Raw genomic sequence first — 72089 nt, forward strand, 5'->3', positions numbered from 1 at the left:
GTGAACTCACTGTAGAGCTTGACCCAAGAAGAGAACCTAGCTCATGACTATGCTTTGGTTCGTGTGATGCGGGCACTCGCAAGGGTGATTTTTCGCGTTCGACAGCATGGCTTTGTTGCGGTTCTTTGTGCGGTTGGTGGTCTTGCGGTGACTTGGGCATTGAACACATTTGCACGAAGACCTGTGTCATCCTGCATCCACTTGTCACTTCATGAGAGTATAAGCTAGTCGCAAGCATCAAGTACAACGAACAAATGCAATCATGTCAAGATATAACCTTTCAAAGTGCTATGATGCTGATTGCAATGCCTATTCCAGTGCTTGTTAAAGATGTGGTATATATTAACGCTAAGTAAAGGAAGTATGTACAAGTGGGGAGCTTGCCCCTTTAATCATCAAAAGACAAAAAGTTGTGGCACGATGACTTGTCAAGTTGCTTGTACATTATAGGGCTACTCGATTTGCACAAGGCGAGGTGAGTCTGGGTGGTCAGGCGACCGAGGCTCTGCTAGTGCAGGGCTCCTGTGAGATTGGACAAGGAATATGTTGACCGGGACATGGATGGTGTAATCTCTGGCCGCCACCGTTTCCAAAATGCTTTTGAACAACTCATTGAATTCTTCCCTGTCTCGAGCTACCCTTTCTGCCTTTGAGCACCTGGTGCCCGAGTGTCCGCTGGGGGTTTGCGCAACTGGTGTTGCCACATCTTGTGTGCTTCCTTGAGCTTCTACTCCCCTGGCCCGAGGATTCTTCGGCCTATGTCCGGGGCGGTGTCGCTTGGGGCCTCGTTTCTTTGCGTACCTTTGAGGGTGGGCACGTAGTGCACCAGCAGAGGGGCGTGTGCTGCATGTTCCCGTCGATAGCGGAGAGTGTCTTTGCAAGCCAGCTGCCCTAGGTTCTCCATGTTTTCCTCGTAGAGGGGCCTGTAAGATGCGAACCAAGGATTAGGCCTTGATACATGATAAAACCATTCACATGTAAGGGATTATAGTGTGGGTTATCAAGCGCATATGACGAGAAGGGGAGGGGTGAGGCATGCAGTGCTTGTTGTAGAGGGATGGCCCCCATGATGATGTTCATTTAGCCTCTAGCCATTAGCAGATCTTGGCTCACGCTGAGTTATGCGGACTGGTGGTCATGGATCGGGGCATGGCTCATCCTTGGAAGGATAGACCGAAAAGGAAAAAAGGTGTATAGAAAGGGATGCACCCTGTCTACACCATCAGAGTTGTTGGTCAAGGCTTCCTATGGTGGTAATGAGGGTTGCATGCCCTTCATTTAGAGGTGGGGGTGGTCACATGTCTTTTAAATGTGTGATGAGAGGAGGACCTGAGGAGCTTAGCCTGTTAACCCCAACTCTTCTCCCTACGCTTGACTATCATTGCTTGTGTGTGTTGATAGTGTCTATATAGGGTCACAAAAGCCATTGTTTATTTACCTACATATCCATGTATCCATGTCACTTCATGAGGATAAAAGTCAATTGTAGAACTCTAGATTGTATTGGAGCATGGCACACGCATCCAGCACTCGTGCAGCTTACTCAATACAGATAGATATTTTGCCACATCGAGTAGCATGGAACGTTGTCCAAGTCTACTGGCAACATGTAACTCCTCCTCAGTGAGAACCTTATCAAACAGAGAGTTTTCTTGGCTAGGTTCAGCCAACTCCGTACCCTGAATGGCAGTCAGCACTCGAAGGGAAGTTGGTGCCACATAGGTTGGGTCTCTTTGAGACCGCCATTTGGCCAATCGCTCTTCTGAGACTGTCATGATTTGGGCTCCTAGTTTGGCCATTGCAACACAGTTTTCAAAGCAACGTTTCTCAAATTGACTTTGACCCTCCGATTGTCGTTTTAGTTGCTCTATCTCTAAGAGATTTGGTTGGTAGAGCACATCATTGAATGTTACAGTTAAGCATAGTTCGTCAGCCTCCTCGTCAGAAGTGAGTCGCATGCATTCATGCAGGAGCTTGTCATAGTCCTCGTTCAGGTGTTCTTGCTCTTCCCAGGATAGGAAAAATGACAAGTATTCTCCAAGCTGCTCCTTAGGGAATGCACCCATGTCTGCAAGGACATAGACACGTGCGAACACCTTGATCTTAGCATCCAACTCACTTAAGCATTCTGCGACACTTCTATGTTCAACGAGGGCTTGCTCGGTTGCTATCTCATGCAAGGTTCTAGGAGTTTCCCTAGGCTTTAGCATAGTTGGGGACTCAGGCCTAGATGAGCAAGATTGGTCAACGCTAGGATTTCTTATGCTCTTGGGGTTTCCATGTTTCTCCTGAGGCTTCGTTACTGCGTCATGGTTCTCCTTGGATGTGACTGGTATAGGTTTGTCACCCTGTTGTGACAGAGTTATATCCACTCTTGATTGGTCAATGCAAGTTCTATTGTCGGTGGATTGAGTGTTGCAAGTAGCCCTTGATGGTAACGATTGCTTTGATTTTTCAGAGCACACGGATGTGTCTGAGGTTTCACCACTATTCGGAGAGGCATCAATGGGTTCATTGGTGGATGGACTTGATGCTTCATTCATCAGCTCTCCAATGCTCTTCGTCTCAGTGTTCTTGGGATCCACAACCACCTGCAAAACTATTGTTGTTTTCGCTGTTTTCTCCTCTTTTTCTTGGTCAGTGAAGGTGCATCTCTCAACGACTCAGGATTCTGGACTAGGTCACCCGGTGATGTGCTTGGTTGGGCCTCAGCATTTCCTTTCTCTAGTGTGTCCTCATGGAACATAGCCGTGGCCTGCTGAATAGCCTCGCCAGGTTGTGAGGGTACGACTGTCTCCCTTTTTGGAGAGTCTAGCTCTTCCCTTCTGTTTAAGTCCTCCAGTCTAGGCTTTAGGCGCATTGGAAGTGCTGGAGTTTTTAATGAAGCTGGTTGCGACACCTCCTCCACAGGTAAACTACTAAGGATACGTTCCGCAAGGGGCATTGTCACGGCCAAGGGCTGTGACTGCCGTGATCCCTGATTTGAAGCAGTAGTAGCTAGTTTAGTGGACTTGCTACTATTGGTGGATTGCGGTGTCAAGTTCTTAGGGCAATTGGAAGTGGTCGTGTCTTTTGTTGCCCTTAGAGCCTTCACTTGTGTAGATCAAGTATCAGTTGAGCTAGCCACGGTGGATTGCACAGGCATATCCTTAGGTTGAGAGCCAAGGGTGGTGTCGTGTCCTACCTCTTGGACATCTGGAAGCTTTGATGGAGATAGAGATTGGGAGTGAGAAGCCGCCATTGACGACCGCTGTTGTGCTTCTTGTGCCCGTTTGGAAAAAGAGGATGTAGGAGATCTAGGACTCTTAGGTGGACTTGGCACTGGATGAATGATTTTCTTGAGGATATTAGACGATTGTCCCATTTGCTTTGTTGAATGATCAGCCTTGCCATGATCAATGTTATGCCTATGATGCCTGTTATCCTCTTGAAAAATCAAAGGCTCTCTAGGCACTAATGGCTTTTGTGCACGCTCAATGGCTACATATGACATCTGCTTAGTAAGTATACTAGGCTGAGGCTCTTTCTTTCGAACACTCATGTTCGGTCTCTTGCCTCGAGACCTAGAGCTTCTCTTAGATTTCCTCCTGTGCTTCATTGCTTTTAATGCAATCTTGCCTTCAGTTGATAGGGATGGTTTAGCAGGGGATTTTGGTACCCAAATCCATCGGTTACCTGCGTAATACCCTTGAGCACATAGCAACGCTTTGGATATCCATCGCGGCGTTGTGTTGACCCTCCATCGATGCCTTCGTCTATAAGGCTTGGGCTTCTTTTGGGGTCTTCTATGATATTTGTAAGTCCAAAGCCCGTCCTTGGCATTGTCTCTTGACCTTCTTGTTTCAAGCTTGGCCTCACTCACTGGTTCTCGTTGTTCGACCTGTGCTTGTATCAGCTCTTCCAACAAGTCCTTGCTCTCCATAGTAGGCTTGATTGTTATATCAGCACCTTCCTTGCCTTTCCCTCGAGGTTCGATGAGGTCACCCTTGCTAAAGGTTGTGACTATCCTCACACCCCGTAGTGTCAAGTGTATTCTCTGTGCTACATAGTCAGCCTTGTCGCATTTGGTCGCCCTTTTGAAGGGTCCTCCCAGGAGGGGTTTCTTACCATATTTAGCACTATTTGGAGGAACATGAAATAGGATAGGCAAGCTTTCAGTCTCAATTGTTGCAAGGATATTGCATTTCCCTATGAGTGCTTGCAGAGGTCCCCCATAAGGACTAAGAGTTGCATTAGTCGGTGTCAGATCTGGTTGGCCTAGTAGGGTCCATGCCTCATAGGTCAAGACATTAAAATCTGCTCCTTCATCGATCAGAGCGTCGATAGTATGCTCTCTTTTCACGGTGAGTTTGACCCTAAGATAAGCAGGTGGTACTATGTCTTCATCTTTCGGGTCTTGGCTTGTAAATTTAAGCCTTCTGACAAATGCCCTTAAGTCCCCAATTGCATGACCAGATGTGGATTCTCCACTGATGTCTTGGCTTGTCAGTGTAGGGCTACTCAAGGAGCATCTATTGTCAGGATTGTCATATCTAGTCATTCTCACTATTGTAGCTTGATGTTGTTGCTTCCCGCTTTGACTTGATGAAGTCGGAATGCAGCACGTATGTGTTTTTGCAGTGTGGCCTTTTTGCCATCACTGGCTAGATTGGCCCATTGAGGTTCTAGGGTCTCTGTTTCTTTCGGTTCGGGTATGGGCTTTTGGTTGCTCTTTTGTCAGTGAGAATCCATCTTCATGCAGAGCCATTACTACACTGGGGTCTAATTTGGAGGACTTGTCACAGCGTGCGTTTTCTCTTCAACCTACTTGGGGGAGGTCGGAGGGGGCAGAGCCCCCTTCTACGGGGGTCCTCTTCTACTGGTGGGGTTCTTGAGTGGTTTATCTGAGTGAGTTTCTTCAGTTATTGAATACAATCCTCAATTTATGGTCACTTAGTGTACATGTCGCTTCTCGTGCGCATGTGCTCAATCAGGCTTTCAATCTCCTTAAGTGCATTTAAGTGCGAAAATCCAAGGTGAGTGCAGCAAACAATCTCGAAGCGTTTTACGCACCCTCGCTTTGTTTCGGGCCTGATATGCTTGTTGGTCAATTTTTTGGCTGCCTTGATAGGGTTCAACGTCTTTCTAGTGTATTGCCTCGTTTGTTCCTGGCCAATCAGGTTTTAACTGCTCAGCGCTTTGCATCTAGGTGTCTGGGTCTCGCTGCTGCCCACTTCACGCTGCTAAGCGGCTGTTCCCTATGATTTCGTCTATTCCATGTGCCAGAATCAAGTTCTGAGCGTCAGGACTTTCGACAGTTTGCACTGCTGAGCTCCAGTCGGGCCAGGTCAAATTTTTGAGAATTTGATAAAAATTTTCACTCGACCCAGCTGGTCCGAATTGTAGGGTCCGAGTGGGTCACTCGGATGCGGGCCGAGGTAGAGGGGCTGAGGGCTGAATTTGGGACTTGGACAGGGCAGACTCGAATGGGCCGAGGCGCAGACTCGAACGAAGTCGCTCGGATGGGGCCACTCGGATGGGGTCACTTGGATGATGTTACTCGGACGGGCCGAGGCACTTGGGCCAAGGGCCGAACATGACATGTGGCCGAGGGATGAATCGGTCGATGGTCTGAGTGAATCACTCAGACGGGCCGAGTAGGTCTTCTAGCCGAGGGCCGATTAGGGTTTCGAGCCGAGTGGGCTGAATGAAAGAGGGCCGAGGGCCAATTCTAGGACTCAGCCCAGAAGCGACCGCTCGGACGGGGCCGAGCGCAGCGCGACGGCAACAGTGAGATGTCGATCTTGCTCGATTCTTGCGATTCACCCAATCATAGCAAGCTTAAACTTCCAGATCCTATCTAGGGGGATAAGGGAAGGGATTAATGTACCTGACTAGAGCGGTAGGCTCGTCAATGGCAAGATCAAAGCGAATCGTGCGATAGCTCTCTATCTCTCTCTCTCTCTCTCCTCTCTCTCTCTCTCACTAAAATGGTCACAAATGAGCTCTACCTTGGCCTCTTGGCTCTTATGCCCCTTCCCGAGTATAGTGTTGATGCCCCCAATCACTCACTTGCCGATCTTAGGCATCACAAGCGAGTTTTTTACCAAGTTTTACACGATTTTTGCCTTGTTTTGCCTTGCTTTGCAACAGTTAAACCCTACCCTTCTCCGGTGCAATTTCCTAATCCTAACCTACTCTAAATGCAACAAGAATCGAAAGCAAAAAACTGAAATAATTTCTCCATGTTTCTCAATCATCAAACAAACAAAATATACCAAAATACTTACTTGTTTTGAATATCAAAAACACCCAAACTTCCTACCTATCTCAAACTCCGTTTCGGGGATGAATCCCTTACTTCGATGCTCGATATGAGGTGCGTAAGTGCTCAAGCTTGAATCTGTTGGTCTTGGCAACGGAACCAAAATGTAGGAGCTTTCGCTCAACCGCCAAGACTCACGGACTACTTATTGTTTCAAGCATTCCAAGCCAAGCACTAATGGCTACCTCTCACATAGCCGATGCGCCATCCATATCTACGGGTGTAGTGAGCTTACCTCCATGCCATTCGAGTTACCTCCTCTCCCGCGCACTCCGGTAGCTCCATGATCCAAGTTCAAGCTTCAAGCAAGCTCCATCCTCAAGCTCCACGCTCCAAGCTCCATCACCGCGAGCAAGAGAAGAGAAGAGAAGAAGAGAGGAGAAGATGGAGAGCTTCTCCACCCCACGGTCCCTCACCCTCCCACACTCACTCCCTCACACTCTCACACTCCCTCTCTCAAGCACAAGCTCAAGCAAGCAAGAACAAGAAGAATAAGAAGAAGAGGAGAGCTACTTTTTGCCACACACAAGAATGAGCTTCTCATTCACTTTTCAACTTTATATACAAAACCCTAAATCCCCTTTGGGCGGTCATCCCCTTTTCCTCTTTTTTACATGGCCGACCATAGCCTAAGCCCTTTTTCCCATTGTCCTTCTATCTTCCTAGCTTCCTTTCCACTGCCCATCTACATTTACAAATTGCACGGGTGAGAGCCCGACGCTCCTTGAATTAAACCATGATGCGCTTGTGCTCTTTTACCAAAGTTTTGACTTGCGCTTTTCCTTTGCACCTTCGTCTTCCGTTTCTCTTTGCCTTGGCCTTTGTCTTTGTCTTTTGTTTTAGCTTTCTGGATTTTTCCACCGCCTGGTACTCTTTTACAAGATTTCAGGGTGCGCCTTTGTATTTTAAAATGCACCTTTCCCCTTTTGCATTTACCTTGGACTTTTTAAGGTAGCCCTTGCACTTTTGGCATTTTCTCCTCTTCTTTCTTCAGTTGGGCTAGCTTTTTTTTGCCTTTGCTCTGCGTCTTTTTTATTTCATTTTGGTTTCTTTGTATTGGGGTTAACAATGTGTTGTCTAAAAAAGCTTACAACATCAATAACACATGCAACTTTGCTCCATCCTATTTAAGAAGTTCATGAGTCAACGTCCTTGTCATAATTGCACTAGCTCCATCATGTTCTCATTTCCCATGCTTGGATCCAAATAAGTGGTGTGTCATGGTTAAGCCAATCATTCCTTTGTACCTAGACAAGAAACAATGTACCTAAACACGAAACAAAGTGGTATTTTTGCTTTGAATTGAGATGCAGATCCAATTGAGTAGATCAATGCTATTCCAATTGCAAGATTTTCTCCTTCAACCAACCATCATGTAGCATAAAGCAATGTTGAATAAAGAGTGTATCGTGGGTCCTATCATCTTAGATGAAAAAAATAAAGAGTCTTTTGAATTGTACTATCCCTCCAAAAGTACATAATGAGAATCAAAATTGTAACTTGGCTAGAGTGCCAATGCATCGATTGTATCCCATTTTGTTCTTGGAAAGTGTAATTCTCTACAAAGTCTATGATAGACACAACACCTCCTCGTTGAATGTCTGCACACACAATTTGAACTAATTTGCATGCCACATGGCAGTGAAGTTGTGAAAAATAAACTTCTATAAGTGCATTCTATACAATGTTATCAATCGACTATAGCTCATCTCCTTAGAACTAATAAATTCTCTCTTATTTTTCTTTTTCTTCTTGTCAACCCCAACATCAATATCTTCAAATATTTTAGCTATGACACATTTTGATTCTTTCGTTACCTCATTGGGAAAACATGGTAGATTTCATATGCCACATTTTGAATATTTTCCTTGTGAACACTTTAGTGCATTGTAAGTAGAGTTTTTAGCCTCAATACAAAGCAGGCTCTCCCATGGTTGGGTGACACACTAAGCTGAATTTGAGTGTCTACACTGCAAATTTGCAAATTTGACAAGTGCAACAACATTGTTTCCTATGGAAAACTATCCATTATTGATGTAGTTGCTAAAAGCATCTCACAAGAACAAAATTTGGACATGTTGAATGCAATAGCATGTATTTCTATCCTTCAAGTTGTGCACAAAATAGGGCTTCAACTTTTTGAAACTCTTCTACTATATAAGGAACTCTAGATGTTCCCTTTTTAATTGTATAAATAACTTCACCTACAAGGAGAAGAATGAAAAATTTAGTTGAGAAAAATACATGTGAAAAAGTATATGCATTCTCAAAAAACAACAGACAACACATAAAATATTAGGTATGTATCTAATAGCAAACAAATACAATATTAGTTATGTATCTGATAACAAACAAACTCTATAAGGAATGGCAACTTCAAATTGGTAATATCACTCATACATTGTAGTTTTGACATCAAATTTTTCTATACCATGATTATGCATGATGCTACTTCTGCGATATGCTTATGGTAGTGATTTGTCAACTTATAACCAACAATTGTACCAAGGAAGTACATTCCTTGTTGGACCCATGAAGATCTTGACTCAGTGATTATATAGGTGCTATCTAGTTAGTTCTCAATGTGTTTTGGTGAGCTAAGCATCCCTTGACTAACTAGGTTTCTAAAACAAGCTTCTCTTGAATAGCTACTGAGAAAGTGTCTCTTGACCAACTAGGTAGTTTGTGAAATATGGTTCTTGACTTAAGTGTCCCTTGACTAACTAGTTCCTTCCTAAAACAAGCACCCTTGACTTAAGAATGTTCTGAGTAACTAGATACTTCATGAACCAACCACCCCTTGACTAACTTTGTGGTTCCCATTCCATGCTTGAAGCATCCCTTCACTGAATAGGTAGTAAGTACCTTAACCAAATGTCCCTTGATTAACTATGTTCATGATACAAGCTTCCCTTGACTAGCTATAACAAAGCATCCCTTGATTGACCAGGTAGTTCTTGAAACATAGTTTGAGACCTAAGCATCCCTTGATTAACTAGGTAGTTCTTGAAACATGGTTCTTGCCCTAAGCATCCCTTGACTAGCTATTCACAAAGCATCCCCGAACTAACTAGGTAGTTCTTGAAACAAGTATTATCAACCTAAGAATTTCTTCACTAACTAGGTATTTCCTAAACCAAGCATCTCCTAACTAACTATGTAGTTCCCATCCCATGCTCTAAACATCCCCTAACTAATTAGCTAGCACCTTAACTAGGTAGATGTGTATCCCATGGCTATGTAAGTAGTTCCTAAAACAATCTGCCTCTGACCTAGCTATTGACCAAGCATCCCTTGACTATCTATATGGTTCTTGAAACATATTTCTTGACTTAAGCATCCCTTGACTAACTAGGTAGTTCCTGAACCAAACTTCGATTGACTAACAAAGTAGTTCCCATCCTTGATCCAGGCATCCTCTAACTACCTAGCTAGTTCTTGAACCAAGCATCCCTTGACTAACTAGGTAGTTCCCGAACCAAACTTTGATTGATTAACAAGGTAGTTCCCATCCTTGATCCAAGCATCCTCTAACTACCTAGCTAGTTCTTGAACCAAGCATCCCTTGACTAACTAGGTAGTTCCTGAACCAGGCATCCTCGAACTAACTAGATAGCTCACATTCCTTGCCCTAAGTATCCCCTAACTAGGTAGTGCCTTCAACCAAGAATCCATAACCTAAGCATCCCATGACTAATAAAGTAGTTGTTGAACCAAGCATCCCTTATCTAGCAATCCCCTAACTAGCAACCTAAGTAGCTCTCAACTTGAAAACCACTGAGTAGCTACCTAGATTGTCTAGGCAATTAGAATATTAGCAAATTGACTAGTTGTTCATCATCGAACTAGTAATTGGCTACCTAACTAGCTTCATACTTGGAAGTATGGCCACCTAGGTAGTTTCTCATCTAATAACTACCTAGCAAACCAACTAGTTGCACACTAGAATTGTAGCCACCAAGCCACCGAGCTAGCTATTCTCACTTTAGTTGGAATCCCTAGGTAGTTCTTTAACTGGAATTGTAGCTAATTAGCTGATTCATCACTTGAAAAGTCTACTAGATGAATAGGTAGTCACTTGGTGATCTGGCTATGCTGCAAGAGCTACCTAGTCAAGCCTCATCCATGTAGGTTGGTGAAACACAAGCCAATATAGTTTCTAGTTTAGAAGTCATCTAGCTACAGGACAAGTAGGTAGGTGCCTAAGTAATTCCAACCGCAGGAGTCAACGGATGTTATAAAATAGGACATTAGCTATGTAGCATTCACATGCCTAGTGAGTATTGAATAGAGATTGCCTGATTTTATTCAATAACAAGACCAAATGTTAATCTACTTGTCGAGGTAGTGTTTGCATGTACTTTTTTGGATGATAGTGCATGTACACTTCTTAATCCCTAAACATGAACACATGCATTCTACTACCAATAAATCATTAGATTTTTTGCTTTAGGAATTGAAGATGATGCTTATGGAGATCACAACTACTACAGTTTGCAAACATAATAAAATACAACTAACCAATTAAAAAACATGCATCCAATCACTTAGAACTTTCAATTAGTAACATAGTCAAGACTTACTTGAGACATCTCAAGAGGTAAATTGGATGTTTTAAGTATGTTTTTCTTCTAATGCACTTTTTGTATACATCCTTCTTATTTGGAAAAATTATGTGTTTGTAGTTTAATATTGGAAAACTAACTTCTTTACTTCATTGGTGATGATGCTTGTTTGTCCTTTTCTTTTCTATATCTCCCAATAAAAATCTCCATCATCCATGGTAGCTAACCTTGTTCTTGCTCCATAAAGATTCTTATGATGTATATTTAAAAATCTTGATATTGATTGAACACTTAGAGCAAGCCTTGTGGCATCATTTGAGGATGCTTTCATTAACATGATCATGTTTGACCTTTTGAAAAATAGTTCACTTGAACACATGGATTGCTTTATTGAGTTCAAGGTACATCTCATTCTCCAAACAAGTACCTCATTTGCTTTGGACTCTAATCCATGCAACCAATGTGTGAGTTTTTTGATCAATGGAAGTAGGCAAAAGTGGCTAAAATATCCTTCACTTCATCCATACCAAAAGTCTCTTTGGCAAAGCACATTTCTAGCCATCCTCCTCTTCTCTTCATTGACCTTACCTATAACCTGTTGGAGTTTTCTCTCTTATACCTTTTGGCAGCGTTCCCTTTTTCTCATTGCTTCATATTGTCTTATACAAGTATGCTCTAACATTGTGTGATTCCCACATCCATGCCTTGCCGTGAGTAGTGCCGCTTGATGAGCATCAACATATGCATTTGTGCCAATAGCACCCCCTGAATTCATCTACTCTGTGCCAAGCTAATGAACTCCTAACACAACGAACTCTCTCTCTTTTTTTAATTACTAGGCATCATTGATCATAGAGAAAGAAGGATCCATTTGGTTGGTTTTCCAAGCAAATATGCCAAAGACACACACACACACACACACACACACACACACACACACACACACACACACACACACACACACACACACACACACACACACACACACACACACACACACACACACACACACACACACACACACACACACACACACACACACACACACACACACACACACACACACACACACACACACACACACACACACACACACACACACACACACACACACACACACACACACACACACACACACACACACACACACACGCGCGCGCGCGCGCACATGCACGCACACGCAGGCGCGCGCGCACACACGCACGCACGCACGCACGCGCACACACACACACACACACACACACACACACACACACACACACACACACAGATCATTATTGGGCCACTACCAAAAAGTTACAAAAATAATCACTAATACATATTTAGAAAAGTCATTAAAAAATCCCAAGGTGCCAAAGCTTTATTTCTTATCCTTCAAACCATGACTATCTACAAGTAGTATCACCTTTTTCTAGTTGCTATCTTGGACAATGTAGTTTGGCACTTTCACCCTATGAGGGGACATGAATGAGAGAGAGAGAGAGAGAGAGAGAGAGAGAGAGAGAGAGAGAGAGAGAGAGAGAGAGAGAGAGAGAGAGAGAGAGAGAGAGAGAGAGAGAGAGAGAGAGAGAGAGAGAGAGAGAGAGAGAGAGAGAGAGAGAGAGAGAGAGAGAGAGGTCATTATTGGGCCACAACCAAAAAGTTACAAAAATAATCACTAATACATATTTAGAAAAGTCATTAAAAAATCCCAAGGTGTCAAAGCTTTATTCCTTATCCTTCAAACCATGACTATCTATAAGTAGTATCACCCTTTTTTAGTCGCTATCTTGGACAACGTAGTTTGGCACTTTCACCCTATGAGGGGACATGAGAGAGAGAGAGAGAGAGAGAGAGAGAGAGAGAGAGAGAGAGAGAGAGAGAGAGAGAGAGAGAGAGAGAGAGAACAATATGCATGACCAACAAATGATATAAAGCAAATGGTAGGTTTGTTACTCTCTCAATGTTGCTTTGTCATAACTTCACGTAATAAGCAGCCACAAAGTGGTCTAGCGTTCCTTACTAGGCAAAAAAGGGAAAGAAAAATGCAATGTGTGGAAAATAAGTGAGGAAAGCAAAGTTGAGTATCCTCATGAAGAAGTTATCACTAACATTCCTTGTGCATGAACCAAGCAATAAATGCTAGTCTCATTTAACAAAGCAAGATAGAGTCCATCGATTTGAGGCTCCCTCAAAATATGGTAAACATACTTGTGTGCTAGGAGGCTTTCAAAAGATGAAAATTTTGACCCTCAACTCGGCCATATCAACTATTCTAAAAAACAATCTCAATATAGAAAATAAAACATGGGAAATTTGTGTGTGTATATAACCCTTGAAATAGGGAAAAACATCAACGCTTGCACATATCTCTTTCATGCTCCATTGCTCATCAATAGGGAAACTATTAACACTAGTCTTGTAGCAAAAAATCCATTTTTGTAGAAATTTGGATCCTCTATAAAAAATATAATTTCTCATCAATAAGAGAGATTAAGAAGAAACGGTTTTAGGAAATTGCAATAAACACAAGGTAATAGTTGAAAAAAAATAGAAATGGTTAAAAAACTAGAAAGTATATATTTTTATGTCCATCTTTAAGACCATTTTTGCATAAAACAAAAAAAATTAAGACTTCCTAATAAAACCCATCTCATTTTTTTAAAATTAGGCTAAAAATTTCATGAAAAATACATATATATAAAAAACATATATCCCCACTAAGGGGTTTGTAATTAGAGAAAAACTATCAACTTTTTAAAGAGCTCTAAATAGCATTATTGAGTGCTATTTTGACCAATTTTCATGCACTTTTAAAAATACTCTTTTTGTAAAAATGAAGTTACACTTGAAACTTATTCCAAATATTTTATTTTAGTATCCTACAACATTGATAAAGTCCCATAAAATTTTGGTATCATATGCACATGTTATTTTAAATATAATGGAATAGGAGCCAAGCCACTAAAGTGGCTTGCAACCACTTTTGTGGCAAATTACAAGACTAGTGTTAAAATGAATCAATATGTTCTATCCTTATAGCTCAACTTAAGTATGGTTGTGACTAGAATTTCTCATCCATTGTATTCCTAGTCTTTCTTCATTTGCTTTAACAAGGATGCACTTTCCACTTCCAAAGATGATTTCATTTGTGCTCCCTCGATCACTAAGTCTTTAATCTATTTTAGGTTATCTTTGCACTACTTGGATCCGTATTGTAATGTGAGCATTCTATATCGCTCTTCTTACAAAGCTTGATTACATGTATTCAAAGAACCTCGTGCATGCAATGAATATTGATGAGCATGATATCACATGGATACATACATGTTTTACTAATGAACCATATTCATTATCCCCAACAACAAGATTGAGCAAATAACAAATAGAATGGTAATGGGATTTAAGCCTACTGATAGAATCTTTCAAATGGAAGGAACTTTCAACCCATAGATAAACATTTTTCTTTCCATTCACATGATACTAGGAAGCTAATGTAGCGCTTCAACCATGTTTAATGTTGGGAGTCTTTGTTACAATGTATTGATCCATATAAGTGTGCAAGTCTACTTTTCTTTGGAGTCTTAGAAAGTTCTAGTTTAAAGAAAATAAAAAGTAGTTGCAATAATCTCTTTAAGAGTTGGAAGGTTAAAGAGTTAGAATTGTTAAGGGTGAACAATTATTTAAAAACTAATATCATAGAACAAGAAGATAAGTAATGGACTAATAGAACGAAAATGTGAAATAAGCCTATTAATAGAATAGAAAGGCGAGATATTAACTAATAGAGTAGAAAAGTGGATTAATCGTGCTAGTAGAATCTTTGAGCTTGAAGAGAAGGAATTGTCAACCCACAAATGATGTAGCATTTTAGCCACGCTCTGGAAATTGGAAGTCTTTGTTACAGCACGATCCTCATCCATATGGGTATGGAGGTTTACCTTCTCTTTCTTTTCTTTTAGGAGGCTAAAATTTTGTTGTTAAAAGAAAAAAATAAGTAGTTACAATAAGCTCTTTAAGACTTGGAATGTTAAAGAGTAAGAAATGTTGAAGCAAGCAATCCTCCCATTCTATCTTTTCTTGTTTCCTACATGGTTAGAAGTCTTACTTAACAAAGCAAGTTAGAGTCCATAGAGATTAGGCTCCTCCAAAAGATTGAAAGTATGCTTGTGTGTCAAAATGCTTTTAGAAGATGAAATTCTAGACCCCTCAACTTAGCCACATTCTAAGATCATCTGGCTTCCATTGTTGGAATGCCCCTCAAAAGTCCAAAGGAAGTGCTCAGGTTTCAAGGGAGAGTGGATAATTTCCTTAGTGATGTTGTTAACACGATTCTTATGGATCAAGCTCTTTTACTCGACAGGCCCTTTAGTTCGGATGAAATCAAGTAGGTGTTTGCTATGAAGTCTAGGAAAGCTCCAGGTATTGATGGTGTACCAACACAAGCATTTCAGAAAATGTGGGAAGTGTGTGGTGCATATTTAGAGGATCTCTTGAATTTCATTAGAGCCTCAAGGGTCATGCCCCATTATGCGAATTAGGGGCTCATTAAACTAGTTCCTAAATCACATGATAGAATACTTCTCTCGAATTGGAGGCCCCTTACCATGCTTAACTTAAGTTATAAGGTACTTGCCAAAGCATTGGCAACAAGGGTTAAATATCTTCTTGGTAGATTGATTCATTCGAAGCAATATGGATTCGTACATGGACAAAAAATCCATGATGTTGTGTTGAATCTCATAGTGTCAAGTGACCATGCTATGACCTTGCAGAAAGAGTTTGTCCTAATCAACATGGATTGGGATAAACCTTATGATAGAGTAAATTGGACTTTTATCACAACAGTTTTAGCAGCTATGAGATTTGGGCCATGTTTATTGGCATGGTGAATACTCTCTTTAAAGAAGCTACAGTTGTTATAAGCATCAATGGCATGATCACATCACCCTTTGAGCTGCATAGATCCATCAGGTAGGGGTGTCCTCTGCCCCCCCTCTTGTTTGCACTTATAACAGACCCACTACTAAGGAGGATTGATAAAGCTTTACAAACATGTGCAATCAGATTCTTCCACTTTCGGATGGCTTGCAAGTTGCCGTCCAATTTTTTGCTGATGACAACTCTTTTGTAATGAAAGCTGATAGACAATCTGTGACTAATCTAATGGAGATATACAAGGAATTGTCAATCCTGATTGCTTCGAAGATTAATGAAAAGAAAACCAAACTTCTCTTTTTGTCATGGAAGGAGGCGGAGGAATGGCTTATGCAGTTGGGGTTCAAACTTATAAAGCATGGTCAAATAATGAGATATCTGGGAGTACCAATAGGAATGGGTGTATCTCTGAAGCAAATGTTCAATTGGTTCTATGAAAATTTTCAAGGAAAAGTGGAAAGTAGAAGAGGTAGCCCCTTTTCGTTTGCTAGTAAGTTGACCATTATCAAGAGCATTCTCTCTTCAACAACTATATATGTTGGCTTTGTTTTGCCTTTCTCTCAATCTGCTTGGAATTAGGTGGAAAAAACATTGAGAGGATTCTTATGGGGTAGAGGAGATTCTGCTAGCTATTCGACTATTGGATGGCATCTCCTAACCATTGATAGGAAAATAGGAGGTGCAAGAATTGACTCATTGAGCCTTGAGGCCCAAAGTCTCTCCTTTGCCCTACTAAAAAGGATGGATGACTCTTAACTGTGGATGATACTCATGAAGCATTGGATTGTGAACATTAAAATCTATGACCAAAATTGGAATGACGTCCAATGGCAAGATGTCCTAGCTTGTCCGCATCTCTCTATCAAGATTCCAATGTCTATAGTTTACCAGGGCTTGGCTAGGCAGTGGCAGAGGATTATGGTCAATGTCGATTGGAAATCTAAAGGGCCGTTGAAAGGTGACTCTTCACTTTGCAGGAGTCTTTGGTTATCTCCATTGGCATTTGACCCAAGCTTTGCTCCGGTACATAGAAATAGCAAGCTGTCAAGAGCTATACATTGCAAGGGATTGAAGAACTGGAGTGATGCTTGGGATGAAAATAATATGTGCATGATGAGCTTGTAGGCCTTGGAGGGTTAATATGGGCTAAGCAAGTAGGAGTGTGACTGGCTGCAACTCATGATGCTTTCTCACAGATCTGATTGATGAATGTCTATTGTGTAGAAAAATGACTCCATACTACTTGATATTGTGAGTCTTTTTGGAAAAGCATTGGCCTTATGTAAGAGTATAGCTGACTACAAGACTCTTCACCTACAATTCTGATGGAATTGAAGCACAAATGGAAAAAGGATTGCCCCATGGCAACAATGAATACTTGGAAGAGAAGAGCTAGTAGTGTGTGGAAAGCCTCATCGTCCTTTAGAACTAATGTATTAAGATGGAGAATTCTCATCAGAAAGTTGCCATTGAGAACCATGCTTACAAAGAGAATCAGAGTTTCCCCGCTCTGCCCTTTCTGTGGGAAACATGAGGAGACAAAAGAGCATGTCTTCTGGGATTGCCTGCATGTTAGACTAGTGTGGATGATCATCAAAAAGTGGCTGAAGAAGCAAACTTGAGATTTGAGTTTGGGATAACGAATGCACTCTTTGCTGACCGCTCCAATTTTGATGATAGTTCTTGGAATCTCATTAGTCTGGTAATTGGAGTAGCATTGAAATTTATATGGCATAAGTAGAATAATATGGTATTTAGAAGAAGAGAAGTTGAGCTTTCTAATAATAGCCTTAACTAGCTTAGAATTGAAGTCCTTACGATTGTAGGTAGTTGCATGAAGAAGTCTTGGATACATAGGCTCTTTTGGAGGAAGCATGTTGGCTCTAGGAAATTGCCACGTGGCACACGTGCAACCGTCGTGAAACCTCCATGTGTCATGTGGCTCTCTCTCTCTCTCTCTCTCTCTCTCTCTCTCTCTCTCTGCCTAGCGTCGACTACTGCTCCTTGCATATGCCCGATTTCATGCCCATACACGGCGATGTGACACTCAACTCTCGCTTACCTGTACGCTTCGCTTCACGCCTGCTCGCTTTGCTTCAGTCGCACGCCCCCCGGGCCTTGGGCATGCTTGAATGCTGCTTATAAGTGGCTTGCTTTCTCTTTCGTTGCTTCTCTCTCTCTCTCTCTCTCCTACTATGGATATCGACGGGACTCGGGAGCTAGCTAGGTCGTCGAGGGTGTGCGAGAGCCAACTTGTCGAGGCCGTGGACTTGCTACGCAGAGCTACAGACTATTGTCAGTGCTGTGCTGTGCTCTCTCTCTCTCTCTCTCTCTCTCTCTCGCGACCAGCTAGTTCATCTCTCTCTCTCTTTGCATAGAGCCCTATATAATATAGATAGACTATGAGTGAGTTAGAGTGTGTGTGCATGCGTGACGTGTCACATACACATGCAAGAGAGTGTGTGTGTGTCTTGCTTGATACATAATCCAACTTGACCATTCTACATCGCTCTTCTTACAAAGCTAATTGATTATATGCATTCAAAGAACCTTGTGGATGTGGCTGGGATGTAGTAAATGTAAATGATGAGCATGATATCACATGGCTTGATAACATTGATGTGTGGACATTCTCACATACATGTTTTACTAGTAGACCATATTCACCATCACCCACAATAATATTGAGCAATTAACAAATAGAATGGAATTTCATTCAAGATACTTCTCAAGGAACTTTCAACCCAAAGATAAATCTTTTTCTTTCATTTGCATGATACTAGGAAAGTGATGTAGCCTTTCAAACCATGTTTATTGTTCGGAGTCTTTCTTACAACATACTCCTCATCAATATATGCGTGCAAGTCTACTTTTCTTTGAGGGGGTTACAAAGTTCTAGTTTAAAGAAAAGAAAGAGTAGCTGTGATAATCTCCTTCAAGACTTGGAAGGTTTAAGAGTTAGAATTGTCGAAGGTGAGCGATTACTTTAAAAAAATGAACTCACAAAATGGGAGGGTGAGAAATTAACCAATAGAATGGAAAGGCAGATTGAACTTACCACTAGAACGAAAAGGTGATAAATTAACTAGTAAAATGGAAAGGTGGATTAATTATGGTAGTAGAATCTTTGAATTTGCCAAGGAGGAATTGTCATCCCACAAATGATGTGGCGTTCTAGCCACACTTATTGTTGGAGCTTGGAAGCCCTTGTTACAACATGATCTTATCCACATGGGTATGCATGTTACAACATGATCTTATCCACATGGGTATGCAAGTTTTACTTTTCTCTTCCTATTCTTTGAAGAGACTAAAGGGTTGGTGTGAAAAGAAAAGAATAAGTAGACACAATAATCTCGTTAAGACTTGGAAGGTTAAAGAATTCTCTATCTTGGAATTTGCCTACATGGTTAGAAGGGCACACATATATGTATCCCACTAGCGCGTGACATGGAAACGGTAATCGGATAATAATTTAGAGAAAGGTAAATAAGTTATAATAATAATAAAATGAAAAATCTCATTTGTCTGAACGGGGGACTTGGGCCACGCGGATGCATTGAATCTGGACGCGCGCTTTGGATACCGTCCAGATGCAGTGGGAGCAGGCGATCGACGAACTTGACCGGACCGACACGTGAAAACTCCTGATTGGAGGAACCGGTCACGCAGGATGGGGCTTCAGCGGATGACACGTGGAAGAAGGCGATTGGATGTGGTCAAATGGTTCGAACAGTCGGCGACGACGCCAAAGCCTTTGACGGTTTGACCCTTCTGAAAATGGCAAGTGGCAGTTTGGTTTGAATTGTTAGTCTGACGTTATTACTACGCGGGTCATGAGGTTAACAGGTATAATCAACGTGCCTCGTGAGCCCTTCTCTCTCTCTGTCTCTCTCTCTCTCTGCGCTTTGAACAAGCTTACTCGATTACGTAACATAATAAAAGCAAGCGCGAGCAGACATGGAGTCTCAAAACATGTGACCTATTCTTTTCGCATCATCATACCCGCGCATTTCAGTATAAATTACGTAAAGAGAGAGTGATCTCGATTCTCCCTTCCTCCCTCCCTCGCCCCCGCCTCTCTCTCATATCTGTTATGAAACACACACACACACATTTATTGCTGCTCACATAGAACTCATTGCTGCAGCTTTTGCTAATGCTGCCGCTTAGTAGAAGCTAATTGCAATAACTTCCATCTCAATGCTACTAGCCTGCACTAATCATCTGTAGTATTAATATTGTTGACGTGAGCAAGATTAGCCTCTGCACCAATATAGGCAAGATTAGCTGCCTCTAAATCATATATTTGTGCTCGTGATCATCGCACAATTAGAATTGCTTGACCTTGTATCGTGCATTGGTGCTGACATCTACCGTCGCACACCATGGTTTCTGGTGGAACTCATACAAAGCATCAGTCCAAGAGGAGGTTGTATAACCCTTTTCCGGGAGAGCCTTCCAACATTGGGTTTCTAGAAGGTGATTTGTTCTGGGGGCTGCCCCATTGTGTTGGAACACAATCCTTTCCGGCAGGAGAGGATTTTATGATCACATGGCATGGAACTAATGACCAGCAATTATATCATGATCGTAAACATGATAGTGAAGGTTACTTATCCATCCACCATAAAGACCAGCCTGAAAGGGTGCTGTGGTCAACAATGCCTGGCAATTCTTTCATAAGCGGAGCCCTGGGGAAGGAGTCTGTGAAGGAATGCAGAGGCTCATTCTCTGTGCATGAAAAGGCGGAATTAGTCCTCTCTCATCAAACCATTGAGCAAATACAAGTAATCTGGCCTTCCATTAATAATGATCGGAGATCAGAGCAGCATGGGGATACTAATAAATCTGTATCCCACTCTCAAATCAATCTTAAGGCTAACGAGTTTTTCGAGAGAACTAACTCTCTGCAACCAGATGGTGATGGCATGCAAATTGAAGTCAAGGTTCCCGCGGTGGCTGTGACAGGATGCCTCTACAGTGATAGGTATACAGCAGCTTCTCAGCTGATGGAGTATAATCACTTACAAGATCATCATCATCGTCATCATCATATAGCTGATGATGAAATTAGGGGCCCGTTCTACAACATGAACACAAGTGACAGGCCTCAGATGGGAGTGAGATACTGGCTCTTCTTTTATGAAATGAGGAAACATCACTTGGGCTTTTGTGTAGAGCTTGAGAGCACATATCTACAGAGGCTGCATTCTAATATGAATTATAATTATGATCATCTTCATCCTAAAAATTATATCCACACTGACGTTGGGAAAGGATATTGTGTGGTGAGGCACGGGGATTTGATGAGTATAGGTGTATATACACTGGATCATATCAGTTTGCATACATCTCGACTAGACACATCGATTAGTAAGCCTGATAAGGTGACCACCGTTAATCTAGTGGATGCAGATGAATATAATGATGACGGTGACAAAGATGATGAAGGGGATAAGTTTTGCGTTGATTATGAGGATGATATTCCTGATGTTGAATCTATAGATCACCATGTCGACAGATATGGCGGCAATTATAAGCCTGGGATTTATAATGGGAAGTTGGATGATGATCAGAGGTTGAATAGGGTGGTGATGAGCTTCTGTGCAGAAGAAGACGAGAGGTTTTTTGGCTTCGGGGAGCAGTTCTCTTACCTGGATATGAAGGGCCGGAGGGTGCCAATCCTAGTGCAGGAGCAAGGGCTCGGCAGAGGCGATCAACCCATCACAGCGGCTGTGAACCTGGTGGCAGACAGGTGCATACCGCAGTATGAATATCCATTAGTTGTTGCTGTTATCATTGTCATCATCGTTAACTTACCCCATTCAGATAAGGACACTTCATAAAAAAGATAACACTGATTGATTAGTCCTTTAGCTAATAGATGAATTCATATTGAGCAAGATATACTAGCTAATTAACCAATTAACTCGTTAGATAACTAATTAATTAGCCAGACAATTAGTCCATCCATTAGCTAATAATGAACGCATATTGATCAAGACGTCTACAATTAGCCAATTGATCACTATGTAGCTCTCTCAAAATGTCTGATCTTAGTATATGTGAGTAAGCTAGTCTTAGTTATTTGTTGCTGTTGTAATATCAGGTGCGGTGGTGACTGGCATACCACCTATGCTCCGGCGCCCTATTACATCACCTCCAAACACCGCTGTGTTTTCTTGGAGAATTACGAATACTCAGTCTTCGACCTTACCAGGAGCACAAGCGTGCAAATTCAGGTAAAGCTCGATAATTCAAAAGCTCATACCAACATTAATCCATGTCTGTCTTTGTTTTTGTTTTTTTTTTGTTTGTTTTTTTTTTTCTTGGGGGTGGAAACCGGAAAATTATATTAATGCATGTCTCGGGAAGGCAGCTAATCACAATGTGGGTGGTTATGATGGTAGCATTGTTTTCTCTAATTTAGTGAATTTACGAGTTTTTCCAGGGTTAGTAATGCAAATACTGTGTTTCGTAAAGATATGTATAGTATTATAATTCCTTCGAGGGTGAATAATGATCACAATGATGTGTTTCATGAGATAAGGTTCATGCAGCAAAGGCGATGGTGCGGGGGCGGGTTGTGTATGGGCGGAGCCCACTGGAGTTGATAGAGAGGTACACCCAGGCCATTGGGAGGATGAGGGAGCTGCCGGATTGGGTGTTGGAAGGGGCGATTGTGGGCATGCAGGGAGGTACGCAAGCCGTGCGTGACGCATGGGAGCAGCTCAAGGCAGCCGACGTGCCTGTCTCAGCCTTCTGGCTCCAGGTAATATTTAACGGGACGTTATTGTCGCAGTAGCTATTATATTAGAGTACGGTTATGCATTGTTAATGGGCGATGCGGTGATCAGTGATTATATTAGCATATTGGAATATAATCATATTATTCAACAAGAAGCTTTATTTTAGACGTCTTCCTACGAGGGTTATCGCCAGGGAATGAATTCTATCCCAGTTTCAAAAGATAAAGCAGTATTCCATCTTATCTTCGGAGTAGCCATCCTTGCGAAGCAGGGAAATGCACCCAAAGAGGAAGTTTCACATGTGGGATAGAAAGGAGGGAATCGTTGTGAAATTATGTGATTGTGACACGCGATCTGACATGTATATGCCTTAAGTCGGTTATCGTACTATAACCGACATATAGTGCGATGATCATGCGCTGATCTGTTATGATCTGGATAGGACTGGGTCGGCCAACGACGGACTCGCATCGGGTGGCAGCTGTGGTGGAACTGGGAGGTTGACGAGGAGCATTACCCCGGATGGAAGCAGCTCGTTGCTGACCTTCAATCCCAAGGAGTCCAGACCATGACTTACATCAACCCTTTCCTGGCCTCGGTACCTCCCCTACTCAAATCTATCCTGCCCGCATCTATCATCGTTTTTATGCTCATCAAGCCCAGTGTTGCAATGTACAGCTGCCTGCATGTATCATCGTCCTTATTATATTACTCATCAAGCTCAATATTATTGCAATGAACTGAGCACGTTATCCTTCCAGCTATATGTTAAGTACATCGTTGTTGATGCAGGTAAAAGACAAGCCTACGCATAGGAGAGATCTTTTTGAAGAAGCCCAGCAAAGAGGCTTTCTGGTGCAGCGCGATAGCAGCGAATATGGTGATGATGATGAGGATGACGATGAGGCGGCGGCCTACATGATCCCCAACACCAGCTTCGATGCGGGCTTGCTGGATCTGACTAACTCTGAGGCCCGGCGTTGGCTGAAGCGGGTGATGCACGACATGCTTGCAACAGGCGTTAAGGGCTGGATGGCGGATTTTGGAGAGGCGCTGCCCTTCGATGCAAAGCTGAGCTCGGGGGAGAGCCCCTTCACACTCCACAACAAGTACCCTGAGATGTGGGCCCAGCTGAACCGAGAAGTTGTGGAGGAGCATACTCATATAATTAACAACAACAAATCCGATGGTGCTTTAATTCCTACAAAATTAACCATGGCTGGTAACCATCGTAGCGGAAGCGACTTGGTTTTCTTCACCAGGGCTGGTTTCCGAAACAGCCCGCGGTGGAGCACCCTGTTTTGGGAAGGTGACCAAATGGTGAGCTGGCAACGCCATGACGGCATCAAAAGCGCTATCGTCGGATTGCTCAGCGGTGGTCTAAGCGGCTTTACCTTCAACCATAGTGACATTGGTATAGCACTCTTTCACCTCGTCTAAATCTCTTTTCATTGGTATTTTATTACTTTTTTAAGACAACTTTTTTAAACCTTGGACCATATAAAAAACCTTGGACCATAGTGACTGACGCAGGGACACTCTTTCACCTCAACTAGATCTCTTTTCTTGATAGTACATTATTAGTAAATGAAAGAAAGTAAAAATTATTATCATGCCGTTTTAACCCACTAGCATTAGCGATCAAGTGGTGATGTTGCATACCAAAACCATATTCCAACCGTTAGGATAGTTCCAAGTTGTGCTCATGATCTTCCCCCCAAAGAAACAATTGCATTGATGCAATTGTTTGGGTTTTCACAACTTTCTCATAATAATAATACGTTCGGGATTCAAACCTTTATGCAAATTTTCTAAAGCAGGACATGTCACTGGTAACCCCTCTTAACTCCTCTAACATTCGGGGAAGTTTCAAACCTTTACCATTTCAACACCCTAGTATGACCTCCTTGCCCTTTTTGACTTACTTTCAACCCTTTACCATTTCAACACCCCTCGGTCTACTTGCCCCTTTTTGACTTTCCTCTTGCCAGTTTCATATCACACAACTTTATTTAGCTTGCTCCATGCCAATACAATCATCCACTTTTCATATTACACAACTTTATTTAGCTTGCTCCATGCCAGTACAATCATCCACTTTTCTCATATCTATCCATTCAATCATGTGTATCAATTCCTTCAACAACACAAACACTTCCAATTTTTTTTTTTGGTGTGGAGTAAGCTTTCCACAATATTAAGGAACCCTTACAATATTATAGACTTGAAATCTTGTGACGGTTATGAAGAAGGCCACCATCTTGTCTTTCCAAGCATCTCACTTTTAGAATCTCCAATACTACACTTGTTAAGAGGAGTGGACTCAATATTGTCATGTTAGCCTACACGAAAAGAAACACCCACCTTTGAACCAAACATTAAGGGAAATTTGGTGCTTTAATTGGTGCAAGCGCTACTATACATAGTTTATCTCTAAAAGTGTGTCACAAATTCAAAAGTTTCCCAAAGCTTGTAACGAGTTTGGGCTTGATCAACCTCCAAAGAAGCACATTAGGATGAAACAAGTCTATGCCTTTGCAAGCCTTAATGCTAGAAAAATTCATTCTTTTGTCTTAGAAAGATGTTCTGTAGCACTATAAAAATGTATAAAAGAGAGAACCTATTGTTTTGTCACCTTTGCTATTTTTTAGTTTGAATATGATGCATTATCCTCTCATACTCAACATAGAGAAACATCCCTCATGTTGAGTATTTGATTGTAGTATTCGTGAAGAGTCCAAAGTGGAAAACCAAGGTCTTAGCATTTAAAAACATGAGAGAAAATATATATTGAGAATAGGGTACATCTTTTCTTTCTAAGAAAGCAAAGTTAAACTAACTACTCAAGTTTGGTAATGATATTAAGGAAAAGGAATTTAGATTGCCTCAAATAGTTGGTCCAAGACATTGGTTGTGAGAAGGACAAACTGTATCTAAAAACATGTTGATTTCTCAACCGATTTTAATGCATACTCCCCACATGATAAAAAGAAAATTGCACATTAGAATGAATTGAATATTTTTAGATGTTTAGTTCTATATTTTAAAAGATCAGATTATCTTTTGGATTAAAAATATGACAATGTCTTGATGCAATATAACTAGTGCATGAATTGGATGATATTGTAGGTGGATACACCACAGTGAACCTTCCATTTCTTCGATATTCTCGAAGAAAAGAGCTTCTACTACGGTGGATGGAACTCAATGCTTTCTCCACCATCTTTAGAACCCACGAGGTAGTTAATAAATCTAACTTCTCACCTCAATCTACTCATGCACTTTTGTACTTGTGCATTTTCCATTTCGTGAAATTATATAACAAACTCACGGTGCTCTACATTGGTAATAATTGTATGGACACTAGGGAAACATCCCGTCTCTCAACCATCAATTCAATTCCGATTCAAGCACCATCCAACATTTTGCAAGGCTTGCAAAAGTTTACAAGGCTTGGTCTTTTTATCGCAAGCAACTAGTCAAGGTATGCATCCTCTAATAAACACTAGTCTTTGGAACGATCCATCCATGTGTGAAGGAATAATGGATACATGTTTGAGGATTTGTATAAAGATGGTTGCTCTTATTATTAACACTGAGCTTAACGAATGATACAGGAAGCAACAATATATGGGTGGCCTGTTATAAGGCATATGTTTCTCCATTACCCACATGATGTTCAAGTCATGGCCATTACCTACCAACAATTTCTAGTAGGCAAGGAGATCCTGGTGGCGCCTGTTGTAGATAAGGGCAAGACATATGTGCAAGTCTACTTCCCTATTGAATGTGAAAATGATAGTCATGATTGGCAATGGCAACATGTTTGGACTGGGAAAAAATACACAAGGCCTTTTGGCCCTTCTATTGGCTTCACTGCTAAAGTGCCATCACCTATTGGTTTCCCTGCTGTATTTATTAGAAGCAATTCACCTACAGGACAACGGTTTTTAAGAAACCTAGCTACATTTGGTTTGTTACCAAATAGCCACTAAGATTTCTCCACTCCCTAGACTTGTTAAATATGTTCATTCATCACTTCATTCTTTTGTCCTTCACAAACCTAAAATGGTTAAGAAGGCCATGTAAGATTATCCCATTCATCATGTAATCATGAATTCTTTGATGATCACAACCCAGTTAGGGGTCCCTTGATGGGATCTCAATTTGTGTAACTTTGTCTCATTCCTCCCATTTGTAACATTTTGATGAATTTTTTAATACCATGTACATTTGAGTTGTCAATGTACGATCCTTTAAGTTGATTCTCTAAAACATTGTTTGATATAATTTGGAATGAAATAAGTATTTTGCACAAAGAAATGCATGCAATTTGAGGGTACACATGCACTAGTATGTGTGGGTGTGTGTACTCATGCCTAATTGCATTACATTGTTGCACAAGCTATGCATTTTGACGATTCATTTAATACCATGTACATTTGAGCTCTCAATGTATTACCCTTTAAGTTTATTCTCTGAAACACTGTTTGATATAATTTGAATGAAATAACTATTTTGCACAAAGAAATGCATGCCATTTGAGGGTATACATGCACCACTAGGTGTATGTGTATGTACTCATGCCTAATTATGCTACATTGCATAATCGATGCAAATTTAGGTATCAAAAAGTACGTAACTTAAAGGCTTCCATTTAAGCTATGATGAGTAAGCATAATGTAGACAATACTAGATTTTCCAAAATAAGCGACGTGGAAAAAGTGTCACTTAAATAACTATATCTTATGATAATGGTGTTGCATAAGCAACAACCATTGTATGTGCAACACCTGCGATGAAATTGCTTAAGCAGCACTTTATGATGGAATTTTAAAAAAGGGACTTTGATTGAGGGTTATTCTGAGCTTTTCTCCCTTTTACAATACTTTCATCATTTGTTGGATTGCAAAGCATACATTAGGAACCAAAAAGGGTATCATGACATTACCTAAAAGGATTACTATGGTTTCTCCTTGCTCCATCCTCTTATATCATGGCATTGCACGCATAGAGTCTCTGGAAGGTTAAAATTATCCAATGGTCTTTGTTATAGCCCTTAGTCTATACAAAGTGCATAAGAGGAGTGTATTGATGTATACTACTACATGTATTGTGAAAAATGACCCTACTACTTCAGGAAATACACAAAAAAACCTCAACAATAACTTCATAGAACTATGAGAAAACATCACAAGATAATTATCATAGCATTCTGGGAACAAAGAACAAAGAATAATGCTAAAATATGACAGAGATAGAGTAGAGAACACATCCCAAACTGTCAGAGCATATTTGTATTCATGAAATCCCATCATACAACTAGTCATAACCAAGCAACATAATAAACAAAGTGCGTTTGTTTAGGACACACTTGTAACATCCATTAATGTAACTACATATCATGTGATTCCTTGAGCCTATTCACATGAAGACATAGCATAGACTAAGACATATAACCACAGACAAGGACAAATATGATGTATCAAGCTATGGTTAACACCTAGCACAACCCTATGGATGACTGGCTATAGCCATGACCCAAACCCTTCTAAGGTCAAATGATAGTTATGCCTTACTCAAAGCCTTGTGCTTTGAAATAAGCCATGAGAGAAATGATGAGCAAATCCTCTCTATTAGGATGCTCATAGCACTCTAATGCAATTGCATAACTCACTCAAGAGATTGCCAACCAAAAGAAATGCATATACATATAGTGATGGGATAAACAAAAAGACCACTGACAGTTTGTCCAAACACTTCATGAGCTATGATGGTCATGAATTCCATGAGAATCAAAGGCTACACCTTTATGAGGTAGATCATCCTCATGTGGATCAAATAATGGCACAATGTCCATCTCATAAATCCTTTAAGGAGTAAGCTCCCTGATCTTTACTTGTTGGTTTATGCCTAAAAGTACTTCATCAATACAATATCCATCTCATAAATCCTTTTAGGAGGGGTAAGCTCCCTAATCTTGACCTGTTGGTTTATGCCTAAAAGTGCTTCATCAATATCAGAATTTGTTGCATCAAAATCATGCATGCTAAAAACCTTTCCAGTTAAAAGTTCAAGAGAGACAGAAGGGCAAAGGGGTGGAGTAGAAGCAGAGTAGTAAGGTCTCTGCAATCTTCTTCACCATTATTCTTCATCATTATTCTTCATCATCAAACTTGACACACTAAGTCTACAATAGAAAAAGGACATCATCTAACCGACCATATAGTGACTAACTAGAGTTAAGCCTACCTGACTTATTAAAGAGGTTACACATGTCTAGTCTAGCTAAGCTACCATTGTCTAGTGCTGGTAGAGTAGATGTGAGCTTGATTCTCAACACTCCCCCTCAAGCTCAAGAAAGACACTATACCCCAAGAAGCTCTCTAAAGCAATTGAACTTATCTTTATCTAGTGACTTGGTAAAGATATCACCTACATGGTCTTCCGTTTTGACATGCAAGAGATCTATCTGCACTGCAAGTACCATCTCTTGTATGAAGTGATAGTGTATCTCAATGTGTTTGGTTCTAGCATGATACACGTGATTGGCAGAAGTACACTACTTATATTGTCACAATACAATGTTACTGTGAAACATTTATTTGCATGTCCAAATCTAATAATAACTTCAGTAACAACCAAGCAATCTCACAAGCTACTAATGCAGCACCTCTATACTTTGCCGCCTTGGTGGTTGCTTCTTGCTACTCCAACTATCATTATACCCCATGAGTTTCAAGTGCTTACCACTCTCATAGAAGAGTCCATAGTCTACTGGCAGCCTTGGCATAATGCATAATCCTTCTCATTGCATCCAAATGGGGTTTTCTAGGATTTTGCATGAATTGATTGATGAGTCCAACTAGGTAGCTAAGATCAGGCCTAGTAATGGTAAGGTGGATCACACTTCCCACCATTTGCATGTACATTGTAACATTTGAAATTTCAGGTCCAGTATTCACATCTAGCTTAGTATTCTGATCCAATGGAGTATCCAATGGTTTGCAATCCATCATACCATATTTCTTCAGCATCTCAAGTGCATATTGTCTTTGTGTCAGCCAAATTCTCCCAAATCCTTCATATCAAATTCAGTGTTTAGCATGGCCATAACATTTTGTATCCTAGGTCCATCATCTCCTGCAATGATTAGATCATTGACATAGATGACTAATACCACAAGACATACATCTGCCTTATTTGTAAAGAGACTATGATCAGCCTTTCCAACAAAAAATCCAAGACTCTACATGTAGGTACCAATCCATGCATGCTAGGATCTTAGAGCCTATTTCAGCGCATACAAAGATTTATTCAGCTTGTAGACACAACTTGGATACTAAGGGTGTACACATCCTTCTGGCTGATCCATTAACACTTCTTCTACAAAGTCTCCATTCAAAAAAGCATTCTTCACATCCATTTACTATAATTTCCAACCCTTTGTTGTAGCTAATGCAATCATCGTCTTGATAGTTGCCATTTTGGCAACATGGTTAAAAGTCTCTTCATAATTTAGACCATATTGTTATGCATATTCTTTTGCAACAAAAGTGGCTTTATACCTTTCAATGCTGCCATCAGACTTGCACTTAACTTTGCAAACCCATTTACAACTAATTGGCTTCTTTCCATCAAGTAATGCGACTAATTTCCAAGTCTGATTTTCAACCAGTGCATTCATGTCCTCATCCATTGCTTTACACCAATTTTCAGCCATGACATCTTCACTGAATGTAGCAGGCTCTGTATGTTCCATGACCTTTGTCATATATGCATAATGCTTTGCTAAAAATCCATTGTACGTAAGCCTATCAATAGGATATCTCACCATTTTTGACCTTCTCAATTGAGGCATACTGCTTGATTCCCCTCTCTCATGAGACAGTACATATCTAGTGTATTAACCCTAGGCATGTAAATAGATGGAATACCAAATTCACCATCCAAGTTGTCAGTTGAATCATATCACGATGTCATCATCCCAGGAGCAACATCAAGAACTTTCTTTTTTCCTTTTCTTTCTACTTCATTTCTCCCCCTCGTTGATATAATGTTGTCAGTGGATGGTGATGCATGACTATGTAACCTACTAGTCGAAGGTGAAACACTTGGAGATACATTGCATGTAGGTCTAGACATAGTAGTGTTGTAGAATAGCAATAGATACATGATTTGAAGGCTGATCATGAGGAATAGTAGCAGATGACCCACATCATGAAGCCAACTCATCAAAGATAGCATCTCTGTTAATTACCGTTTCCCTAGTAGATATATCAAAACATTTGTAAGCCTTTCCCTCCTAGGCATAGCCCATAAACACACACTTTTGTGCCTTAGGATCCAACTTTTTTCTCTTCTCATCTAGAATGTGTACACATGCAATGCAACCAAAATTTTTTCGATGGTTGATGTCATGCACAACTTCTGATACGGTGTCATTTCATGAATCCCTATAGTAGGAGTACGATTCAACACATACACAACTGTCACTTCAGCTTTATCCCATTAAGATAGTGGCATATTCTTTTCATTAAGAATTGCATGATCAGTCTCCATAAGAATCCTACTCTTTCTTTTAGCTACTCCATTCTAGTGTGGATTGTAGCTGCAAAGTAAGCTACCTCTTGTGAATGCCGTTCTTTGCCAATAATCTATCAAATTCATTGGATACATATTCACCACCACTGTAAGATCTTAGATAAGAGATAGAGCAATCCAATTATTTTTCAACTTGCTGCTTAAAGTCCTTAAAAATAGCAAGCCTCTCATCTTTGTGCTTCAAAATATACACCCATGTATATTGACTGAAATCATCAATGAATGTCACATGATATCTGGATCCACCAAGAGTAGCATTATGGGATGTGGTCCCCAAACATCTAAGTGAATCAATTGCAGTGGCCTAGAGCTGTTCCGAACATGCTTCATAAACAGAAACTAAGATTGATTTACTGAATTGACATGTTGAACAAACATGACCTAAATCTAAATATACAAACTTTGGCAAGCTTGTAACCATATGTTTTCTTTGCATAGTTTGCAGCCTTTGAACATTCACATGTCCAATCCTCTTACACCAAAAGATCTCTAATTGCACCCTGACCATGTGCAAACATGGCCGATTTCAACTTCAGAATACTAGATCCAAAGTGAACATATACTCATGTCACCTATCCTTAGAAATCACATTACAGCCATTTCCAAACTCTACAATAAAGCAGCCATGCTTATTGAGTCACTCTTGTAGATTTTGCTCCAAACTGAAAATTGATTCTTAGTAATGAAGGAGGCATGCAATGTGTAATGTAGATACTTCTTTTGACCATCACGAATAACCAAGGAAACTACACCCATATGCATAATGTTATGCTGTGCATTGTCACTTGTACAAACATAACCATGCTTATCAAAAACCATATCAGTGAATCATTCTCCATGATACCGAGTCATATGATTGGATGTTCTAGAGTCAATGTACCATACATCATCTGACTTATTTTCTTTTGTAGCATGGTTACAAACATATGTCATAGCAAACAACCTATTAGTGGGGTAGTATCCTTAGCATGACTAGATGAAGCATAATAACATTGTTGCTTGCCTTTCTGATTTGCTTGTTTCTTTCAACACTCCTTGCCAATATACCCATACTTTCCACAATAGTGATAGTCCTTATCCTTATTTTCATTCTCATGCGTACTCTATGATTGCCATGAACCTTTTCCTCTAGAGTTGGATCTCCCCCTTGCTCAAAAGTATCTACTACCTCTAGCATTTTGCACATGCTGATTATTCACATTCTAAGATGCATTCTGATTAGGCCCTAGACCACGAGAGAGCCCTCTACCATAGGCTCCTTGGCCTCTTTGATTCGAGTAAAAAAAATTGCATCTCTACCCTTTGAGCCACAAGAACTAGTAGCTAATCCAAGCTTAACCTCTTCATGAGCCAGCAATGAAACCAACTCATTAAAGTCAGGCGTCTTTGATTGCACTGAGATATATGTATCAAATGACTTATACTCAAGTCCAAAGCCATTCGATGTAATTAAAACCAAATATTCATTATCTACTTCATCTCCAACAGAGTCTAGTTGATTAGCAATGGTCTTTATCTCTGTGACATGGTCTTGTATTGATCGTCCTTTCTTGTCCATGGTGTTAAACTTTTATTTTAGCTAGATCTTCTTTGCACTGGTAGTAGTACCATAATACCTTATCCAAATGTCTGATGCATCTTTCGATGACTTGCAATTCATGATTTGCATGACCATTGCATCGAAAATACATAGTGAAAGCTAGTGCAAGACGCTGCATGCTCGTTCAAGCCAATCACGATATGCTCTTTGTTGTTCAATAGTGGGATTTCTTTCTGAAAGCTTCAATTTAGCCTCGTCAATTGTAATAAGATCCAAATATCCTTTTTCGATTAGGAAATTCTCCATGCAAAATTTCCATTTTGCATGATTGTTGTTATCCATCTTTTCATCCACTATATGTGTGATATTATTTGACCTATCTACATTTGCCATATTTGCAACTCTATGCATTTACTTGTAATATGCAAGTTGTCAATGCCTAACTTCTTGCAGACCAAGGTTTCTTTTCACTGATAAAAAGCTTGCATAACATTTAAACAACACACTGGTGCTTACTCTGTATCTAGTCTAGTTCAATCATATGACATACATACTATCTTTAGTTTCCAATGTAGATGAATTTATTGTCCATGTTTTCTATTGCTTTCAACGGCAATTTACTATCAGAACTGATCAATATTGGTCATAAAGATCACACTCAGTGACTCAAAAACACAAGCATTCATACATTTGTTGTTGCTCAATCACACAACTACATGTTCATTTGCAACCTCTACGGTGTTCCACATACATTAGCAACTCAAACCAATACTCATCTACATCAGTACTTTAGTTAGGGTACTTAAGACTTTAGTCAAATACACTTGGTATAAATCTTTGTCAAACAGGACATTATAACCCCATAACTAGCCCCAAACCATAGTAAGATTTCAACAATAATATGGCCTTAAAAAAAGCCAAAGTATCCACCACACTTAGTGCATTTCACTCACAAGTCTGCCCCAAACTGTGACATGGGTAAATGCATTCAAAACCTAGAGAGTCTATCTCAATATGCCAGCACATGGTCTACACTCTAGGGGCCCACCTATAAGAAAGCATGTATATAACATGCATTCAAAGGTTATTAAGAAATACCCTTTCTTTACATGCTATAAGGCCTTTAAATGACCCCTTTTACTTTACGAAACTTACGATTTTTTTCACATTGTAAATAAAAAGCCCCTTTTGTAAATATAATCATGTAATTTTTACTAAATATAATACTCTTTCTTTTGAATTCATGTGGTATCTTACATGTTCTATAAGGTGGACTCCCCAGAGTCATCATCATATACTTTTAGACCACTTTTAGAAGTGTTCAAACACATGAAAATGGTGCTAGGTCAATACCAATCATTTGGACAATATCTAAGTGTGATTCCCATCAAGCATAAGTAGCTGAATATATCTAAAGATCTCTTCCATTTTGTGAGTGTTGTAAACTCTCAAATGAGATGCTATTTACTGCCTTTAATGTCCAGAGTACAAGGGCCTTCAGTGCGCCCAGGAGATAGGTGCATTGAAAGATGTTCACGAATGAATTAGTGGCACAAGTTTTCCGATATTCATTGTTGCCATATCCAATACTGAATGATGTCCAAAATGCAACAGAGTAATACCCAAGCTACAGTAGAACTTCCACTCAATCAGTGGGCAAGAAGGATGTCAACCATTATTGTGATGCTACCCCACATTTTCATCCTAGAAACATGCACATTTTTAGCAGTCCATGTTGATAGTTTGTTGCTGCTTGGTGCTACAGTAGTCAACACTCAATAGTGCTCCATATGCATAATAAGATAGGCTACAAGATTCCCTTGAATGCCTTGACAAACGCTAACTAAGAGACACACTAAATGCATGCCTTTTATCTAAGACTATGGCTATCCATTTGCAGGGAATTTTCCTTCATAAATTGTAGTCCACATTTAGCTCCCACTTACACTCATGCTCTAGCAAGATTGCACTCTGATACCATGTTAAAAGTTCAAGAGAGACAGAAGAAGGGAAAAGGGATGGAACATAAGTAGAGCATTAAAATACTATGTTACGAAATTTGGGAATTCTCATATAGTTTGGGAATTTTGGATATTGTTAATATTTGGCCACATGATCAATTCTTGTCTCCTTACTTGAAAGTGGAATCTATCCTAATTACTATATAGGTTATCTTTCCAAGTCCCACTTTGAAGCATGAGTTAAGATTTAGCCACATGGCCAAATCTTTGCCCCTTATTTGAAAGTGGGACTTGGGAGATTTCCAGATTCTCTAATATGGTGTTGTAAACTCTCTAGAATATTTTTCATCAGACTTAATATGCTAAGTTTACAATAGAAAAAGGATAGGTCTAATCGACTATAGTGACTAACTAGAGTTAAGACTAGATGACTTATTAACGAGGTCACACATATCTAGTCCAATGAAGCTACATCTGTCCAGTGTTGGTAGAGTAGATATGAGCTTGGTTCTCAACATTTCCAACTATGCTACCACTTTGCAAATTAGAAAGAACCATAAGTTCCATTTTATCATGTTCATTTTTACAACCCATCCATCCTTTCCTTCAAACAATCCTTTTCATGAATAAGGGATTTCAAATTTTCACAAATAAAGGTCTGGTATAGTAAAGGATAAGGTCTAGAAATCATTCATGACATCCTACATGCCATAGTATTCCATTTTTTTAACATCAACTTTATCAAATAACTTCTCGTAGTGGTAAGAACTTTATGCATAAAATTTGATCCTTCAATATCTACATCCATATCATGTATAATTTGTTTTTCTACATGTAACAAAGGTTCCATTTGTGCATTCAATAAGACCCTTTTAGCTCTCACTCGAACGTGCATTGCCTTGGAAAACCAGCATAATCTCTGAATCAAACTTATTGTGCATATTAGAAGTCCATTCTTTGAAAGCACTAGAAGAAATCTTAGATTTTTGTGGCATGAAACATCATTAATCAACTTACTTTTTGATAGCTTCAATCTCATAAGCAACATGCATCCTTTTCATTATGAAAGCTTTAAGGGAATCATTAAATTGACCAATACTATCTTCCAAAATAGCATAAAACAACTAGTTTTGAGAAAAAGTCTTCAAAATGAGAAAAGATTGTACTTCTTGCAATGGAAGTGCAGTATCAAGAACAATCCTTAAAAATGAGAAAATACATTAGAGAATTTTAGTGGTAAAAAACAGGCCCTCTAAGAAAATACAACCTTGAACTTTCTCTCTTTAGAAAAATAGCACATTTTCTCAATTTTGGGCCAAAAAGTGTCCCCATCTATATACCAAATGGTCAAGATACTGAATCAACTTCTTCCCTAAGGTGAAAGCAACATCATTAAATGCCCCAAATTCAAAACTTTCAAAAAGTGAGAGTTTCTTCTAAAGCCTTTCCCACTTTTGTAGCAATGGTGCAAAATCCACCACATGTAGGTGCAATGGCAGATACAAACTCACAGAATCCACCACACATAGGTGCAATGACGGACACAAGCATTCAACGACCTCCTCTCAACACCAATGCCAAGTATCACCTCCATATAAATGTAGAGAATTTTTATGCCCCATTATAAAAAAGGAGGGGAGGAAATTACATCTTAGAAATAGTGAAGATGCAACTACGTGAGGGAGGAGCAAGGCATGTCGACCTTTGGTGTGATGGTTCTCTTTATCCTAAAGATCCTCACACTATTAGCACGCCACCCTTTTCAAACTTGACTACCCTTCTTAGGTTTGTTAGAGATGGCAAGAATGGCCTTATTGGTGACTATTGCAAAGCTATCTCTACAACACTTGCAATGGAGAGTGCAATGATGCACATCAAGAGTAGAACCATCAATAACTTAAAGCCGGAATGAAACCCCCAAGAAGAAAAGATCAAAGGCCAACAACATGAGATAGAAAGGATGAAGAAGCAACTGCAAATTTTGAGACAGAAGCAAACATTGCTTGGCCCTCGACAAAGGAAACGAGAACTGAAGAACATAGAGGATTTGAAGGTGGGCTCTGGAGGTATGAAGAAACAAATAAGGGCTATCAGGTTAGGAATCTCTTGTCTTAATATATGATATTTTGTTATTATGTTTCTTTGCTTTACATTGTCCCACTTGTTTAGGGATGTGCTACGGCTAAACAAGGAAAATTGTAAACCCAATGTCAACCTTGCAAAGCGACTTAAGCCACTTGTTAGCTCAAAGATTGCATAAGAACTCATACAGGAGAAGAAGTTTAAGGTATGCAGAGGCAAGTTGTTGAGCGATTTGTGAGCCAGAACACGGTTTTTGTGGAGGGTATACAAAGCGTCATGGATGAGAGTGGTATAAGTCACAATGGCTATGGTTTCTTACAAAAAGAGGTTACAAGTTCATTTAAATCATTGGGTATTAAGCCAAAGCTCCTGCCCATAACTGCACCAATTTGGAAACTTCGAAAATATCTTAACTTAAAGCAGAAGGAGTATGTTGGAAAGCCCTATCACATCAATGGAGAGTTTCAAGAAAAATAGGGTATGGTTGTCTATGACGAATACAACAATATCTTCATGGATTTGGAGATACTATAGGTCAGAATGGTTGAGTTTTATAACATCTCACATGTAGAGACAAATGGCATATTGAACTTTACATTAAAGATGGATGAGTGTTAGATTTTGAAACACGTTAAGATGGGGAGGGTAGCCATTACATTGATGGATAGGGCAATGGCAAACATGCCAAGGGATGGTCCCCGTTACTTCAGTGTACAGTCTGAAATGAATTTATGGTGCCTTGGGACATTTCTGGTTGTGTCAAAGAATTATGAAGCATTGGAATGGGTCTTTTAGAAGACTCCACTAATAGATGTTATTAGTGCTTAAATGAAAAGACATAATACACTACTGGTTTCAAATAGGGGCAACTTTCAAGTTACTTGGCATCTTGCATCAAACTTGAAGACTCTAAAGTGCTTATATAATTGTAACAAAGGCCCACTCACCCTTCCTTGCCTGTATTGCATGGAGGATGCAAAAACACTTGATCAAAAGTGGTGGAAGAAGGCACCTAATCATCACCAGTTCGACAAAGATTCCAAACCAATCTTTGATATACCTCTATTGAATGTACATATATGTACAATGCATGCACTTTGTTGGGTGACTGAGAAGTTTGTCAACTTGTACATTGGATTTTCTTAGAAGATCGGGAACCACACAGAACGAAAGAAGGGGATTGCCACTCTTGAGATGTTATCTGTAGATATGAAGCTTCATGGAGGAGAGGTATAAATCATGCATGATAAAAAAAAGTCAAACAACAAAATAGACATACCAAGAAAAGTTTCTCTTGGAGGCATGAAGGCAAAACGATTCCTCTTGAGACCCATCGACAACCGAGGACAAAAGCTTACCAAACGTGGAAAGTACTACAAAAGGACACATGTAAGTAGGATTGAATTTGAGCAATGGAGAAGGATGCACAACATAGTAAAGGATCACAAACCTCTTTCAAGACATGCAAAGGCAGAAGTGCAGCGTACTGTGGATAGCATATTCCTGATGCTGGATAAGGAGACATAGACAAATATAGACAAGAAGATGTTTTAGGCTACTCTAGATCTATTCAAGAAAGAGTTCCTAAAAGCATGGGAAAACATCAATTTCACACACTACATGGTAAGACAAGTCTTTGGTTTCATACATGTTAGTATAAAATTGACTGTGTCTACTAAACACTATTCAGAGACTAACCATTTATCTGTAGTGAATCATATACAATCATATGCCATATTTCATTGAAAAGTATGGAGATCCAAGTATTTGGAGCACACAAGGCATGGAAAAGTCCCATTACATGGCATGCAACGCATATTTCAGGCATACCCAACATGGTGGTGGTAGTAGAAAAGCCAATAGTCTTTGTGAGCTATACCAATTATGGTTTTATAGAAGGATATTGTAGATACTATGGACAAAAGAGGAATTAAAATCATTAGCCATTGCACAAGTAGTACGAGATGCTAGGATAAAGAAAGATAAGAAGATCGAAGCATTTAGAAATTCAAATGCACTTGAAGGACTCACTCGCTTAAGGCCTCTTAAATATATTCTTTAATAGTTACACCATACCTTTGATTATAGGCCATATAGATGATTTTAGCATTATCCAGGCTGACAAGCGTGAACCAATCAAGTTGTCGGATGAACAATTGTGCATCGTCTCGCGCAATGCAATGGAGAATAGAGAGTCAAGAACCAAAACTTGTCTTTGATGTTCCTTTGCTAGAGATGCCAAATTGAACCTATACGTAATAACAATTGGGCAAGTAAGACTCAAGCATTTGATAAAATACTTATTAAATAGAAGACAATTGAATAGAATACTTATAGCATTGCTGCATGCACTACTGTGTCCGTGGCCATCTGACTTTTGAAATGTTGCATGCAGCACTGCACGTCGTGCAGGTCCATCAATAAAACCTCTCTGGCCCCCAGAATGGTAAATCCACAATTTATAGAAGAAGAAGAAGTGGAGATTAGCATATTCTTGTAATCCTGGAGACCGGTCCACCTTCGCCTTGAGCATGCTAATAATGCACTCATCATTAATACACAACCCTCTAGAAAGGGAGCCTTGGGATTGCAGGCTACATGTGGCGCAAAATGCACCTAAGCTCGTCACAAGAACTCCCTTGTGTGCATTGTATCTTTGTCTCCTGAATTGAACGTGTAAAGTAGCATCACCTTGGTCGATGCGAGGCTTTGTTGTGGTTGGCCTTTTCGTCGTGGCATCTGCAAGCATATGACAGTAAGTCCTTGGGCCTTGCATCAGACCAAGAAGGTCCTCGGGCCTTGCATCAGATCATGATGGCCTAGGAAGGGGAGGTCATCACGCCGCAAGGGGGGCATGGTCAACAGATTGAGGGGTCTCTCTTGCATCGTGATGGCCCAAGAGGGGAGTTCATCCAAGGGTGAGGGGGACGCGATTGACGGATTGAGGGGCCTCTCTCGTACCATGAGGGCCTAGGAAGGGGATGACGAAGCAGTAGGGGACTAGGCAAGCAACACGGACACGAAGAGGTAGGGGAATGAGGTGAGCAACAGGAACATGAAGAGGCAAGGAACATGCGGCAATACAAAAGAAGCAACTTATCTTGTGCCTACTATTTTAAAAAAATAAAAATAAAAAGATCCAAAACCACTCATCAAATGACAAGCCCAAAACTAGTATTTCTACAGTTACTCTACCTGCAAATGAAAAAAAAAAGGAATGAGCTGCAGCCTTCAACGAAAAAGAAATTCTTCTGTAGCAATCTTGGGATAGACTCTTCCAGCGCTAGGTTGAACCTCTGTGACATTAGGATTCCTTGATTCTCTTTAGAAGGGGAAAGGAAAAGTCTGTTCATCATGACCACATCCTTAGCTTCAAGATGATTAGCAAATTTAGTGTCCATTTCTTGTGTTTTGTTTGCAAACTCATCCTATTATGTGCTTGGTTCTGAGCCTATTATGTACATTCCATATTGAGTCTGATTCCTATTAAGTACTTTGTAATAAGAGTCTTGCCATGGACCTTCCTCATGCACTTTGTAATTTTTTTTTCCTTTTAACCAAATTCAGTTTCTCTCTCTAAAAAGAAAAAGGAATGAGCTTTTGTGGGGGCTGTAGACCTTAAAAAACTTGATATAGGTCACTTCAAGTGGCGTTAAATGTGAACAATATGGACACACTTCCCAACAAATCAGTCTCGTGAGTCGTGTTCCTCCATCCTCTCCACACTGTCGTCTGTGGTTGGCTTTGACGAACCTTGCATCTTCTTCTTGCGGTTGGCTTTGACGAACCTCGCGTCTTCTCCTTGCTTTCTTTCCTCTTGCACCTCTTGTCTTCTGCCTACTTTCCTTTCCATCTCATACAAGGTATGCTTAATCTTCCCTTACTGGTCACAACGATGTATGCTGCCTCTCGTCTTCTCCTATCACAAACCAAAAGCAATCCCTCTTACACCTCTTGTCTTCTCCATGCTTTCCTCTGTCCATCTTTAGATCATTTGGGGGATCTTCACCTTTAGGTCAAAACATTTACACCACTGGACTAGGAGAACTCTCCCGTGGAATAAGAGTATAAATTGGTAGTCCTTGGGCCTTGCGCTAGTTAGTCCTTGGGCCTCACTTGTGTCGTTTTGGCCCATTGGCCTTCAACACACCTAGCACGATCAACATGGGTCACAATGGTGCAATAGAGACCCCCCCTAGGAAGGTCCTTGGGACTCACTCGCACTATTCTAGCCCATTGACCTTCAAAATGACTAGCGCAATTAGCATGGGTCACAACGGTGTGATAGAAGCCCCCCTAGGAGGGTCCTTGGGCCTCACTCGCGCCGTTCTAGCCCATTGGCCCTTCAACACACCCAACATGATCAACATGGGTCACAATGGTGCGATAGAGCCCCCCCTAGGAAGGTCCTTGGGACTCACTTGCGTCGTTCTAGCCCATTGACCTTCAACACGCCCAACGTGATCAGCATGGGTCACAATGTTGCGATAGAGGCCCCCCTAGGAAGGTCCTATTTTTCTTCGGTTCCTATTTTCCTGATTCTTTTACTCATGTTTGGTTCCTATTTTCTTGAGCTCCTTGGCGCGAAGTTCACTGTTCAACATCATTCTTCTTGTTGCAGATGATGAGATTGCCCAGGAGCTTCTAGAGGACAAGCTTTTTGAAATTTTTTACAAAGCATGTGTTGTGCTTAGAGCACAAGAGCTCTCTTGTATTTTTATGATAGATTTTCCATTAGAGCAAGTGCTAGCATTCGATGCCTTTGAGGACTATGAACGTGAGTTTAAAAGTCTGAACGTGGTGAGTGTTGTTGTGTTGGATGGAGCGACTTATGCCCATCTAGGGCTTTGGTCATTTGATAGAGAAAATCCAAGAAAGCTTAGAAGGTATTTGGAGAAGATCCCCTTGTGTGGCATAGTGTTTCTGGACAATTGTCCCCTGCATTCGACGAAATGCCGACTTGTTCAGTACAAGTATGGGTTTTTGTGTTTTTTGCACCTTCATCTTTGAGATGATGCGAAAGCACAGGCTTCGTCCACCTTTGAGGGTGCTCAGCCACGGCAAAGGATGATGATTATGATGAAGAGATACCCATCGACTTAGAGGAAGAGCGAGGCTTGGCAGGTAGCAACCCTGTGGTGTCAGGATTCAATGTGGATGCCCCAGGGAAGGGTAAAGAGATGGAGGACGAGCATCAAGGCCTTCCTTTATCATGCATGCTGAACTTAAAGATGGGCCTGGAAAATGAAGAGTGTATTCTTTTAGTGGATATTATGTAGCAACTAAATATGCGTGAAGAATACTATCTTGCTGCATTAGCTGAATTCAATGATGCTGATATTGGTTTCAGTGCGGATGAAGAAGATAAATAGTTCTTGGCCGACTCAAAAGTCAAGGAGGGGGATTACAGGATAGGAAAATAACTGCTCACACAGTTTTTTGAGGAGGCTAAGTCACAAGAGAGACAGTTTCCCCCCGAGATAGAGACTGCTCAAGCTACAGAGCCTTTAGGAGTGTTGGACATGGGCAAGATCCAAGAGAGAGAAGCAATGCCAGACATTGGGGGGAAAATCCTACTATGGTTAAGAAGAATTCTAGAAAGTGATGAGAATCATTTGGTAGTGCATGTTTCTTTTTATTCTTAGTGCTAAGTGGTTGCTATTGCTATGGCATTTTTCAAATTTGATATGTTTGATTTCTAGCTTCTCATTTGCAAAGATGAGTTCATTGAATGAGTTGAAGGAAGCAGGTTGGTAGGCAGTGCATCCTCATCTTCCTCCAATTTAAAAGAGACCAGAAAGGATTCCGGGTTGGCCCACTATGTGGGATGTTTTAATCATAAAAAGGTAACAAGTCATATGTACACATGTACATATACACAACTGAGAGACAAATATCTATATACATATTATTTGGCAATGTTTCCTTACAATCATATTTTCTTTTCTTGTTTCTTGACAAATTATAATATTTCACAAGGATTTCTCTCCAGACAATGAGATGGTACCTCTTTTTGCACTGAAGGTAGTTTTGAGGCATTTGGGTGGCCATCCTTTGGCAACCAATGCCGAGAAGGTGATATTGGTAGGAAAGAAATTTGCTTTGCGAGTTTTTGGTATAGGATATGGATGCTAGGCACTTCGAATGCCATATTATTTGTCATATGCGGGTCAAGTTGTTGCAACAGGGATGATACAAGTTGAGGACCTGCATCCATATGGGAAGAGAAGATTCATGAGGGAAAAGAAAACAAGGCTATATAGGGGTGCATTGATGCAACTTGATGAAGGCCCCTCCACAGTAATGTTGATGTTGGAGGGTGGAAGACAAGAATAACCGAGAGCGCTCCCCAAAGAGGATGAAGCCTCATCAAGTCCACCTTCTCTCGGCTCTGACTCTTGATTGATGCCATAGCTCACGACATTCCCTCGCACTGGATTGATTCTAGGTGTTTCGACGCCTTTCCTTAGATATCATTTTTAATTTTATTGTAATTACAGAATTCTTTATAGTCTTCTATTGTGCTTTGTGAATTAGTCTTCTGTATGACTCTTCATGTAACTCTAGTAGGGTTACTTGAATGTACCAGACTTTGTTTCTTAGTATCCATTCATGTAAACAAACTGTTTGATAGAATTTCTAATTTGAGTTTTTAGTATTAATGTTTTGTTTGTGTTTTGAGTGGTCTTGGTCATATAACCTTCTCCATTAAGTATATTGGATGTTTGAATTGGTGACATGCTTTCTTGTTTTGGGTATAAATATTTGATAATATTAGATGTCAATGGGCTAGTCTTGAGAAGAAGGAAAAGCCCCTTTCAAAATACTCATATGCGGTCATGGTTTATTGTAGTGTTACACAGGATTCGCGTGGGGGGGGGGAGGGGGAGGGGTCGTGAAAGTCACTCGTCACAGGGAGGCTAAGTGAGATGGAGAGAACTCAAGATAAATTCATGGATGTACACTTGTTATACATATTGAAGAAGATGTATTGATTGTAGTTGAAAATGATTGGGAGCAAAGGGAAGGAAAAAAGACAATCTATTCTTCTTTCAAGCTGTTTTTGTAATCAAAGGTTCTTGCTTTCAAAAGAGGATAAATTATCATGGATAATTGAAGATGTTAATTCATAAGGGTATCCACAACATCAAGGATATGAAGCCTTATGAAGCTAGAGGAGCATAAGAAATGAGCCTTCATTTATTTGTTGCGAAAGGCTTAATTGAGATGGAGTTTAAGAAACTCAAGATGAAGTTCTTAAGGGACACAATAGAAAGAAAAGGAAACACTTGTGGCCATGAAGTTCTTAATAGTATATTTCTGCTGATCGATCGCTTCATCTCTGGTAGTCAATATAAGTGTGCAACATCACTGGTTTTATTTTGTTTGATCGGAATTCTTTGACTCTCGTTGGTTGTACTTGATTCTTGCATTTGTACATACTTCTTCTTCCTTCATCGTCACTTCCTGTTGGTCTGCCACATCATCTTTGCCACAGCTACTTCGTCCACCACCTTCGGCCTTCGATGCCTGAATCTTCTCTCCATCATTCGTCTTCAACAGGTTTGTTGATCTTTGTTAGCTTTTGTGAATTCACGCCGTCCCCCTCTTCTTCTGATTTCCCCCTCTTAAATAATCCGCACCAAGCCTGGTTTTTGAAGGGCGTCATGCACGTTTTTGGGTTCATAGCACGTATTTTACTTTCATTATTTTAATATGACCGTCACCATTGAAGTGTATATATTTCACATGGGTGTCATTTTGACAGGTAGAGTTAAAAATTGCAAGTTGAAATTGATACAAGTCACTAATTAACTTTGGGTGCCCGGTGCCCAGTGCCCAGGCCCTAGTGCCCATTGCCCAGGCCCTAGTTTCCAAAGCCTACATAGATGATAGTACTATCGTTCTAACGTCTGATTCTTAGATGTTAGGGTTCCAACCTCGCGAATCGCGATGGAGGTACATGCACGACGGTACACTTGGTGAGTCGAGAGGCGACAGGTCGCACCAGTGCAGGCTGCAGCACTACTGCGGCAGCTTGGTAGCCTGCAGGCGCAGGGTTTGTGGAGGGGGAGAACTTAGAAGGGGGAGCCTAGAACCACGAAGCGTGCTGCCTGAGGTTGGGGGGTAGCCTGTAGGTCGTAGGACTCAAAAGGGAGGCATTACGATTCACGAATCGCGATCTCGAAATGGTGGTGAAGGAGGGTAAATTAACAACGGTTAAATTTTGGGCTAAGGCATCAAAATTCGAAGGATGGGAACTGAGAATTGGAAGGTAAGACCTAAATGTTTCGGGCTAATGCATCGAGGGATGGGAAGTTGGAAGTTGGAACTTGGAAGGTGAAGCTTACGTCTGAGGTGGTGTCATGTGTGTGTAGGGTATGCTCTAACCAGGGCACATGAACTTACCATAGAAAAGGTAGTCCTATTAGGTTTGTTGTTGAGAGAGAGAGAGAGAGAGAGAGAGAGAGAGAGCATGATGTTCCCACTACCCACTACTGCATATTTTCCAAGGGAGTCCCAACTCCCTAGAGATTAGAGGGGCCGTCCCTAGCCTTCCATGATCCTTAGTTTTAATTTTTAATAAGCCTAATACAATTTACATTTATTTATTATATTGATTGTAAATTGTAATGAATAGAGAGGTTGTAAACACAAATGTATCTAAATTTGATGCGGTCTTCATCTTATAGGACTTTCCATTGGATATTGAGGGTGAGCTTTTGCGGATAGTGACTTTGTGGAAAGAAGGTGATCCATAATCTCAAAGGGCTTTGACTATACGATATTCTTACTTTTGAGATCAAGGTATGAGATCTAATCTTCATCGCTGATTTTTTTAAGCATTATAATAATAGTTCATGCAAATTAATGCTTTATAATGTATGTGTTTTAGTATAGATTCTCAATGGCACCCAAAAAAATGAAGAGGCAAAAGACTTTGAAAGCAATGTTTGGTTGGGTAGTTCCCTCTCCGGCTCTTGAGGAAGCTACTACTTGTCCTCTTGATTTTGATCTTAATGATGATTTCCAAGAGGATTTAGATATGCATGGCTTGGAAGGGTCATCTTCCACACAAAATGCAAGTAATATGCATGTCTTGGAAGGGGAACCTTCTTTGGGAAATGCAAGTAATGCTTCAAATGCCGAAGGAGAGCAAAAACAAGGTTCAATAAGAAACTTCGGAGCCCAATGGAAAGAAAAGTTTCCTTGGCTCAAATATGTTTTACAGGATGGCGAAAAAGGAGTTATGAAATGTGAATGGTGCGAAATATACAAAGTATCCGGTCCATGGGGTATAGGAGATGGATGTATCACTATGCAACATGATGCGATCAAGGTACATGCTTTGTCTAGTGGCCATAGATGATAATGGCCAAGTACACTTGTGTAGTGGAAAAGAAAGCAAAGCTAATTCCAGTACACATTGCATCAATAGATGATGCAAATAAGGCAAGGATCATCACTACCATGAAATTAATGTATTATGTTGCCAAGAAGGACAACTCAATAGCCTCATTTGAAGATCTTTGTGACTTGGCTATGTCTCTAAATGTTCCAAATATGCCAAGGACTACAGAGTACTCTTCTTATACAAGTCGATACGCAGGCATTGAGTTCCTTTTGGAAATGTCAAGTCAGTTGTTGGAAATGCAGATTGTATCGATGCTAGAATCTCCATATTTCTCAATGATGTTGGATGAGAGTACAGATAGAGGACTTGAGATGCATTTGATAGTATATGGTACTTATCTTGCATGCAAAGGTGTGGGATGTAAGCAATCAAGTTTTATGGGTATTATGACACTAACAGATGGAAAAGGAAAGACCATTTATGATGCTTTGATGCGGTTTCTTGATGCAAGAGGTCTATCCAAGCAAAGAATGGTTAGCTTGGCAACTGATGGGGCATCATGTATGGTTGGACATGAGACAGGGGTTGTTGGGCTGCTTAGAAAAGACTTGCCAAATTTAATAGCAGTGCATTGTATTGCACATCGAGAAGCTTTGGCTGCTAGAGATGCTTGCAAAATATTTCCAGAGCTTCTATTTATAGAGAAGCTAGCAAACAAAGTGTACTCATGGATCAATAACTCATCTAAAAGAAACAATGAATTGATGTCACTTTTAGAGATTATGCAATTAGATGCACATCGACCGTTACAAATTCATGCAGTTAGATGGCTTTCACATGGACAAGTCATGGAAAGACTTGTTGTCTTAATGCCTGCCATCTTGACAACTTGGAAAAATGAAAAGTTGATGGATTGGTACAATAAAGCAAGGCATTTTGTTGTGCAATTTTGCATTCATATGATGGCCGATATCTTAAAAGAATTGAATTTCTCGAGTCTAAAATTTCAAGAAGAAATGGTGGATCTAACATCCATTGGAAGTGCTATTGATGTGGTTATATCAAAGCTCAAGCATTGCTTTTTTAGACCCATGTATTTTGTAGAAGATACCACATACTTATCTAAGTTCTTGGAATGTTCTAAAAAAGGATACTTGGAAATGGTTGATAAGGATGGCTATATACATAGGCATGACCTGATATATAGGCCACTTCCTAAAGGTAAAGACAAAGATGATGCATCTAATGGGAAGAAAAATGATGTTGCAAAGCAAGACACTCCAATGATAAGGCCACACATTGATGGTACTTTGAAATCTTGCATGCAACTAGCAATGGACTATGTGCAATGTTTGATAGATAGTCTAAATGCTCGTTTTCCTGATCTTCCACTCTTTAATGCTGTAAAGCTTTTTAGCCCATGCTTTTATGCTCAAGATGATGAAATTAGAGAGAAGAATGTAAGAGATGGCTTGATAAGTTGATACAACATCTTCACCATGTGAGGAAGGAGATGAGCCATTACATCCCTTGGTTGATAGAAAAGCTTGTGAAGGAGAGCTGTTTATGTTTACCGAGACTCTTTGCTTGAATTGTGAAGGGTTTACAATGAAAGAAGCATGGAGAGAATTTTCGTTAATGAAAGAATGGCAAGAAAGCTTTCCTAATATAATGAAGCTATGGCAAGCTACTATTGTCATTCCAGCAAGCACTGTGGCATGTGAAAGAGGTTTCTCATGACAAAATATGATTAAGGATGCAAGAAGAACATCAATGTCGATCAAACATTGGATGCTCTCATGCGTGTTGCACTTACAGGACCAAAGCTGGATTATGTGGAATGGGATCGAGTTTTTGAGATTTGGCAAGATGCTAAAGAACGCAAGATATATGATGTTTGAGCAATGCAAGTTGTATGATGTTGGGTACCTTCATTCTTTAGTGAGTCTTTTTCCTTTTGTGGCTTCTAATGGCATGTCAAAGTGATTGATTACCTTGGATATTTTGAGATTCTAAGTCTTAAGTACTAGTTGTAGTTACCTATAATAGTTTTAGAGCTTGATTTTTTAAGTCATTGAAATGTGGGGAATTCGGATGTACATATACCTTTGGCTACAGAATTGCACTAATTTATCCTTAAATTTTCGAAAATTTAAATTTTGAAGGGGGGTTTTTTTCTTCCACATCACAATGGGTAAAATGAAGGACAAAGATGATTTTAGAACGTCCCCTGAAATACTCATACGTCAAAAGGCAAGCTTGATCCGCACCATCGTTCTTTGTCGCAGCGATAAAAGCTGCAGCTCACAAAAGCTTTAGAAAAGCTTTCACCAAATTATCATTTGGTGCCAGTCGGAAAGCAAAAACATAAATTTATCCCTGTTATATGTCAGAGATTACGTTTTTATTCATTAATGCAGGCCGCCTTTTGATATATGGGATTTCCTTCTCATAGCTCCTCTATCATGGCAAGTCAGCGGAACATCGTTAGTTCACATATAGTCTGAGCTAACATTTTTTGGCCTTTCCACTCATCCACGTTGAGCCCCACTCTTTTTGTTATTGGAACTTCCCTTAAAATGGAGTGCTAGAAGCCAATGACATCCATGATTTGATCCATGTATTTACCATAAAATTCATCAAGAAAAGGGCTCTTCTCTCGTGGTTGCTTGTAAAGAACACACATCACTATAAAAAGCCACCTTGACATGCTCCTCCTTTCTTCCCAAAAGTTATAATCATTAGTTCTCATATTTTAACTTGCATGCTCTTCCCATTTGCATAGTTAGCTTAGAGTTGATTTGAAACATTCGTATGATCTTTTCTTGTGATCACACTCTTCATTAATCGTGAAAGGAATAGAAGATAATTGGTTGAATGACAAATCTGCTGTTGATCAATATAAATTTGACCCTCAGTATTATATCTAGTCAAATCAGAATCTAGAGGAGTAGTATCATCATTTGGCATAGTCAAGATGGGAATTTGTATAATGGATCATTCTCTTCCTTGGATTCTTTCTGCATACTCATAAATTTTGGCTAAGTTAGTGTAAATATAACCAATTCAATGATCTTGATCATTATGCCCTTTGATGCAATGCTTGCAATGCTTCGTCTTGGTAGCTTATCAAACTCTTCATATGCTTCTTGTAGGCTTAACACTTGACATACATGACCCTTCTAAGTTTTCAACAACGGATTTCTTCATATGAACTTGTTTTTCCATGCAGTGTGCCCTATCAAAGATCATGCTTTGGAAAAGAACTTCGTGCCCAATCACTCATGCTTTAAGGAAATACAAAAATTTTGATCCATGATATGCAATCAATCGAGCGATGCTCCACAAAAAAAGTTATGAATGTATTGAGGAATTTGTGCATAGCCTAACTACATGTGCTCGTGCGTCATGCAAATGAAACACAAAAGACACACTTAACGGAAAATAAGCTTATAATGACGCTGACTTAAGAGTCCAATATCTCACCATAAAATTTCACCCTCAGGTTCGCAGTGGTAGATGCACAGCATCACGACAACAGGACACTATGTTATGTTGGAGCTAAGACTTCAACAGTTTATAGTAGACTTTTTACTGAAGGGATTTTGGGTAGGCATATGGTCATCAATGCCAAATTGGTATTTGACTCCTATACTCCTATTGCTATCATGTAATATACAAATTGATCTTGAGTGTCGAGGTTTATAATCACACCCACTATGGCCTCTTTGTATGAGGCAGTTCTGGCTTAGAACATGCTAGCAAACTGAATCCCATATCCACAGAAAGGGAAACTGCTACCCATCCAACAACTCTAAGCATTGTACTTGACTACCACTTTAACATATGATGAGTGCAATATCATGATGCTTTCCTATTTCAGTTAGTGTCTTGGTCATTGTCAGTCTTATACACAAGATTGTGTTTATGAGTCCAAGTCTCAATCTTGGAACCTAATTTACTTGTGTAATAGGTCAAGTCTTGTCTATGTTATCATGAGTTTAATCTTCATCTTTGATCCACCTTAGCCATTGCCATGCTCTAGATCCCGCATCTTTTCACATGGTATTAGAGCCATGGTGAGCATGGCATACATCAGTTCACATCAGTAAACCCCCCTTCTAGCCTCTCTCCAACTCTGCTCAGCTCAACCAATGAGTTCATTTTCTTCCTCTATCTTCTCCAACCTTCCATAGTAGCCATAGCAAGATAGGACCTATTGTACTTGGAGCTTTCATATCTCATTGTAGAGGTCATATCTTTGGAAGCTTCCTTCTAGATATTTGTGCCTTTCCTCAGGGCAAAGCTTTGTATCACATAACACCTTGACATTAAGCCTCCATTGACTCAGCATTCTACCTACAACACGTCGCTATTCAGAATAGTGCCTGCTGCTATCATACTACTGGCGCACTGCGTGTAGGCCGCGATTCAGCGCGGAATCATGGGGCATTGATAGCCCATGAAGTAAGCTTCATTTCTATAAAAAAAGTTTTGAAAATGATGCACTACATCTATGCAATCTGTGAAAAACCAGGCTGCCCTGCAAACACTAGTTGTGACTGCCATAGCCAAGAACGCATAGCTTCATATTTTCATTATTTTCTCTCTCCTGACACTCAACCAACAATTTGCAACTCTGATCTATTCAATGCCTCACTCAAATCAGCAAGGGAAGTGAGAAATCAAAGCTCAAGAATCAACATCAAGTGCTTGAATTACATAGTATCTCTTGGTACTAGTCTAGTGCTTCTTGGCACTCACGTTTTTTTAACACATTCAAGATCATCTGGATTGGTGGTTATTCTCAGTCATTTGACGCTGATTCGTGGTCATACTAATTCCAAACATGAAGATCTTTAAGTAGATGCTTCTCATGAAGAGTAGCATTACTCTTGCTGCTCATTTCAACTACATAGAAGACTTATTTATTCCATTTGCAAGGATGGATAGACTTACTTGTTCTAAAGTGAAATCAATGATCTCATTTGAAGCTTTTGAAGAAATTCAAGCTAGCTCAGTAATCATACAAATATCAAATTGCTTGAGGGGGACATGGATATGAAGACTAATAAAACTAATGCAAGAAAAGTCAATAAAGAAGAAGACTAGGAGAACCTAGAAGAAGAGGACCAAAAGATCGAAGCGGTGGACATTGAAGCAGCAGGAAAAGTGAAGAATAAGTACAAGATAAAAAAGAGCAAACTGGACTACATTGACAAGAAGACCTTCAATAAATTGAAGATCTATGCAAAAAGAAATGCTGAAAACTACAAGTATCGGCCCTTGACCCAATTTTTACTAAACTTTTTTAGCCTTGTAATGCCTAGCCCTAATGCTTCTGACATAAGCTTGTAAACTCCTCATGTAGCCTTGTACTAAAGCTTCTCTACACTTTGTGAGGCCCTTGTTACAGCCTCTCGATGACCACCATTGTGGTACCCACAATTAGCCTTTTCTACGATAGCCTTTGGTGTTTTGCCATGTCTATGGTGTGCCCACACTTTGCAAGTGTTTCTTTCACTAAAGCCTCTACACACTTTGTACTTTTTGGTTGTGATTGAGGAGGGGTGTTGAGATTTACAATCACACCCACTATGGCCTCTTTGTATGAGGCAGTTCTGAGCTTAGGACATGTTGGCAGATTGAATCCCATATGCATAGAAAGGGAAATTGCTACCCATCCAACAATTTTAAAGTATTGTACTTGACTATCACTTTAACATATGATGAATGCAATATCATGATGCTTTCCTATTTTAGTTAGTGTCTTGGTCATTGTCAGTCTTATACACAAGATTGTGTTTATGAGTCCAAGTCTCAATCTTGGAACCTAATTCACTTGTGTAATAGGTCAAGTCTTGTCTATGTTATCATGAGCTTAATCTTCTTTTTCGATCCACCATAGCCATTGCCATGCTCTAGATTCCACATCTTTTCACATTGAGTAGTGTCTCTAGTTCTTTTATGATAGGGTCCGGTGCTATGAGGACCCGAAAATTGGGCATCCCTTATGAGCCAGGCCATGGACTATTTACAAAACCTTTTGCACATATAGACATCTAAATTGACCCTAATAATATAATTTTTATTGATGAAACATTAGAAAAAGAAAGGTACAATCCAGTTGGAAGCCTCATTAAGGCTCCTGGCTTTGAGGGTGATGAAGATGATGATTTTTTTGAGAGATTGAAGCCATATCTTTTGCACTTGTATTGGTTTCCAAAATGTGCTACTGAATATGTATGGTTGAATGATATAATGTAGAAACACATTATTATTTGATTGTTAATGACATTTGGACAATGTATTGTGTTGTATCTTCTTTGATATCTTGTGAATTTAAGAAAATTTCTGAATTACATCATCTTTGTATTCGTCATAGGCAAGCGCTGTTAGACACACCAAAATAATAACATTACCAACAGTAAAAGAAAAATGACACAAAGAACCAATTCTTAACAAAAGGGTCGTGTGTTATAAAAGACCCATCCCTCAAGAAGGGTTGTGTGTTACAAGGTACAGCTTGTTTTGTCAATTACATCATGTCAATTACACCATCTCTGCACTTGAAAATGCACCAAAACAATAGTGCAACTAATTGTATAGAGGAAATTGACAGGAATGATCCATAAATTATCAAAGACTTTGTGTGTTACAAAAGATCCATTCTATAACAAAAGGTGTGTTACAAAAGATCCCTTAACAGAAGGGTTGTGTGTTACAAGGTACATCATGCAAGAGAAGCTTAGGTTACAAGGTTGCGTGTTACCAAAGTGGCTCAATTTTGGTAGTACTAAGCTTTGGCTTGAACTTTGCCTTGAAGGTCCTTGCACATCATCTATGATTCCCTTCTTTTCAGTACACACTTTCTATTGTGTATGAAGTAGAAGTCTTCTGGTAGCATATTGGGTGCCTAATCATTGATGTCTTTGCAAAGCTCGACCAAAGCACATTCCTCTCTTATGATTATAATGGTCAATATTGATGAGGCCTCATCTACCACCTCAATGTCTATAACCTGGTTAGCTTGCAAGCTTGCAACCTCTTGGTCCATTGGTACAAGTACTCCATTGGTATAGTGCTCCTGACAATATCAGAACGATAGTAAAAAATTTTGGGTTGTGATCATGTACTTTGCCACAACTGTATCAAGGAAAATGCAATAGTGTACATGTCCCACCTGTTTCATGAACCATTGGCTCTGCAGTATCTTTGCCAGTAATTCGTTGTCTATTTGGATGCAAACTAGCATTGTCTTGGTAACGTTAACATCAAACTCGCAGAATAGTTCCACAAAAATGTTGATAGGCATAGATAACATGATCTTCACTAATTTTGTTGGAATGGTAGCCCGTAATGATCGTTGCACATCTCTATATATCTTGTTTTGTGTGGACTCTACTCCAAGGCAATCAGGCATTGGCCATGCCAATATGTTCTTGTCTGCATCTAAAGGGAGTGCTTGGAGGTAACCTTTCGTGTGAGACCGGTCTTGAAGTTGGTAAAAATGATCATAAAAGAAGAGACCTTCATCTGCAAGGCTCCCCCTAGTCCTTCCCTCATATTGTAATTGTCCAACATGTCCATGAAGCACATGGATGACTCCTACAATGCACTCAATGGGCTGCCACTCCTCATAGAATGAAGGATAAATGTCTGAAGCAGTGACACATGATATTCTCACATAGAATACAATAAATGTTTGAAGCAATGATAATAACAATACATGAAAACCAAGAGGGCAAGCCAAACCTAAAGTTTGTCCTGTGAGGTGGAAGCCTTGTCTCATATCCAGGTGCCATTACAATCTTATGGTGCATGTAGACGTGCCGCATGAGCACCTCCTTCATAGTTGTTTTGCCCTGTATTTCCCACCTCTCTCTCTATTTCTTTCTATCTCTCTCTACCTATCTTTCTCTTTCTCTCTCCCTCTCTATTTTCTCTCTCTCTCTCTCTCTCTCTCCCCTCTCTCTCCATAGTGCTTTAGATCAATAGTACCCCCTTGATGCATTAATCATTGAGGTTTTTTAGCCTTAGAGGGCAATGAACACTCCCTATCTCTTCTCTGTTGTCAAGCCTAGGAGTATCCATGTGCATGGCAAGAGGAGCTGCAACTTTGTTGGTGGCAATGGCTAGTTGATGGTGTGATGGTGGGCAAAAGTAAGCTCTAATGTTACTTTTAACATACAGGTTTAAAACATTAACGAATTATTTACTTTTTTCTAAAGTTGACTTCCCCCCTTAAACCTCACTCATATGTGGGAAGGGGATATCACATCCTCTCCCCCTTAGAGAAATTAAGATATACTCATCTTGATAGAAACTTAAGGGTATTGTCCTCTAGGGTAAGTGATATTGTAGAATCTATGGGTTATGACCAACAATGCTCCCATTGCGCTAGTTTGATTACACACAAGTAGTCAACTTCAAGATAATAGGATGAAATCAAAAGTAAATCTATTGCAATATATGATGGTTCAACTACTATTGCAAAAATGAGATTTTGTATAAGGCTTATTATATCTTGAAAATATCTTTTAGGATTTCTAAACATTCGTAAAGATTTCAATGGGCTCTAACTCTTCATCATTATTTGATTCTAGAGGGATGCCAAACGTTGAACTTGTGCAGCTTTGCTTTGTTGCCGATTCCTTTTCTTCTTGATCCAACTTAGGAAAATTAGCTTGATTATGCCTTGGCTCATTGCAAAGGAAGCATTGGCGATTGAGGGATCTCTTTCGGATGTACCTTATCTCACCCCATGATCGTGACACATATTTCCTTGGCATCTCTTTCCAATGTACCCTATCCCATCATGATCATGAGATGCCTTTCCTTGGTCCTTTGAGTCATCATAGTCTTCTTCAATGTTTGCTAGGAAGTAATTATCTTAAAAAAGTTGGTGGAAACTTGGCTTGTATGAGAGCATCTTGCAAGTCAGTCGGGCCTTAGGTCCTCTAGATGAGAATCCAATGGTTGATTTAATCCATGGAAAAATTTGGCCACCTATTAGGCAATATCCATAGGCAAGTAGGGCATATTTTTGAAGTGTCATGAACCAAGAATAATAGGCTTTCAAGCTTAATCCTAACTAGTATAAGAAAAAGAACTCATTTATCGTGATGGTACAATAGGAAAATGGCAAGTATCTCTTCTTATAGCCTCGATATTTTCCCAAAAATTTACAAGGGGTTTGGTGGTAGCATTGTCTTGGCACCATTGCTTCCACCATAAGTGTGCCTCACTTCTCAGCTTCAAATTTGCAATCATAGCTTTGTTAGATGTGCTTATTCCAATTGCATCAAAATAATATTTAAGGGTTTTGATCTAAACTTCCACATTAGTCTCAACATCAGATCCTTTTCCCATGAACTCAATTGGCTTAATTTGCTTCAGGAGGAATTTATTTTCTTGGAGCTCAACATCCATGCTTATAGAAGGTGCTTGTCAATCAAGATTACATCATTGAGGCTATTGCTTTTAGGATAGCTTTAATTCTTTCACTTTTGAATTTACAAGTCAAAATGGTAAGGCAACACATGCATAGCTTATTATCAAAATGCTAATTTATGAATTTTTGCTCTAATACCACATGTAACGTAATCAATTGAGAAGTCCTCAATGGCACACGTTTAGTGGTCCATCAAGAGATTCTCCTAAAGTGATGTCACTCCATACTCTTAACATGAGGTTTGCCACCTAGGTTCTCTCGAGTCCACTTCATAATAGAAGGTTCATACCTAACCCATATGAAGAATCGACTTGAATATGGGTTTCTAGAGCAAAAGTGGGGTCACCTATCACTTCATCTAGTGTCAGTCTTTGAGTGTCTGCATTGCACAAGATCACCCAAACCGAAGCTGACTTGCAAAACACTTAGTTCAAAGAGAGTGATAAATGAGGGGCAATGTAGCATAGTCAACCCCTTTTCCCATACGAAGAATCGACTTGAATATGGGTTTCTAGAGCAAAAGTGGGGTCACCTATCACTTCATCTAGTGTCAGTCTTTGAGTGTTCGCATTGCACAAGATCACCCAAATCGAAGCTGACTTGCACAACACTTAGTTCAAAGAGAGTGATAAATGAGGGGCAATGTAGCATAGTCAGCCCCTTTTCCCATACGAAGAATCGGCTTGAATATGGGTTTCTAGAGAAAAAGTGGGGTCACCTATCACTTCATCTAGTGTCAGTCTTTGAGTGTCCGCATTGCACAAGATCGCCCAAACCGAAGCTGACTTGCACAACACTTAGTTCAAAGAGAGTGATAAATGAGGGGCAATGTAGCATAGTCAACCCCTTTTCCCATAGGGCATTATCTCACTTAGATTTCCCTAAAGCAACACAAAATTAGGAATTTCTACTTGATCTTCTAGTTGGTAAATTCTTAATTATTATTTTGAAGAAGCTCTTGGCTTATCAAGACCACCCATCCATAGGAAGAACTCGTTGAGGGTTTTGCCTACCCGCTTTCTCAATAACGTGTTTTAGTTATCTAATTACCTACCATACATATGTTTCAACACGTAAAGGTAGCTTAACCTTGATAAAGTTGGTTATGATAGCATTTTGTAGTTGAGTGTGACCAAAGTATCATTCATTTCACACAAAATATCAACATGTTTGTCCATTGATGGTGGCACCCATTGTGTTTCATCACTCCTATGCATAGACATTCTTGTCTTACATGGAATTTGGCTTGCATTATTGTGAATGAAACCATGTATGAGTGTTTTTTCCATCTCCACGTGTGCCATACCCTTCTTAATTATTCTAGTGTTTCTATGCCACGTGTTCCTTGCATCATCTATGGATTTTTTTGAGCTTGTAGAATGTTGATTTCCCTATGCCATGCATTACATACCATGATTTCTACCAACCTTTTTTCCATCAAATGTAAACTCAAAGAAGTCTTCATCTTGATGATGCTCATAGGCCGTGCTCATACAATCTAGTATATACATGCATTGACTAGAATATCTCTATACCAAGAATTCTAACCTCACTTGTATGATTTTGAATCTATCTCCAATTTGGCAATATCTTTGTTCAGAAAAACAATCAATTTTTGTAACTTGATGGATGTTTGCAATCACATCTTTTACCAAATGCAAGGTTCCTGGTTGTTTTGTGAATCCTCACTCTATGCACATAACTTTGTTTCTTTAGTGCCCCTTACTTTGTGCACATAACTTCATCTCTTTAGTCTCCATCTATGCTATCATAGTCACTAATCATGCCATCCTCTCCTCACCTCCCTTTGCAAGTGGGGCTCAAGTTTAAGTTCATGCCTTAACTCCATGTGCTACACTAGAGGTTGCAAGTGAGGCTCGAATGTGAGTTTGATCCTTACCTATGCACGCTAATGTAGAAGTAGCAAGTGAGGCTCAAAGTTAAGTTAGATCCTCATCTTCGTGCACAAGGGTAGAACTAGAAAATGAGACTAAATCTTAATACTAGCTAAACCTACATGCCTAAGCTCAATCCTCATGAGATGTAACCTCCATTGAAGTTGTTTATTTTGAAATTTATGATTCAATTAGAGAGTTGTCACATCCAATATTATTAATCTTGAAATACTCATTTCTTTCCATAGGAATGGATTCCAATGGCTACCTTACAATCACATGGAGAAATCTTTACATTGGATGCTTTTGAAACGGTGAGTCAAATCAAAAGCATTGCTCCTAGAATCAAGGTGGATAAAACTTATGAATGACTAAAGAAGAAGAATAAGTGAAGTGGTTTGTGTATATCTATGATGTCAATGGAAACTTCAAAGGTGACCTTCATATGTACCTTTCTCAATGTGATATGATATATGGAGAAATGGAAATTATTGTTGCTGCCAAAGATGACGTGGATGGGACAACAATCCCATGATTTACATGCAATGTACTACTAGGATGAGAGACCACAAAAGCAATCAAGTTTTACTTATCATGGATACTTTCAGTCCAATAGAGATGAGTGGTAGTAAACAAGGGAATGAAAGTTCTACAATAAAATTAGGATTAGAAATCAATAACTTCTCCAATGATGTGGAAGACCTAGTGAAAGTAGTGAGGCAAGCAAAGCAGGCTTGGATTTACAAAAGAAGGCTCTTCTTGGCAAGAAGACCACAAAGAATCAAGCTAAAAAGGTTGTGGAGAAGAAAAATAGAGCAATCACGACCAAAGTAAGCTCTTCAAAGCATGATGAGAAGGATGGTGAAGAAAACAAGGTGCTTGAAGTCCCTTATGCAAGTGAATTTGAAGGTGATGGAAAACTAGGTTCCCAAGAGCAAGAGGTGGCAACATTCATGACTAAGAAGAGAAAGGCAAAGTATGCCAAGAGTGCGTGGTTCAAAAGTTCATGTTCAAGAAAATTTATCAAAGTGGAAAAAATCCAAGAGTGCAAGTGCTCCAAAAGATCGGGTCCAAGAAAAGTTATTAAAGAGGTAAAGAGCGAAGAGTGCAAGTGGTTCAAAAGATACCAAGGTTTTTGATGAGGAGTTACTAGCAGTGGAGGCTTCAAATGAAGATAACAAGACGACGACTTCCTTAGAAATTTCTATTGCCAAGACGACGACTTGGCAAGTCGTCGTCGTCTTGGCAATAGATATGTTCATGTCTTCTGCATTGATGTGTTGAGATGTTTCCTTGCTCTTTCAAACTATGTATACAGATGATTAAATGCAGATTAGATTAAGATTCTAACACTAAATTTCATTGAAGACATATATTTTGGCAATATTGATGTCCTTTGATAGTGTTAGTAAGATTTCCCTTCATAAACTTGTTAGAGAATATATACATAAGGTTGATTATTGGGTAACTTTTTAGCATCAAAAAGGGGTCAACACTCCATTAATGCTGCAAAATGGGGGTGCATAATGTAAATCTTTCAAAGGTGACTCCTTATTTGTGTCATCAATTCAAGTATAGGAGATCTAAGATAATTCTTATTTTCCTCCCAAAATCTCATAAGAAATCTCCAAAGATATGAACATATCTATTGCCAAGTCAATGAAAAAGGAGCCATTTCTTGATCAACTAATGCAAGCACAACCAAAGTAATAGGGACTTTGAATCTTGGAAGATACTCTTTTGGTTCCCTGGCTTAAAGTTTATGAATGTATGTGTACATGTGCCAGGACCAAAAATGGGCTCGATAGTGGCTCTAGGACTCTAGCTAGGTCTCCTACACTCACCTAAAAAACCCCACGGACTCCTGGCCAGGAGCATATAGACACTATGAATTGATTTAACATATTTGTAGACACAATCTCTAAATTGTAGTCCAATGTGATGCCCTTTCTGACTCCAATAAGAGGGAGTATCCAAATATATAGCTGGCTAGCACCTCATAACACAAACAAAGGGAGCACCCCTAGCTTAATGCTGTGGTCCCACTACGGCTCTTCTACACCCCAGGGATTAGCCCTAGGATGCACCATTTCAACATATAACACATACATAACATGGTTTTCTCTTTTACTAAAACATTCCAGGAGATAATATAATCCTCACCTAGATTAGTCCCCCAAGGAAATGATAACACTAGACCTACAGAGCTTAGGGAACCTCACACTCATCATGGGCCAATAGTTTGAAATCAAGTGCTATGCATCCAGGAGACAATTTTGTTAATACCATGTATGAAAATGCAGATGCAAAGGTGAATGGCATATGTGCTCAAACAAGTAAACTTATAAATCAATTAGTGTGGATGTGTACAAACAACCCTTTCATGATTTCACTCTAGCATATTGCTTTGTTGCTAAAGCAACACCGGGATACCCTATGCTACTGCCCTTTTTAAGACTTAAATTAAAAAAATCCTATATGTTAGAATATGAAAAAAGAGAGAGCTATATTTAACTCTTGCAATCCTATTCTCCCTACCGTTTAAGATTTTACATTTGATGGGTAGGTTAAAAGGGTATTTTATGTATGTTTCTTTATATGTGAAGAGCAACACACACACACACACACACACACACACACACACACACACACACACACACACACACACACACACACACACACACACACACACACACACACACACACACACACACACAAATGGGGGTAAAATGAGACTAAACATTGTTCTTTACCTTTGTTATACTTGCACAAACATATCCCTAAATTTTCATAAATTTTCAAACACAAAAACTATTTTTTTTCTATTTTCTTTTTCCAAAACCACATTTTTGAGTGTTTTCTCTTATTTTTAAATATACAATGCTATATTTTTTGTTTTTTTGATTCAAAAAATTAATTTACACTCTAATCCATCGTCTCATTTTATTTTATGCCATGTGAACATGATTTGATTCCCTGAAACCAAGAAAAACATCAATTTCCAAAAGAAACAAAATTCCCACATACACATAAACATATATAACACAAAGGGAAATAACTCATAAAGGAAGGACATCACCTAGACTTGGCCATAAGAAGCTTCAATGTAGCAAAAGGATTGCTCCATGTACTCCATCGAATCTATTTAGTATATCACTAAAACAAGAAACCATTAACCGCACCCACACCAAACAAACACATGGCCCTCTTGGCCTTATGAAATCAACTAGTGCATTGTAAAATAAACGGCTCTCTTGGCCTAATGAAATCAAACATTAAATCCAACAAGAATGGCCATTTTGTTCTAATGAAAACATAGCTATAAAGCACACCATATATCAATCTATTGCTGAAAACAAACCCTTGACCCTCACATAAATTATACTGAAATATAGCACTAGACCAAGGGATGGGCCGCTCAGGCCCTACACTAAATGCATTAAATTATTAGCTAGACCACCTACATAAATAGCAAGGGGCGCTTGAAGAATATGTCATTGAACGATCTTATGCATCCATGAAAGAATAGGAAGATGGTGACTCATCACCCATACTAACCATCAGTGATCATAACAAGACATATCGGTAAACAATCCCCATAGTAATCCTATACTAATAAGATTGGGAAATTCTAATAATCCCTCAAGATCATAGTTGAGAAATACATCCTCAATGATGGTGTAACTTGTTAATGAATCCACAAAGCCCCTACACATAATAGGGCTTCAACTTGTTAAATTTTACTTTATTTTTAAACTCTAACCCTTGCAAAACTACTAAAAGAGTTGTAGAGCCATTCTTTCCTATAAGAAAAATCTTATAAGGGCCATCTCATTTGGGTTCCAACTTGCTAAGAAATAACTTGCAATGTGCATTATAATAGAGAACCAACTGACCCTTCACAAATTTATATCTTTTAGCACGAAGGTCATGAAGTGTCAATGCCCCAATCCTCAAAGGGAAAAGTCACAAGAATAGGATGAAGCAACCACTTAGAAATTTCTCTAGCATTGTATCTCTGGCAGAGATCACAATACTTAACATATGTAAAAGTATTTTGAAAACTGTCGGCCACATAGCTAGCAAGTAAATCTTTCTGGGTAGTGAGTTGTCCAAAAAAATGGCCTCCACATGTTAAATCATAACATTCCTCTAGAATACGGGGTACCTCATCAGGCAGTAAAAAATGATGATAAACCTCATCCACAGCTTCCTATATAAGACACCCACTATTATAGAAAAATGAAGTGTTTGTTGCTTAATCTTCCTCTTCTCAGATTTAGAAATAGTTTCTACTAGGTTGGCTATTGATAGATAATGCATTATAGATGCATACCATGATGGAATAGAGGCTACATTAATTTTTCATAAGTCCTCATAGTCACTAATATTAGCCTATTCTTCCTTAGGCTTACCAAAATCTACTAGACTCTCAATGATACCTTGCAGCTTTGGTGGCTTACTTCTAATCTCCTATTCAAACTCCCACAAAGAGATCAATCACTTGGCTAGGCAATGAGGGGGTTGAATTTTGTTCAATAGTAAGCGCAATCCCTCTACCTTAGTGAAGAACACTACCTTTTCATAAATAATATAGTGTTTGAACTTCTTGGTGGCAAACACCATAGCTAAGCAAACCTTCTCCAAATATCTGTAACAAAGCTTTGAAATTCCCAACTTCTGGCTTGCAAGTGCAATAGGATGATAAATTTGTGTCTCCCAAATAGGCAACAATAACGTCACCCCCTTTTTGGAGATTTTAAAACTAGCACATTAGATAATTCCATTTTACCATCCTCAAATGCCGATTTGCATGCTTTTATCCATTCAAAAACATGGCTATGAGATAAAAGATTTGTCAAGGGTAACAAACGTTTAGCCAATGCATTATTGAATTGACCATAGTATCCCACGGATGAAACAAAACTATGAACTTCCCTAGGGAAAGTGGGTGGTCTTAGGGCCACAATAACAACCACCTTTTCAGGGTCAGTGGCAATACTAGCCACACTCACAACATGACTCAATAAAAAACCATAAGGCACCTTGAATACACCATTCCAAGGATTCAACACTATGCAATACTCACGACATCGCTCAAAGCATGTGCTTAGAACAATCAACTGTCTATAATGAGTCATGGTAGCCACCCCCAAATCATCAATGAAAACCTTTAGCTCTTTAGGGGATATATCAATAAAGAATGTCTTGTCAATCGTTCTTTGCCAAGACCAAAAAGCATTACATAGGCCAAAAGACATCACATGGTACACAAAAGTACCAAAAATTGTAATGAACATTGTCTTTAACTTATCCTCTTCAGTTATGACCATTTGGTTATAACCCGCAAAAAAGTCCATGAAAGAATATATCTCTTGCTTTGCTAGCTCATCTAAAATCTAATTGATAAAGGGCAGAGAATAATAATCCTTAACTGTTTGCTTGTTCAATTCCTTAAAATCGACACACTGGCAGATTTGATAGTCATTTTTCTTTCTTATTTACTATCGATGAGTAGTATTCTGTATGTTCAATGGGAAATATTAGACAAGCCTTCCTTAAGCACATCAATTCCTCAAAAAGAGGTTCTCTTAGCTCAAAAGGCACACGTCTAACATTTTTCCTGACTAACTTACTACTTTCTTTCAATGGGATCATATGCATAGTAATAGAGGGGGGAATCCCCTTTAGTTCATCATAACTCCATGCAAATATATCCTTGAGCTCCTGTAGGAGTGCTACATAATCTGCACACTCATCAACAGATAACATAGTGCCGAGTTTAGTGGGGCAAGCACCAAGATGTAGCTTTATCACATTAGTATCGCAAATCCTATCCTTTGTCTCTATTGGCTCATTTAAGCATACTTGATAAACCTCCTCAATGGTAGAACCCTCTTCAGAATCACTGGAACTTGAGGTATCAATAGAGCTGCAGTTCCCTTGAGTTCCTTCCATTCTGTAGTAGGTGGTAATGCCCTTTCATCCAATGGGTGCTCAAGGTATGCATCTAGAATTATTCTTTTTGGCCCACATCCAAAAATTAGCCGACCAGTTGGGATATCCACCAAACAATCGGATGTAATATCCATAGATATTTAAGCAACAACTAATAGCTTGGGCTCCCAACAAATTGGATAACACAGAAGTCAAGGACGCACTCAATATTAGCAACCATGTCATGTACTTGCATTACCATTCCTTCCTGTTGCCTTAAACTATTATCAACCAATTTTAAAACCGTCATGATATCCTTTTGGATTGGTAGACCCAGCCTTTCCAATAAATCCATACTCATAATGTTTACGGATGAGCCATGATTCACCATTGCATTGTCTGTTAGGATTCCACTGACATATGCGTGCACCCTAGGGTAGTGCTTCTCGACACAATCCCACCATCACTACCCACTCGATGGATACCAAAATTTTCTATGACATAACATGTTCGTAGGATTTTCTTGAACTCCTCTCACAAATGTTTTTGGTGACAATTGGATTAGCTGTAATAGATTCACATCAGGTTTAGCTTCATATAGCATATTTGCTAGATCGAACTCACGAAATTTGGCCACTACTCTCTTCTCTTTCCACACTAGCCACTCTTTTGGCTGCTTGATAATATTAGGACCCTCCTTTTCTTTTCCTCTAAAATGCCATCATTTTTAAGAGGACTCACCTAGGCATCCAACACCTTCTTATCATCCCTCCTAGATGTAGGGTTAACTTTGCTTGTACTAAGGTCCTCTTTCTGAGTGTCTTTCAGTTTTTGACCTCTAGCTACTACCCTAACATTGTTAGGAGATAAACTCTCACTAATTGGGAAAGTTTCAACTAGACTTACCCCAGTGGGCATTTCCTCAAGTGTGGCTTTACCCCTTTGCAGAATTTGCTTAGGGCCCTCTCCTTTAGTATTCTTGTTATTTGCATGATGGTTCACAAGCCCAAGTTGTTGACTATCTTGCTGGAGAGAGCTAACCCTATTTCAAGAAGTAGTGGCTTAGTGACCACACTTCCCGCATATATCACATTTGACATTAGGACAATTACAAGGGAAGTGCTATCCACCACACCTCTTATAGCTAAATCGTGATGGGTCCCCATCATCAAGCTTTCTAGTACCCATCAAAATTTGCTGACATTTTGAGAAATTAATATCTACAACAATATGGTAGTATTACTCAATGATCATATTTGTATAATGTTTCATCATACCTTTCATTTCCTCTACAATGTTTGATGCAGAGGACTTATAACTAGTGGCTTCAAGAGCTACTCCCCCACTACGTTGCACTACTTGCAAAGGGGTTGCTACCTGTATTGACCCTTAGTTTACAAAAGGAGGTCTTTGGCTAATTGTTGGCTTAATGATATTTGGAGGAGCTGGAAACAATGGCACATTCTACATCATGCTTCCTCTACCATTTAGGTTGGTCTCACAAGGGTATTGATCGTACCTTGATCTCCACTAACTAATCCCAAATTATTTCCATGACTAAGACTCAAATTTAGATTTATCCTCGATGCATAGGCCGCTTGTAAGAGGGACTCTACTTCCTATGCTTCGGTTATAGTAGTGTCTATATCTGCTAGAGGAACACTACTCAACTACACATGGATATTGAAGTTCAATCCATGCAAGAAATATTGCAATTGGGCAACATGTGGGATAGGGATAGAGGCCTATAATTTGTGAAAGACCTCTTTCATTTTCTTAGCATATGCTCGTGTATTTTCATGGGGCTCTTGACATGTCACATTTAGAACACGTAGCCAATATTGTCGACCTCTCTCAGGGGAAAATTCCCTTCAAAAGGATGCATTTAATAAATTTATTGTGGTTATGATATTTGCTTCTAAACCCTGATACCACATTGCAGTCCTCCCTTTTAAGATCATATTAAAGAACATCATTAGATGTCTCTCATCCTAAATTTGACAATTAAACATAAGTTTTTGGAACTCACTGATGTGAAGCTTCATATCTTCCTCTACTAACCCACTAAAGATGGGTAGAGGGAACCCTAAAGTTGGCAAATCTAGTGTTCTTACAGGAATTGCAATAGGTTGTGCCATAATGACAACTAAATTTTTATAGGAGATTGCAATAATATAACTATAGCTCCACTTGAAATGGCCTGACTTAAGAGAAGGGGAGTACTCAAGCTTCCTCCTCCTCCTAATAAACAGTTTGTGGCACTAGGGTCTCTAAGGCCTCTCCCTTGTAGGGGTATTGGGATGCTACGTTGAGAAGAATATATCTTAATGATTTCAGTCCTCTATTTAGCCCTTTTGGATCTTTCTTGTTTTTGAATCTCAACTTGATGTGTTTATTAGAGAATAATGGATCTATCTCGATGCTCTTTGGCATAACCTGATTGACTAGTCCCTAATTAACCAAGATTTGAAAATTGCCACTTATTAGTGGCTCCCGAAAAACACACTACTTGTCAGAACCAAAAATGGATTTGACACTGGTTCTAGGGCTCTATTCGGACCTCCTTCACTTACCTAAATAACCCCATAGCCTAGCGTCCAGGAGCATATAGACACTATGGTTTGATTTATTGAAAGAACATGTTTGTAGATACATCTCTAAATTGTAGTTAAATGTGATGTCCTTCTTGACTCCAAGCAGAGGGGTTACCCAAATATATAGGTGGCTAGGACCTCATAACACAAACAAAGGGAGCACTCCCCATCTTAATTCTATGGGCCTACTATGACCCTCTTACACCCCAAGGGATTAGCCCTAGGATGCACCATTTCAATATATAACACATGCACAACATAGTTCTCTCTTTTCATAAAACATTCCAAGAGATAATATAATCCTCACCCATATTAGTCTCCCAAGGAAATGATAACACTAGACCTACAGCTTAGGGAATCTCACTCTGATTGTGGGCCAATAGTTCAAAATCAAGTGCTATGCATCTAGGAGATAATTCTCTTAATAACATGTATGAAATACGGATGCAAGCTTAATGATATATGTGTTCAAATAAGTAAACTTATAAATCAATTAGTGTGGACATGCACAAATGGCCCTTTTATGATTTCACTCCAGCGTATTGCTTCATTGCTAAGACAACATCAGGATAACCCATGCTACTATCCTTTTTAAGAAATAAATAAAATAAATTCTATATGCTAGAATATGCAAACAAAATCATAATTCAAATTTTATTTAACTCCTAGAATTCCCTTCTCCCTACCATTTAAGATTTTACATTCGATGGGTAGGTTAAAATGATATTTCATATATGTTTCTTTATGTAAAAAGTGATAAACACACAGTAAAACATATAAACGAGGGTAAACTAAGTCTAAACCTCATGCCTTACCTTTGTTATACTTGCATAAATATACCCCTAATTTTTCAGACACAAAAATCATTTTTTCTCTATTTTCTTTATCCAAAATCATATTTAAAAATTATTTTCTCTTATTTTTCTTATAAAATACTTTATTTTTTGATTTTTATGATTCAAGAAATTAATTCACCCTTTGATCCATTGTCACATTTAATCTTATCCCATATGAACATGATTTGATTCCTCGAAACCAAGAAAAATATCAAAATTTCTCTTAAAATTTACATTTTAGGGTTTCAAAAATTCATAACTCATGAATATGGGCTCTATATTTTACGCTTCACAGCCCTCAAACACATCACAACCAAGCTTTGAATAAAATGTCATCACATATAAACAATATTTGTACCATGGATTGTAAAAAAGAATCCGAATTTCTATTAAAAAAAGGCCATCACCATTTTTTGCGTCTCAAGAATTGAATTTTTAGGTAGCAATCGGATCCATCATTGATCTCCAAATAGCTTTGTCATCACTTACTACAAGATATAGGCCTTATACTGATGTTAAAAGCGACGAAAATATAAATAACAAAATTTGCCCTCGTCGTCGCAAAAAGCATCGTTATTAGCAACGCCATAGAACAGTCGGTATCAGCGTCGTTATTTGTGTCGGTATCGGCGTCGCAATAACGATGCTCTGCAATGCTAATAACGACGTATGCAGTAAATTTGCGACGGTAACAGGGAATTTTTTTTTTGGTGGCAGGGCAGCTTGGGCCATACAAAATAGTTTCTGCATTGTGTACAATGCTCATGTAAACAAAAACAAAGTGTGCTTAAATCATAACACTGATACATGAAATAAATACATGATCGCATAATGAAAGCAACTGGTACAATCATGGCAATATATCACTACTACATAGAAAATGTCTACACAGATCAGGCGACCAAAAAAGAAGGGTGCGTGAGCTCTAGGGATCCAAGGGCGAGCTGTACATCCTCGCCATCTAAAAGCTCATCCCACCGCAAAGATGCATCGAACAGACTCTGCAAAAAAAGAAACAAATACACATCAGTCCACCATACAATAATGCATTCTAATTAAACATGGTAACTAGGGACAAGAAAGACGAGTGACTTACAGGGCCGCTGCGTCTATACAATCGGTCGATCAATGCAGTGAGATCGTGCCTCTCTGCATATTGAGTCTCAAGGCCGGTTGGATCGCGATTTGTAATGGAGTGCTGCAAAAAAAACAAAATACTAAATGTTAGAAACATGATTGTTAGTACAAAGGATATTGCAAAAAAATAAGCAAGCAAAACAAAAGAAAAACTTACAAAGTCCTCTAGATATGTCCTGTGGCTGCCACTCCCAAGATGATGGACCACTCCGGCCTCTAATTGTTCCCTCGCCACCTCGCGCTGTTGACTCCAACGTTCTGGAGAATCTGTAGCCTCCTCCCTTAGTCGGCGCCAGTCGTCCGTGTCTAGCCACTCGGGCTTTGCAGCCCCACTCTTGAGTGCCTTGTGTGCGTCCGATCGTCTGTATGACATATATGCACGCATACAGTCCATCATTCAGCTTGTAGAAAATCTATCTGATGTGGTTGGAACTAGAAACTCCTCATGCAGGGATGCTACTATGTAGTCCTTGCTCCCCTGCGATATGTTTTTCCAATGATCTAAGACGTTATGTCAAAAAACTTGTTGGCACAACTCTCTCATGCGAGCCATCACCCTCCTCCCCTCATCATTCATGATGATGGCTTCTGACTTGTCATCGATAAGATAGGCATATCTCTCTAGGGTATGCCTAAGATGGGTCCTCTTCCACCTGCGTCCATGCTCCTGGGCATATCCAGGAGACCCTTGTACATCCAGTGTACCGACTGCGGTAGTATCTATCGATGTAGCACCCATAGGGGTGCCACCTACAGTTATGGCTGAGCAAAAGCCGGAGTAATTGGAGTAGACGTCTCCACAGGTGTGACAAATCTTGGAGGTGATGCAACTCTAGCACAATGACGAGACGGAGACATTGCATCCGTGCCTCCACAGCAAGCACAATGACGAGACAGAGACATTGCGTCCGTGCCTCCACAGCAAGCACCTGAGCCACGCTCCCTGGAACCGCCATGAGAGCGAGGAGTAGCACCTGTATCCCGTGCCGACCGCGGGCTCACTGTCTCCGTATCTCTACAGCATCCCCCTAACCCTAAAGCACTCCCTCCCTCTGGCCCAAATCTGGAGCGTCGACCTCGTCTGCTCGAAGCTGAAGCATCTGGTTGCGTTGAAGTAGATCTAATAGAGCGGCCTGACGATGTCCAAGACAGCTCCTAGTCCACCATGTCCCTGAATCTCACCATCTGATCTGGAGACATGCACGTAAAGATATCCTGCAACTCCTCATCGCTCATCCCTCAACTCATCCTGATGATCTAAGTATCCAAAAATGTCACCTGCACAGACAAAAAATGATGTTAGCATAATCAATTTAAATCATACAAAGCACGGTAATATAAATCCTAAAAAAATGATCTCACTTAAGATGCATAACTTATGTACCCTTATAAGCGATTAGTCAACGAATTGAGTAAGTGGATGCTCCAAGTATGAAGTATCCTATGGTCCCATGTCAATCTCCTAACACAACTTTGCATACACTGGAAGGTCAATACACATGTCACCACAAAAGAATGAGTCCACCTCGTTCTCAAAGAATTCTTGGACTCTTGTATTTCCATCATTGTTAGCCGATGCTGGCTCCTCTACATGCTCCAAGATTTCGGTGGCCTCCACCCCTTGCAATATTGACCCCTCTATTTGCATATTGTCCTCATTTATGCTCGGAACATCGCTTTGATCATATACTCTCGCACTTCGGGGAGCTGGAGGTATAACATACCACCATCGAGGTTGTCGGGGGTTTGGATAGAAGATTACATGTTCACAAACACATACAAGAGAGATTAAGCTATTGTGATATGTACCATGTCGTAATACAAGTAACAAATAAATGAGTTCATGCATCTATTCACAATGGACCGGCAACACAAAGGTGTCATGCAAATCCGTCTATTTTTTTTTTCAGAATCTATTTTGAGAAATCTAGATGGACCTCGTCGAACTGTTGCTCCAGCTCCTTCAAGTACCACTTTGAACCACTGCACATCGAATAGTATCATGGAGAAGCTACGGTAATCCACCTAACAATACTTTGCAAGTTTCCAAAATACTCCATCTCATCTATAACCATGTTTGGATCCGTTGCTCGTCGTCGGCTCTCCTGCTCGAACCTTGGCATGATACCATAGTCCATTGTGGAGCGCATTTTGTCAATACGCTCCACATGAGAATACCGTCCATGCGACCACGCTGCACTATATATTTTATACTGTACATTGAAACACTCAAATTAGTTGTCGCATATAAAATATAGATACGACAAATAGCATGGATGTTGTTGTAGTCCATGCCAAAACATGTCATGCATCATCACGAGACTCAAGCATGGTATTTGTAGGTGATAATATATGATATTTCAGTAACTTGAAAAAAATCATAAAACACCTTGAAAAAGCACAAATATTTTTAATGATAGTGCCGAAAAGAAAGAAGTGTACGTACAAGGTACTTGAACAACTCGGTCACACTCACATCGCTCCACCCATATTTTGCTTGCATACTTAGGAGTGCAAGTAGTATCTTCAGGCGAGATACTCGGCACCTATTATATAATGGTATGGATGCTTCCTCTCTAAGTGGATCAGAAGTCTCGACATCCATGGGAATCAATGCATCGATCATTGCCTCCATCTCAAGCTCCAAGTTTGTAGGTAGGTCTGGAAGGCTGCCTGTCTCCTCTGGTATTGACGGTATAGATTGGGTAGTACCTTCCAAGTGGTGGATTGGCTCAGGCACTCCATCCATTGCACGCCCACGAATACCTTCCAAGTGGTGGATTGGCTTAGGCACTCCATCCATTGCACGCCCATGAACTCTTCTAATTGGCCGCAAAGGGTGCACTCCTCCTTGGGATGAGACATCACCTCCCTGGATAAAAAATTTGCCAGCCACACCCAATCTTCTTGTATATGGTATTCAATTAGCTTGCGAGTACAATGCATGATTGATATTAACTTTTCTTACCGTTTGCTGAAAATCCAAGATCACCTGATCAATGATCTCAGATTGAAACTCACTGAAGCGTCATATGCGTTCTATAGACAATCCTGCCTTCATCGTTTTCCATTTTATCTACGTTATGATAAACAATTTGTTTTTGTTATCATTCTTTTTTTCTTTCTTAAATTATTTGAGAAGGGATTTATTCTCTTGTAACTCAGCAAAAATTAATGTATGTAAAGTCTCCACTCATCCACCCATAGATTAACATATATATGTCGGAGTGTTTCCCGTCTCGTGGTGTTGCATCGGACCTCGCCACCACTCTCTCTTTGTTTTTTATCCATTCAATATCTCCTCTCCTTCCATCTCTCTCTCTTTTTCTCTTTCTTTATTATGCTGTTTGTTTATACCCTCTCTCTTATTCCTTCTTCTTTTTTCTCTTCCATCCCCTCTCTCATTTTCTTTAACGATCACGATTACGACTATGACGAAGTCCATGACCATGACCACGACTACGACTACGACTATGACTACGACTACGACCACGACCACGACCACGACTACGACCACGACCACGACCACGACTATGACTACGACGACCACGACCACGACCACGACTACCACTACCACTACCACTACCACGACTACGACCACGACTACGACCACCACATCTACCACTACCACTACTGCTACCATGACTACGACCACTATAATAAACAAGAAAAGAAGAAGGGAAAAAAAAAAACAACAACTACTACAACAACAACAATAAACAAGAAAAGAAGAAAAAACTACTACTACTACTACTACTACTACAAAAAACAAGAACAATAAACAAGAAAAGAAAAAAAACTACTACTACTACTACTACAACAAACAACAACAATTAATTTCCTTTTCTCTCTTCCTCTCCCTCCCTCACCTTCTCCCTCTCTTTCTCTCTTTCCCTATCAGGTTTAATGTTTTTTCTCTCTTTTTCTCTCTCCTCTCCCTCTCTCATTTTTTTCTCTATCCTCTCCCTCTCTCATTTCCTTTTCTCTCTTTCTCTCCCTCTCTCATTTCCTCTCCCTCCCTCACCTCACCCTCTCTTTTTCTCTTTTTCTATTATGTTTAATGTTATTTCTCTCTCCTCTCCCTCTCTCATTTCCTTTTCTCTCTTCCTCTCCCTCCCTCACCCTCACCCTCTCTTTCTCTCTTTCCCTATCACGT

At 39.8% G+C, this 72089-nt stretch overlaps 1 protein-coding gene across 1 annotated transcript; it reads left to right on the forward strand.

Annotated features, from left to right (window-relative positions):
* The first annotated feature begins 19865 nt into the window (after positions 1-19865).
* Positions 19866-26770, forward strand: LOC148012823 (uncharacterized). Its single transcript, XM_087668936.1, has 8 exons — positions 19866-21544; positions 21899-22031; positions 22340-22561; positions 22981-23136; positions 23331-23952; positions 25668-25777; positions 25906-26022; positions 26156-26770. The coding sequence occupies exons 1-8, from the start codon at positions 20175-20177 to the stop codon at positions 26531-26533; spliced, it is 3108 nt and encodes a 1035-aa protein (XP_087525062.1). The 5' UTR covers positions 19866-20174; the 3' UTR covers positions 26534-26770.
* Positions 26771-72089: the final 45319 nt, after the last annotated feature.

This window comes from Lygodium microphyllum, chromosome 27, assembly GCF_053477565.2.
Source record: "Lygodium microphyllum isolate KBCC chromosome 27, Lygodium_microphyllum_v1.1.10, whole genome shotgun sequence".
NCBI classification, from domain to species: domain Eukaryota; kingdom Viridiplantae; phylum Streptophyta; class Polypodiopsida; order Schizaeales; family Lygodiaceae; genus Lygodium; species Lygodium microphyllum.

Excerpts from the sequence above, each read along its gene's own strand:
- LOC148012823 (XM_087668936.1), top strand. The coding sequence starts at position 20,175 with ATGGTTTCTGGTGGAACTCATACAAAGCATCAGTCCAAGAGGAGGTTG. Across the intron at positions 22,032-22,339 it reads GCACAAGCGTGCAAATTCAG|GTTCATGCAGCAAAGGCGAT; the intron begins GTAAAGCTCGAT and ends TCATGAGATAAG. Across the intron at positions 23,953-25,667 it reads CTTCAACCATAGTGACATTG|GTGGATACACCACAGTGAAC; the intron begins GTATAGCACTCT and ends ATGATATTGTAG.